Source organism: Scomber japonicus, chromosome 5 (assembly GCF_027409825.1).
Source record: "Scomber japonicus isolate fScoJap1 chromosome 5, fScoJap1.pri, whole genome shotgun sequence".
NCBI classification, from domain to species: Eukaryota; Metazoa; Chordata; class Actinopteri; order Scombriformes; family Scombridae; genus Scomber; species Scomber japonicus.
Window position 1 is genome coordinate 5,259,995 of NC_070582.1, and position 72,089 is coordinate 5,332,083.

At 40.5% G+C, this 72,089-nt stretch overlaps 1 protein-coding gene and 1 pseudogene across 1 annotated transcript; both read right to left on the reverse strand.

Moving 5' to 3' along the window:
• Nucleotides 1–7,430: 7,430 nt before the first annotated feature.
• LOC128358582 (BTB/POZ domain-containing protein kctd15-like) lies at nt 7,431–22,969 on the reverse strand (annotated as a pseudogene).
• A 10,455-nt stretch (nt 22,970–33,424) lies between these two features.
• On the reverse strand, nt 33,425–52,764 carry LOC128359043 (carbohydrate sulfotransferase 8-like). Its single transcript, XM_053319460.1, has 6 exons — nt 52,689–52,764; nt 49,308–49,371; nt 49,067–49,129; nt 48,797–48,859; nt 35,742–35,874; nt 33,425–34,492 (listed from the first exon to the last, which is right to left on the reverse strand). Exons 1-6 carry the CDS (start codon nt 52,762–52,764, stop codon nt 33,425–33,427), a joined length of 1,467 nt encoding a protein of 488 aa, XP_053175435.1.
• Between the last annotated feature and the right edge of the window lie 19,325 nt (nt 52,765–72,089).

Below are 72,089 nucleotides of genomic sequence, written 5' to 3' on the forward strand. Positions count from 1 at the left end.
GCTCTCTCCCTCTGTCTCTCTGTCTGTCTCTCTCTCTCTCTGTCTCTCTCTTCTCTCTCTCTCCCTCTCTCTCTCTCCTCTCTCTCTCCTCCCTCCCCCCCCTCTCTCCCTCTCTCTCTCTTTCCCCCTCCTCTCCTCTCTCTCTCCTCTCCTCTCTCTCTCCTCTCCTCTCTCTCTCCGCCTCTCACTCTGTCTCCCCCCCCCTCTCCCCCTCTCTGTCTCTCTCTTCTCTCTCTCTCTCTCTGTCTCTCTCTCTCTCTCTCTCTCTCTCTCTCTCTCTCTCTCTCTCTCTCCCTCTCTCTCTCTCTGTCTTTCCCCCTCCTCTCCTCTCTCTCCTCTCTCTCCCTCTCTCTCTCTGTCTCTCTCTCTCCCCCCTCTCTCTCTCTCTCTCCCTCTATCTCTCTCTCTCTCACTCTCTCACTCTCTCTCTCTCTCTCTCTCTGTCCCCCCTCCTCTCCTCTCTCTCCCCCACGAACTAAAACTAAACTGAAATTAAAAAAAAACAAACTGGAAAAACTGAAAGTAAAAAAAAAAAAAAAAAAAAAGAACATTTAAAAACTATAATAACACAGGATATAGAAGCAACACACGGCAAAAATAAAAAATACAAAGACATTAAAATATGATTTAAAAGTGTTAAATTGGAAATAAAATGAAGTTTAAGGAAGAGGAAACAGGAGAATTAAAAGATACAGGTCAGTGTGAGATATTAACCCTCAAAATTATTTAGATTTAATAAAAAGAAAAAAGTCTCCACTGGTGATTTAAAAGAAGTGAGAAAATAAATCCAGCTGCAAAAAAGCAACTAGATTTTTTCACTTTCCATCTCCAGCTGTGGTGTTGATGTGATTCATACTTTAATGTTAGGATTGCTAACCAGTGTCTCTCTCTCTCACTCTCTCTCTCTCTCTCTCCCCCCCCCCTCTCTCTCTCTCTCTCCCTCTCTCTGTCTCTAGGTGGCTTCGGGCTCGGGCGCCGGCTCCTCTCCCGCCTCTTCCTCCCGCCAGCAGCTCCGTCAGCGGATCACGAGAGTTAACCTCAGGGACTTCATCTTCTGTCTGGAGCAGGACCGCACCACAGCGCGCTCGCTAATGCTCTACAAGGCGCTACTCAAATAAAGAAATACGGTGTCCCCTCTGCCCCCCCTCCCCCTCCCACCTCCTCCTCCCACCTCCCTCCTCCCCGTCCCCTCTTCTTCTGCAGATCTTTCGAACTGGATAACACTTCACCTGCGTCCCCCCTCCTCTTCCTCTTCCTCCTCCTCTTCCTCTAAATCTAAATCCAAATCTACATCTGCATCTTCTATCGTCGTCTCGTTTTTGTTTTTTGTTTTGTTTTTTTTTAAAAGCTCGTCCTCGTGCCTCGCTTTAGACAGCACAAAGAAACACCCCCCCCCGCCCCCTGCCCCCTGCCCCCCTTCTCGACTCGGTGTGTTTCGTTAATAGCAAACAGATATTATTAAAAATGTTTAAAAGTAAACAACAAAACACGCACGAGGCACACTTTTCCCCCCCGAAAGAAGTTTTTAAAAGACTGTGTGAGATCAGCAGATGACTTCCTGTTTCGGGGGGGGGGGGGGGGGGTTTCCTTCTCGTTTCGACTCTCCAGCGCTGTACCCCTAAAGAGGTGCCTTCGAGTCTGAGCTTCTCCTCCTCTCCTGTCTCCATAGCAACGTCAATTTTTTTTTTTTTTTTTTTTAAATGTCCATCTCCTTTCTTTTTTTTTTGTTTGCGATATTCAGTAGCCCACTCAGCTACCCCACTCAGGACGCCGGGCTCGTAGCGTGGGCTGCCCCCCCCCCCCCCCTGCTCCTCCCCTCCCCCTCTTTTTTTTTTCCTTTCCTTTTTTCTGTCTTTTTGGAGTTTTTTCTAATCATGATCTGTGAGGAAAAAGTCTCGACTGCTAGAGGCTGGTACGCTCACACACACACTCAAACCTGCATCTACAGCTTACAGAGCAGAGAGGAACGAATATGGGGGGGGGGGGGGGTTTATTCAGCATCGTGTGTGTGTGTGTGCGTGTGTGCGTGTGTGTGTGTCATCATCAGAGGAGTGTGTATTGTACCGCAAGTACTGTGAAGCTTTGCTGGTCGAATGAAAGGTGACAGAAGAGCTAAGAGAGTTGGTAGATCATTTTAATGTGTGTGCGTGTGTGTGCGTGCGTGTGTGTGTGCGTGTGCGTGTGAGATAATCATGCTGAGAACGGTGACACTCGACAGACTTGAAAAGGTTAAAGGAAAAGTTTGACGTTTTGTTCTCTCGCTGGCAGAGAGTCAGATGTTGGGATTAATTCAGCCAGCAGCGCCAGCGTTAGCTTAGCTTAGCATAAACACTGGAAACGAATGGAAACTGTTAGCATGGCTCAGTCCAGAGATGACAAAATCCACCTGTCAGCTCCTTTTTTAATTCTCTCTGATGAACAAGTTATATCTTGTTTTAATCTGAAAAGAAAAACTAAAGTCAAAACTTCACCTTGTTGTTTGAGGGCAAGTTGCGTAAATGTACAACTAATTAAATAATAACATGTCAGAAAATAACTTTTAACGTCCCAGAGTCAAAGCTGATTTTCCTCAAATGTCAAAATGTCTCATTATGTTCGACCACCAATCAACACGAGTAAAATATTCAGTTTAAAATCATGTGAATCATTTTAAAAGCTTTTTTTGTTTAAAGAAAAATATTAAAATCAATATTCAATTATTAAAATTGTTGCAATTAATCTTCTGTCAATCAACTAAATCAATAATTTAACTAATCAGTGCAGCTCTAAACTTTCTACAAAGAAGCAAATCAACATAATTCAGAAAATGTCAAAGTATAACTAACATTTTTGGCATTTTTCCTTTTTTAAAATGAACCTGTAACTTATTTTCATAATCAAATAATGACTGTAATAATGAATTGATTACCTTTATGGACTCATTTATTTCATGTTTGAGGGAAAGTTACATAAATTTAGAATTAAATGAATTATAAAATGTGAAAATTCATAAAAAAAAATAAGTCAAACGCTGATTTTCCTCAAATGTCTCAGTTTAAAATCATAAACAGATTTTAGCAGCTTTTTTTTTGCTTTGAGAAAATTATTAAAATCATTATTCAATTATCAGAATAGTTTTAATTCATCTTAATCAATAATTTAATTAATCAATGCAGCTTTAAACTTTCCACAAGGAAGCAAATCAGCATAATTCAGAAAATATCAAAGTATAATAATTAAATATTAACCTTCCTGTCGTCCTCCCGGGTCAAATTGACCCTGTCTGTTTTGACTGTTCCTTCCTTCCTTCCTCCCTCTGTCCTTCTTTCCTTCCTTCCTGCCCTCCTCTTTTCCTTTCTCCCTCCCTCCCTCCTACCTTCCTTCCCTCCGCTGTCCTTCCTTCATTCATTTCCTTCCTCCCTTCCTTCTGTCCTTTCCTCCCTCCCTCCCTCCGTCCGACCTTCCTTCCCTCCACTGTCCTTCCTTCCTTCTGTCCTTTCCTTCCTTCCTCCCTCCCTCCCTCCGTCCGACCTTCCTTCCCTCCACTGTCCTTCCTTCCTTCTGTCCTTTCCTTCCTCCCTCCACTCCTCTTTTCCTTTCTCCCTCCCTCCCTCCTACCTTCCTTCCCTCTGCTGTCCTTCCATCCTTCTGTCCTTTCCTTCCTTCCTCCCTCCCTCCCTCCGTCCGACCTTCCTTCCCTCCACTGTCCTTCCTTCCTTCTGTCCTTTCCTTCCTTCCTCCCCTCCTCTTTTCCTTTCTCCCTCCCTCCCTCCCTCCTTCTTACTTTCCTCCCTCCTACCTTCCTTCCCTCCGCTGTCCTTTCCTCCCTCCTTCATTTTCTTCCTCCCTTCCTTCTGTCCTTTCCTCCCTCCCTCCTTCCTTCCTTCCTTCTTCCTCCCTTCCTTCCTTGACTCGAGGACAACAGGAGGGTTAATGGTAGTAAATGATTAACGGACAGAGAGACGCTTCAGTGTAAAACACCTCCAATCATTTTTACACTTCTGTTTTTATACAAATTAAATAAAAATTAAAAATTAAAAATAAATAAAAATAAAGTGAATAAAAGAGATTTAGAGGAGCTGAAAGACGGATTTAGTTAGTTTAGTTTTTAGTTTCTACTTGTTTCCTGTGTTTCTACTTCCTGTTGCTTCACATTAACCTTCCTGTCGTCCTCCCCGGTCAAATTGACCCCGTCTGTTTTGACTGTTCCTCCCTTCCTTCCTTCCTCCCTTCTTTTCCTTCTTCCTCCCTCCTTTCCTTCCTCCTTACTCCTTTCCTTCCTTCCTTCTTTCCTCCCTTCCTCTTTTCCTTTCTGCCTCCCTCTCCCTCTCCCTCCTACCTACCTACCTTCCTTCCTCCCTCCTTTCCTTCCTTCCTTCCTCCCTCCTTCCTCCCTCCCTCTTTTCCTCCCTTCCTTCCTCCCTTCCTTCCTCCTTCCTTTCCTTCCTCCCTCCCTCCCCCCCTTCCTTCTTCCTCCCTCCCTCCCCCCCTTCCTTCTTCCTCCCTCCCTCCCCCCCTTCCTTCTTCCTCCCTCCCTTCCTTCCTTCTTCCTCTTTTCCTCCCTCCCTTCCTTCCTCCCTTCCTCTTTTCCTTTCTGCCTCCCTCTCTCCCTCCTACCTTCCCTCCCTTCCTTCCTTCCTCCCTCCTTTCCTTTCTGCCTCCCTCCTTTCCTCCCTTCCTTCCTTCCTCCCTCCCTCCCTTCCTTCTTCCTTCTTCCTTCTTCCTCCCTTCCTTCCTTCCTTGACTCGAGGACAACAGGAGGGTTAAAACACCAGAGAGATGAATTAATCTAAACATCTGAGTCTCGACTAGAAAAAGAGAAAATAAATGTTAAAAAGTTTCCTTTTCAGCACAAATGATTCAAACTTTCATACTTTCACAGTTTTTTTTTTAAAGTTCCAGTCGTCACAGGGAGCTGGCTCTCCTTCTACAGACCGTAAAAACTCACTCAGGCTGCATTCATGAAGGCTAACAAACATTTAAAACTCTTCTTCTTCTTCTTCTTCGGATCTAACAAACATTCCTGCAGTTTCTTCCTTCTTCTTCTTCTTCTTCTTCTTCCTCCTCCATCATCATCATCCTCCTCCTCTTCCTCCTCTTCTTCATCCCGGCTGACGTGTGATTTAACTTTTTTTAGCTCAACGTGCGACTATGAAAACATTTAGAAATACTGAAAAATCACAGTCTGAAAAAAAAAATATCGACCTTGTACTGTTGAACATATTAATTTGTCCTAGTAGTTGAATATGCAGTTTTTTGCTTCACAGTTTGCTGTTGAAAGGCAGTTTTTAAAAATTTAAAAAAAAATAAGATGATTTTTTTTTCTGTTTCTTTTTTTTTTCCTTCTTTTTTTGGAAAGGGTTGCGTTGCGTGTACATTGAAGGTTTTTAACGCTTTAAATGTTTTTTTTCTCCCCCCATAACGGGCATTTGGTTTGTATAGTATATAGCTCTAACTGATAATTGAAGCTGTGGTGTATGTACTGTATTCAGTCTGTTGGGGGGGGGGGGGGAGGGGGGTCTGGGTTTAGGGGAGGGGGGGGGGGGGGGTCGGCTTCACAGCACCTAGCTAAAAGTATCATCTGTTGGAAGGACACAATTTTTGCGACTATTTATATTTCCTACATTCTGTATTCAATCCTGACGCATTTCAGGCAATGCAATTTTACAGTTGTTTGTACCTTTGCAAAAAAAATGAAATAAAGAAAATGATAAAGAAGCCGGGGGTTGTTTTTTTTTTTTTTTTTTTTGCATCTTTATATCAATACATCTGTACAAATTGAAAAGTGTCACACAAAGTTAAAGCTAACAAATACATTAAATATACATTTTTTTTCCCAAAATGACAAGTTTTTTATATATATAAAAAAAAAGGAGTTAAATTATGCATCCCGTGGCGTCCGCCCGCACACACTTATTAAAAAAATGACCTTTTTCATTCATTTGTATACACAGTAGACAATATTCACCAAGCGAGCTGTTTTTAAAAAGGACGAGTTCACAGTTGTTGTTTTTTTAAGTGTCTTAAAGCAGCAGTCAGGTTTCCTCTCTGTAATCGTTCCTCCTCTTCTTCATACTGACTATTAAAACCTTTAAATGTGTTTTCATTGTAAAGTGATGGAGGACTAAATCATTATAAAGTCTCTGATCAGCTTCTATTGAGCTTCAGCAGTGTGAGTTACTATAGTTATTATAGTTACTATGGTAACAGTGTGAGTTACTATAGTTATTATAGTTACTATGGTAACAGTGTGAGTTACTATAGTTGTTATAGTTACTATGGTAACAGTGTGAGTTACTATAGTTGTTATAGTTACTATGGTAACCGTGTGAGTTACTATAGTTATTATAGTTACTATGGTAACAGTGTGAGTTACTATAGTTGTTATAGTTACTATGGTAACAGTGTGAGTTACTATAGTTATTATAGTTACTATGGTAACAGTGTGAGTTACTATAGTTATTATAGTTACTATGGTAACAGTGTGAGTTAGTCATATCAAGTGATATCTGACACATTTACAGTCTTTAGCATCAGATTCCCTCTTAAGGCTGATTTATGCTTCTCCCTTTCGAAGTTCTGCGTCTCTCCATCGCATCGTGTTTTGTGTGTCGAGTCCCTTCCCAGGTATGACACAGATGATTTCACACTTTATTTTCTGTGTAATGGCCACTTCTTATTTTTTTTCCTATTACTATAGTATTTAAAAAACTTGCTCTACAGCAGATTGAGCTTCTTATTTCAAGTGAAAATGTGCTTGAAACAAGTCAAAGTTACTTTTTTGGTGATGAGTCTTATTTTAAGTGTAATGAGATTTATTTTGAAGATTTAGAAGATTTATTTCTGCAGTGTTTTGTTGTATAATGCCCATTGATTGTCACACAACATTGTTCTATTTATTAATTAACACTGTGGTGGAAGTATAGTAACAAAAAGACTTTGATACTAAAAACACTGTAACGCTGAAACATAGAAGATGAAGATTTGACTCATTTGGACAAAACTGAAGCTTCATATTAGCTTCAGATCAACTTTTAAATACTTTGTTTTACTCAGAAGGAGGACTGTGGGTTTAGTCCTCCCTCACTTCCATTATAAACACATTATGAAAGGATCTTCTAATGGTCAGTATGAACAGGAGGAATCATTACAGCAAGAGAAAACAGCTTTAAATGTTATTTTTAGGCTCCTGATTGTTGTTTTAAAACAGCTTTATAAAAAACTGTGAACTTGTCCTTTAAATATCAAAGAGATTCAGATTCTTATTACATAAATATCTACATGTGACAGCTGTGTTACGTACGTTTTGTCTGCAGCAGAGTCAAACGTCTCGTTAAAAGTCTCTTTTAAAAAAAAAAGTTTTCAGATCTTTTAAGTTTTTCTCCGTTCAGCAGCTGCAGGATCCAGATGTTTGATAAAGTCCTCGATGGGTTCTTGGTGAGTTCTCGCTGCTAGTCCAGAGGTTCCTGTTTGATCCGGATGGGAGTGCTGGTGATGGACTGGCTGTGTCTCAGGTCGCGACACAGAACGTACTCGCTGAACTGGGACGAGTCGACTCCGCCGCCGCAGGAAGCCTTCATGCTGAAACCTTTCTGGAACAAACGCTCGAGGACCTGCAGACACACACACACACACACACACACACAGACACAGATACACATACACATACACACACACACAGAGAGACACACACACGTTACAAAGTCTGTTAAAGATAATCTGCAGGAAAATATAGAAAAGATAAAAGCATATAAATCAACACATGAAAACATTATTTTTTTTAATTTTCATTTTCAAATTAGTTCCCTTCAACTCTGTTTTAACCCTCCTGTTGTCCTCAGGTCAAGGAAGGAAGGGAAGAAGGGATGAGGAAGGAAGGAAGGAAAGGAAGAGAGTAGGGAGGGAGGGAGGAAGGTAAGGAGGGAGGAAGGAAGGAAGGAAAGGAAGAGAGTAGGGAGGGAGGAAGGAAAGGAGGAAGGGAGGAAAGGAAGAAAGAAAGGAGTAAGGAGGGAGGGAAGGAAGGAAGGAAGGAAGGAAAGGAGTAAGGAGGGAGGAAGGAAAGGAGGAAGGGAGGAAAGGAAGAAAGAAAGGAGTAAGGAGGGAGGGAAGGAAGGAAGGTAAGGAGGGAGGGAGGAAGGAAGGAAGGAAAGGAAGAAAGAAAGGAGTAAGGAAGGAAGGAAGGAAGGAAGGAAAGAGACAAACATTTTAACACATGAAACCAAAACTATCTACATGTACTGATGCTACTGGAGTAAATCTATATGTTATATGTGTGAACTGAGCCTCTAAAAAAAAGTGCACGTGATGCTGGTAACCATGGTAACCGACCTGCACAGAGTTGAGTCTGCAGTATCCGTTGAGGGGGAAGCGGATGACGTGTGTCGGGTCCTGGTTCCAGCCGGCGTTCACAGAGTTGCACATGACGTCTCCGGTCTCGGGGAAGATCTCCTCGATGAGCACCTTCTCTCCGCTCAGCGCGATCCTCTCGCCCAGGTCGGGGGTCACGCGGACCACCAGGCACTCGCAGAGGGGCGCTCGCTGGGCCTCGCGCTCCGCCTGCCAGCGATCCAACTCCCGGACCATCGGCGTCAGCTGGTAGAAACGAGCCTCCTCGTACAGCTGAGGGAAATCCTGAGGGGGGGGAGAGGAGAGGAAAAGTTGACCCCATCTCTCTTTTGACTGTTCCTTCTTTCCTTCCTTCCTTCTTCCCTCTTTCTTTGCTCCCTCCTCCTTCCATCCTTCCTTGCGTCCTTCCTTCCCTCCCTACTACTTTCTTTCCTTCCTTCCTTCCTCTTTTCGTCCTTACTCCCTTCCTTCCTTCCTTCCTTCCCTCCCTCCTTATTCCTTTCTTTCCTTCCTTCCTTCCTCTTTTCGTCCTTACTCCCTTCCTTCCTTCCCTCCTTACTCCTTCATTTCATTCCTTCCTTCCTTCCTTCCTCTTTTCGTCCTTACTCCTTTCCTCCTTCCCTCCCTCCTTACTCCTTTCTTTCCTTCCTTCCTCTTTTCGTCCTTACTCCTTTCCTTCCTTCTTTCCTTCCTTCCTTCTTCCCTCTTTCTTTGCTCCCTCCTCCTTCCATCCTTCCTTGCGTCCTTCCTTCCCTCCCTACTACTTTCTTTCCTTCCTTCCTTCCTCTTTTCGTCCTTACTCCCTTCCTTCCTTCCTTCACTCCCTCCTTATTCCTTTCCTTCCTTCCTTCTTTCCTTCCTCCCTTCCTTCTCTCCTAAATTCCTTCCTCTTTTAGTCCTTGCTCCCTCCCTCCCTTCCTCCCTCCATACTCCTTTCTTTCCTTCCTTCCTTTCTCTTTTCTTCCTTACTCCTTTCCTTCCTTCCTCTTTTCCTTTCTCCCTCCCTCCCTTCCCTCCTTCCTTCCTCCCTTCCCCCCTTCCTTCCTCCCTTCCCCCCTTCCCTCCTTCCTTCCTTCCTTCCCTCCCACTTTCCTTCCTTCCTTCCTTCCTTCCCTCCCACTTTCCTTCCTTCCTTCCTTCCTTCCTTCCTTCTTCCCTCCCTCCCTCCTTCCCTCCTTACTTCTTTCCTTCCTTCCTTCCTTCCTCTTTTCGTCCTTACTCCTTTCCTTCCTCTTTTCCTTTTTCCCTCCGTCCTTCCTTCTTTCCTCCCTCCCTCCTTCTTTCCTCCTTCCCTCCTTTCCTCTCTTCCTTCCCTCCTTTCCTCCCTTCTTCCTTCCTTGACTTGAGGACAACAGGAGGGTTAATCTCTCTGCAGCTTTCATTACGGACCCGTCTATGTGCTGAAATGTGGAGAAAAAGCCTGAAACTTCACTACAAGTCCTGCTTCATTATAAGACAAATATCATCTTCGAGGAGCAGAAATATGCAGATTGGCTCTAAACTCTGTGGGCTGAAGCAGCGGCGGCCCTCAGGATCTACAGGGCGGACTGGAAGCTTTAACACGGAGCTCACAGCTGCTTCTCACTGCTGCTGTTGATGTGAACACAAATGAGACGCAGCAGGTTTCTGTAAAAAAACATCCTGAGTTTTTGGAGTCAGTTTAATGCTGAATATTAAGGTAATGAATCAGCTTTTGTTCAGCTTTTTGGAGGGGATGTGATGCCCCCCCCCCCCCTCGTTCCCTACAGCGTTTACACACTTGCAATACAGCATTGTGGAAATACTCCATTACAAGAATAAATAACATTTCTGAGAATCTTCTCTCTTAGTTGTTGAGATATTTCAGTCTCAACTGTTAAAGCAAGTCTAAAAGTTGAAAGTATTAAAGTACATTTATTCACTTTACTGTAGTATTTCCATGTGAAGCTACTTTCTACATCTCAGAGGGAAATATTGTACTTTCTACTTCACTACATTTATTTGTCAGCTTTAGTTACTTTTCAGATGAAGATTTGACACAATGGATAATATAACAAGCTTTTAAAATACACCACATTGTTAAAGATGAAACCAAAAAGCAGTGTGTAGTCGGCTCACATTTCAGATGTCTATGAGTTGTTAACAGCTCCACCAAATAGTGATTTTTCGCTCTAAACTTCTCACATGCTTTCATTTCAATAAATGTTCAAATGATCCAATATTTCAGCAAAAATCAAAAATTAGAGAAAAAGTCCAAAAACTGAAAACACATTTGTGTATCGGAACTTAGTTTTTTCTTCTTTCCTCTCCCATTAATCATCTCAGCAGCCCTCACATTTATCTACTGACCCTTTGGAGGGGCCCCACCCCTAGGTTGGGAACCACTGGACGAAACTAGCTAACTGTATATAAAGTAGTGTAAACTAGCTAACTGTATATAAAGTAGTGTAAACTAGCTAACTGTATATAAAGTAGTATAAACTAGCTAACTGCATATAAAGTAGTGTAAACTAGCTAACCGTATATAAAGTAGTATAAACTAGCTAACTGTATATAAAGTAGTGTAAACTAGCTAACTGTATATAAAGTAGTGTAAACTAGCTAACCGTATATAAAGTAGTGTAAACTAGCTAACTGTATATAAAGTAGTGTAAACTAGCTAACTGTATATAAAGTAGTAAACTAGCTAACTGTATATAAAGTAGTGTAAGCTAGCTCCACCTCCAGCAGCTACAACAGTAACATGCTGCTCTAACACTGATGCTTCACTATTAATAATCTAATGATGTCATATATAATAATATATCACTACTTTTACTGTAATACTGCATACTACATCACTCATAATACTGCAGTACTTTTACTGTAATACTGCATACTACATCACTCATAATACTGTAATACTTTTACTGTAATACTGCATACTACATCACTCATAATACTGTAATACTTTTACTGTAATACTGCATACTACATCACTCATAATACTGCAGTACTTTTACTGTAGTAGGATTTAGGATGCAGTACTTTAACTTGTAATGGAGTATTTTTACATAGCTGTTTTGGTATTTTTACTGCAGTAAAGGATCAGAGTATTTCTTCCTCTACTGCATAATGTACTACAGGATATAAACTCTGCTCTGAAGCATTATTTCACCATGTTGCCAACTTTTCCTGCAGTAACAGATCTGAGTGCTTCTTCCTCCGCTGGTGAAATACAGAGGAGGAGGCTTCTTGTGTTTTGTTTTTTTTTCTGGCTTTTTCCTCCATACTGTTCCTGACGAGGAGCTGCTGCTGGCCCGAGGCTTCACGCTGTATCAAAGCCTCGCCTCCTTCACTCCCTGCCCCCCTCCTCTCCTTCCCCCATCGCAGGCTGGAAGCGAGGGATAGATGTGTTTTATAAAAAGGGGTTGTGTCTGCGGGGCTTTTTAGTCATCCTGAGCACAGAATAACAGAGGCAGCGCTCGCTAACTACAGGGAGGGAGATGAGAGAGATGCAATATGCCCGCTGACTCACACACACACACACACACACACACACAAACCTCGCACATTAATTTAGTAAAACACACACTCGTCTGTGCTGTAAGCTACACTGGATGGAGCTGTGCAGCCGCGGGCGTAGCGCTGATTAAAGTTTCCTCGGCGTTAAAAGACTCGCTGCTGTTTGCTCAGACTAACCGAGATAACGATGTGCTGCCGGACAAAGACAAATAATTTCTTTCACCTCAAGGTCATGTTTTCTCCATCTTTGCATATCTGGGCTCGGATTCGCTGCGAGGCAGAGCTCATCATTACAGAAGCACAGAGTCAATACAGCAGCTGAGTTAAAACCTCGACTGTTTTCTCTTTAAAATGATGTTAAAGGATCACAGCGACCAAATCTGCTGTCAGTGGGCATTTCCTGTCGTCAGCCTCTCCGTATAAAATAGTCAGAGTACTTTAGTACTGCAGTAAGAACAGAGACAGTGAGGGAGGAAGTACTCAGATCCTTTACTGCAGTAATAGTACCAATACAGTAATGTTTAAATACTCCGTTATAAGTCCTGCATGAAGTATTATGAGTGATGAGTATGCAGTATTACAGTAAAAGTACTGCAGTACTATGAGTGATGTAGTATGCAGTATTACAGTAAAAGTACTGCAGTATTATGAGTGATGTAGTATGCAGTATTACAGTAAAAGTACTGCAGTATTATGAGTGATGAGTATGCAGTATTACAGTAAAAGTACTGCAGTACTATGAGTGATGTAGTATGCAGTATTACAGTAAAAGTACTGCAGTATTATGAGTGATGTAGTATGCAGTATTACAGTAAAAGTACTGCAGTATTATGAGTGATGTAGTATGCAGTATTACAGTAAAAGTACTGCAGTATTATGAGTGATGTAGTATGCAGTATTACAGTAAAAGTACTGCAGTATTATGAGTGATGTAGTATGCAGTATTACAGTAAAAGTACTGCAGTATTATGAGTGATGTAGTATGCAGTATTACAGTAAAAGTACTGCAGTATTATAGTGATGTAGTATGCAGTATTACAGTTAAAGTACTGCAGTATTATGAGTGATGTAGTATTACAGTATTACAGTAAAAGTACTGCAGTATTATGAGTGATGTAGTATGCAGTATTACAGTAAAAGTAGTGATATATTATTATATATGACATCATTAGATTATTAATAGTGAAGCATCAGTGTTAGAGCAGCATGTTACTGTTGTAGCTGCTGGAGGTGGAGCTAGTTTATACTACTTTATATACAGTTAGCTAGTTTATACTACTTTATATACAGTTAGCTAGTTTATACTACTTTATATACAGTTAGCTAGTTTATACTACTTTATATACAGTTAGCTAGTTTATACTACTTTATATACAGTTAGCTAGTTTACACTACTTTATATACAGTTAGCTAGTTTATACTACTTTATATACAGTTAGCTAGTTTATACTACTTTATATACAGTTAGCTAGTTTATACTACTTTATATACAGTTAGCTAGTTTAGTTCAGTGGTTCCCAACCTAGGGGTGGGGCCCCTCCAAAGGGTCAACAGATAAATGTGAGGGCTGGTGAGATGATGTGAATATTAATATCAATTTAATATCTGAATCCAGTAAAAAGTAGCTCTATTATTCTAGTTAGCTCTGCAGATTATTGGTATAGTTTCTGTTTCTAAGCGTCTACCTTGAAGTCTTCAGGCAGAAGCAGCTTGCAGGTCCGCAGGAAGCTGAGGATGTAGCGGAAGATGTCTCCGTCTCTGTCGATGAAGTAGTGCTGCTTCAAACTGTCCAACACGATGGGCTCGGTGCCGTTAAACAGCCGGCTGATCCTAAAGACACACAGAGAGAGAAACACAAGAATGAATCACAGGAAGTCGGATGAATGCAGGAACATTTATAAGAAGATAAGAAGTTCAAGCAGGAGCAGAGTTCTAGTTTTAGTTCTTGCAGTTCAACGAGGTTCCTGCTTCCTGCTTCCTGGTACTTTTCATGGATCCAGGAATGATCAAGGTGAGATCTGGAGTAAATCCGCCTCAACTAAAGCTTCATATACACATAAGCAGCAACTACTACAGACTGAGGCCGAAGGCAGTGTTGAAGTATCTTCCTCAACAGCTGCTTGATGCTCTAGCTGACTCTCTTTTATAAATCCCTTTAATAAGTGTGCTGGTGGTCATTTAGGAAATTATCGCTCCATTAATTTTTGATTTGAAGACTTGTGTTAGACTTTTATCGCAATATTTCACTAAGTTTAAGGTTACTTGACTATGACTCCCGCCCTCTGAGCAGTTCTAGAGAGAGAAAGGCAAATATTAGCATGCTTGAACTGGACCGAAAATAGTGTCCATTCAGTCCAATAAGAATTTCTCGGCTGGTGAAGATGCTAAAAATAAGTTTCTAGCTTCCAGGTTTGCTTCTGTATAATGTAACCCACTCGTAAGTTCCCTCTCGGCCCACAGACTTTACATTGTGATGACGTCACAGGTTTTAAAAATCGCTTTTCTCAGCTTTAGATTTTAATTTTACAAATATAAAACCTGCAAGAATCAAAAGTTCATAACAGAAAGAGTCATAATTGACCTCGTTTCCAGTTCAAAGTGTCCCATCAACAGTTTTACAGACGTCTATTTTTACAATGGTGGTCTATGGGGGATTTTTTAAAGCTGCAATACCGCAAATGACCACTGGGTGAAACTTTTCATAATGTATTCAGCTCTCATAACTCCTCCATGATGCTGATATTAGCATTTAGCTTAGCCTCGTATAGCTGCAGTCTGGTTAACCTCAGTGTTTTCTCAGTCAGTAACTAGAGATATCTGTAATCAATAGAACAGTAAAGATCCTTTTACACATGTTTTAAGACACATGAAAACAATCTGCTTTGAAATAATAACATCTGATAATAAAACATAATAATCTGATTTGGCTTTCACACACAAGAAAAAGCTCAATTACCAAGTCAGAAATTGTTAAAATTACAACTTCTTCTTCTCCAGAAACTCTGAATATGTAAAAAATGTTGTTGAATTTTAAAACTTTTCCATGTCTGTAAATCAATTCTCAGTGTTTGTGCGCTGGAGGCTTCAAGTTTCTACATCACACTTGGGCAAGTTGAATAACGGACCACGATAGACTCCAAACACTAGTTATGACATCACAAAATCAGGCTTATAGATCCGCCCTCTTTAACTCAGATTACAGCCGGGAAAGAAAAACGTCAGCAGATGGATGTGAGACAAACTCTGCACATGCATCATCCTGCACAGTGACACTCAAACATCTTAATGAAAGAAGAAGAAGAAGAAGAAGAAGAAGAAGAAGAAGAAGAAGAAGAAGAAGAAACACATATATTTGAGTGGAGCTTTAAAGACTTTTAGAGCAGCAGTCGGAGAGTCTCGCTGCATATTAACGCTGCAGGATGAACCTCAGGAACACATTATGTGAATTTCAACAAAGTCCTTCATACTGTTTGAAGTATGTGTCAAGGTTCATTTCCACTCTGGGGCAAAATAACTCCTCTCTCTTCTTCCTTTCTGTCTTTCTTCCTTTCTGTCTTTCTTTGTAATCAATGCCTGGTCCTTTACGGCCGTCGCTGCTGCAGGAGCGTCACCTCCTCGCTGCAGCTCCTCTCTCTCTCTCTCTCTCCTCTCTGTCCTCTAAAGCCCAATTAAACTTTTTCTTCTCCTCCCCCTTTCCTCTCTCTCTCTCTCTCTCTCTCTCTCTCTCTCTCTCTTCTCTCTCTCTCTCTCTCTCTCTCTCTCCTCTCTCTCTCTCTCTCTCTCCTCTCTCTCTCTCTCTCTCTCTCTCTCTCTCTCTCTCTCTCTCTCTCTCTCTCTCTCTCTCTCTCTCTCTCTCTCTCTGTCCTCTAAAGCCCAATTAAACTTTTTTTTTCTCCTCCCCCTTTCCTCTCTCTCTCTCTCTCTCTCTCTCTCTCTCTCTCTCTTCTCTCTCTCTCTCTCCTCTCTGTCCTCTAAAGCCCATTAAACTTTTTTTTCTCCTCCCCTTTCATCCTCTCTCTCTCTTCTCTCTCTCTCTCTCTCTTCTCTCTCACTCTCTTTCCTCTCACATACTGCAAAGAGAAAGGTCAGCTGAGACTGTCGACACAATGACTCAATTAGTTATTATTATATTATTATAACTTTTATTATTATTATTATTATTATTATTATTATTATATTATTATTTATATTTGTATTATTTATTTGCTTTTGGGTTTTCAGGATTTTTTAAAATAATATTATATTATTTATTAATTTTATTCTAAACTTTTTCATTTTATAACACCTCAATCCTCATAATTTATTTCTTTTTGTAAATTGATTGTAATTCTCAGCTCTGTAAAAATAAACTGACTTGACAGGAAATTACTACCAACTATATTGATGATTGATTAATTGTTCAAGTCATTTTTTTAAGTTAAGATGCCCACCAAAAAAAATCATCTTCAGTGTGAACATGTGCTGCTTTTCTTTGTCCTACATTGAGTTAAAATTAGTATTTTTGTGCTTTTTAATACAGATCTGAATCAGGTCTGAAAATAATAAGTATTTTCTCAATCGATTGATCATTAATTATTTGTTCTATAAAATGTCTAATGTTTAAAAATCATTATCATTCATTAGGAGTTGTGTTCTGTCCACCTGCCTGAATGTAAAGTCCAATATTCACTCTCTTTTAGCTATTTTTATACTCTAACCTTTTCTTTTTAGTCCCCCCCCCCTTCTTACCTGGACTCTGGGAATTTGGTGAGCGTCGCCAGCTGCTGGTGTACATGTGTCCTCCTACGTCGATGTGGACCGGAGCGTTGGCCTTGGTGAGCTGAGCGGGCGACGGGATTCCCTGCGCCGTCATGGGCGACACCGGCGAGCGGCTCAGAGACATCCTGGACATGCTCCGCCCCTCCTGTCACAGGTAAGAACACGTCAGAACACGTATTTAAAAGTTGATATGAAGCTTCAGTTTTGTCCAAATGAGTCTTCATCTTCATCTTCTATGTTTCAGCGTTACAGTGTTTTTAGTATCAAAGTCTTTTTGTTCCTATACTTCCACCACAGAGAAACAGGAAACACTAAGAGGGAATCTGATGCTAAAAAGACTGTAAATGTGTCAGATATCACTTGATATGACTAACTCACACTGTTACCATAGTAACTATAATAACTATAGTAACTCACACTGTTACCATAGTAACTATAATAACTATAGTAACTCACACTGCTGAAGCTCAATAGAAGCTGATCAGAGACTTTTAACCCTCCTGTTGTCCTCGAGTCAAGGAAGGAAGGAAGGAAGGAAGAGAGGGAGGAAGGAAAGGAGGGAGGAAGGAAGGAAGGGAGTAAAGGAAAGATGGAAGAAGGAAGAAAAGGAGGGAGGAAGGAAGACGGAAGGAAGGAAAGGAGGGGGGAGGAAGGAAAGGAGGGAGGAAGGAAGGGAGGAAGGAAGGAAGGAAGGAAGGAAGGAAGGAAGGAAGGAAGCACTAAGAGGGACTCTGATGCTAAAAAGACTGTAAATGTGTCAGATATCACTTGATATGACTAACTCACACTGTTACCATAGTAACTATAATAACTATAGTAACTCACACTGTTACCATAGTAACTATAATAACTATAGTAACTCACACTGCTGAAGCGCAATAGAAGCTGATCAGAGACTTTTAACCCTCCTGTTGTCCTCGAGTCAAGGAAGGAAGGAAGGAAGGAAGAGAGGGAGGAAGGAAAGGAGGGAGGAAGGAAGGAAGGAAGGAAGGAAGGAAACACTAAGAGGGACTCTGATGCTAAAAAGACTGTAAATGTGTCAGATATCACTTGATATGACTAACTCACACTGTTACCATAGTAACTATAATAACTATAGTAACTCACACTGCTGAAGCTCAATAGAAGCTGATCAGAGACTTTATAATACACTAAATGATTGAAAGCACATTTGAAGGAGATCTTTTAATAGTCAGTATGAACAGGAGGAATGATTACAGAGAGGAAAACATCTTTAACTCTTCATATGGACGCCCGACTGCTGCTTTAAGACACGCATGAAGAACTGTGAACGTGTCCTTTAATCTCAATTTCTGTTGCAGATTGAACCTGATCCCTCTAAAGTCTGGACCTGCAGCTCCTGAACTCATTAAAGTGAAGTCTGTCGCAGCAGCAGCAGCAGCAGCAGCTTCTGGCTCTGAGCTTCTTCTGTAACTCTGACCGTCTGAAGTCTGCAGGCTTCACTCTGCTGCCGGCTTCATTTAACAGACGCTGCAAAGTTTCATCCAATCAGATCGAGATAAAGACGATCCATCGGCTGAGTGATGAGGAGCGAGGATGAAAAGGAACGCTCTCTGTAGTAAAACGTACTTTTAAATACATGACGCTGATAATTTGTGTACTTTTACTACATTAAGGTAACAATACTTATCTACTTTTACTATAACTACACAAAACGTATAATACCTGTAATACTTTAACTACATGAAGCTGATCATTTGTGTACTTTTACTTTTACTGTGATACCTAGAATTACACGAAGTTTAAAATCTGAATACTTTACTACATTATGGTAACAATACTCATGTACTTTTACTGTCATACTGTAACTATACAAAACTGATAATACCTGTAATACTTCAAACTACATGAAGCTGATAACACATGTGTACTTTTACTGTTATACTTTAACTACACAAAGCTGATACCTGTGATACCTGTGAACTACATTAAGTTGATAACGCATGTGTACTTTAACTCAATGAAGTAGATTATTTGTGTACTTTTACTACATTAAGGGAACAATACTTGTGTACTTGTACTGCAATACTTTAACTACACAAAGCTGATAATACTTGTGGTACTTGAACTAAATTAAACTAACAATACTAACAATACTTGTACTTTTACTGCAATACTATAACTACACACAGCTGATAATACCTGCAATACTTTGACTACATAAAACTGATTGTTTGTGTACTTTTACTACATTGAGTTGATATTTCTTGTGTACTTTTACTACAGTACTATAACTTCATAAAGCTGATTATTTGTGTACTTTTACTGTAATTAACTACACAAAACTACCTATGATACTTTAATTACATGAAGCATATTATTTGTGTACTTTTACTGCAATACTTTGACTACATGAAGCTGATCGTTTGTGTACTTTTACTAAAGTCTAAATCTGAATACTTTACTACATTAAGGAAATACTTGTGTACTTTTACCGTAACTATACAAAAGTGATAATACTTGTAATACTTAAACCACATTAAGCTGATAATACTTGTGGTACTTGAACTATTAAACTAACAATACTCATGTACTTTTACTGCAATACTATAACTATACAAAACTACCTATGATACTTTAATTACATGAAGCGTATTATTTGTGTACTTTTACTGTGATACTTGGAATTACACGAAGCTTAAAATCTGAATACTTTACTACATTAAGGTAACAATACTCATGTACTTTTACTGCAATACTTTAATTACATGAAGCTGATTGTTTGTGTACTTTTACTACATTAAGTTGATATTTCTTGTGTACTTTTACTACAATACTTTAACTACACAAAACTACCTATGATACTTTAATTACATGAAGCTTAAAATCTGAATACTTTACTACATTAAGGAAATACTTGTGTACTTTTACCGTAACTATACAAAACTTATAATACCTGTAATACTTTAACTACAAGAAGCTGATAATTTGTGTACTTTTACTGCAATACTTTAACTACACAAAACTACATATGATACTTTAATTACATGAAGCGTATCATTTGTGTACTTTTACTTTTACTGTGATACCTGGAATGACACAAAGCTTAAAATCTGAATACTTTACTACATTAAGATAACAATACTCATGTACTTTTACTGCAATACTTTGACTACATAAAACTGATCGTTTGTGTACTTTTACTACATTAAGTTGATATTTCTTGTGTACTTTTACTGCAATACTTTAACTACATAAAACTACCTATGATACTTTAATTACATAAAGCTTAAAATCTGAATACTTTACTACATTAAGGTAACAATACTTGTGTACCTTTACCGTAACTATACAAAAGTGATAATACTTGTAATACTTAAACCACATTAAGCTGATAATACTTGTGGTACTTGAACTAAATTAAACTAACAATACTCATGTACTTTTACTGCAATACTGATGATGTGTGTATTTTTACTGTCATACTTTTACTGTAATACTTTAGCTACATAAAACTACCTATGATACTTTAATTACATGAAGCGTATTATTTGTGTACTTTTATTACATTAAACTAACAATACTCGTGTACTTTTACTGTAATACTTTAACTATACAAAACTGATAATACCTGTAATACTTCAAACTACATTAAGCTGATAATGTGTGTACTTTAACTACACAAAGCTGATAATACTTGTGGTACTTGAACTAAATTAAACTAACAATACTAACAATACTTGTACTTTTACTGTGAACACTTAAACCACATTAATCTGGTAATACTTGTGTAGGCGTTTGAACTTTCTACACCGTGGTATTAGTACTCTGAGTCTGAGTACTTCTCACTATACTACAGTTGTTGTGGATCTGTCAGATCAATTGGACGAAGCTCATCCTCGGGGGTTGGGTTCAGTGAAATGACCCCTCCCCTCTCCCATTAGATTAAAAACAAGCTAGTCTCCAGATTTCCATGAATGCAATATTCATGGAGCTGCGGTGTTTGCGGAGGGCAACCTCGCTGATGAAACAGAGGATGGTGACGACCTGAGGGGCTGCAGGGCCAGGCACACTCTGGATTAATTGACCCCCCCCCCCCCCCCCCCCTCCCTCTCTCATCCTCCCTCCCCCCTCAACTCACAGAAAGTCTCTCAATTGTAAAGAAGAGCTTTGAAGCATGAAAGGTGAACAGGAGGCGGGCTGCAGCTTTCAGAGTCTCTGCCCCGCGGCCCGCATGACGCCCGCGGGCCAAACTGACAAACACTGCTCTCCCTCTCTCTCTCTCTGTCTCTCTCTCTCTCTCTCTCTCGCTCTCTCTCTGTGTCTGACTGCTGCTGCTGCTGCTGAGCTCAAACTAAAGTACTCCTGGAAACTGGAGCACCAGGAATCACAGGAAATAACCGACTGTCTGCAGCTCTCTGATGATTACAGGGCTCCAGTTTTGTACAGTCACAGGTAATAATCACACGTAATGTTAGAGCTGTAATATTAGAGACATCAGATGTAAACATTTAATCAGCTACACCAGTGGTGGAAAGTCACTAAGTACATTTACTCTGAGGTACTTTACTATAGTATTTCCATTTAATGCTACCTTATACTTCCACTCCACTACATTTAATATAACAAGCTTTTAAAATACAACACATTTTTAGAGATTAAAGGTGAAGTGTGTAAGATTTAGTGGCATCTAGTGGTGAAGCTGCAGATTGCAACCAAATGAATATCCCTCACCCTCTCCGTAGACACATCTACAATACTCATAAAACCCACAAAACTTAGTGTTTTCTTCTTTCCTCTCCCATTAATCATCTCACCAGCCCTCACATTTATCTGCTGACCCTTTGGAGGGGCCCCACCCCTAGGTTGGGAACCACTGGACGAAACTAGCCAACTGTATATAAAGTAGTATAAACTAGCTAACTGTATATAAAGTAGTATAAACTAGCTAACTGTATATAAAGTAGTATAAACTAGCTAACTGTATATAAAGTAGTATAAACTAGCTAACTGTATATAAAGTAGTGTAAACTAGCTAACTGTATATATAGTAGTGTAAACTAGCTAACTGTATATAAAGTAGTATAAACTAGCTAACTGTATATAAAGTAGTATAAACTAGCTAACTGTATATATAGTAGTGTAAACTAGCTAACTGTATATAAAGTAGTGTAAACTAGCTAACTGTATATAAAGTAGTATAAACTAGCTAACTGTATATAAAGTAGTATAAACTAGCTAACTGTGTATAAAGTAGTATAAACTAGCTAACTGTATATAAAGTAGTATAAACTAGCTAACTGTATATAAAGTAGTATAAACTAGCTCCACCTCCAGCAGCTACAACAGTAACATGCTGCTCTAACACTGATGCTTCACTATTAATAATCTAATGATGTTATATATAATAATATATCACTACTTTTACTGTAATACTGCATACTACATCACTCATAATACTGCAGTACTTTTACTGTAATACTGCATACTACATCACTCATAATACTGCAGTACTTTTACTGTAATACTGCATACTACATCAAGCTTTCTCTCCATTAGACTGACAGATCTTTAAATATTCACACTGACACTAAACAAGAGCTGCATCTGTCAAAGTTCATGTGCATCATTAAAAAAAAATAGAAAAATCACACGACCTGTCAAACTCTGACCTTTAAATCAAGTGAACACGTGTGAGCACATTTAACATGAAGGCCTATAGCTATGTGCTCAAAAATGGGTTTGGGGTTTTTAAATTGGAGTAAATTTTGTATGTTAACTTTAATACTTATAAACTGAAGCATTGCTGAAATTGAAGAGGTAACCTGTTCATAGGGTCATTGCTGCTCTTGCTTGAGTCAGTGAACGTCTCACACCAAACTCCATTAAAAAATCTCAACATTTAAGGTTTACTTGTTGATCGGCAGATGCCCCCTATGGATATCTGTAATTTAAAAGGTTTTATCTCTAGTGTATATTCTTATGACAAATTCGGGATACAGCTAAACCACATAGTACAGCTCAATTTCGATAGTCTTTACTTTTATAGGAGAGTCACATAACTCGCTTCGCCATATTCAACGCTTTTAAAAAAGGAGAAACCAACAGGCAAGCGGACTGTAAAAGTTCACGTTTTGCTTTAATTCATCCAGCTTTTGGTGTATTTAATGTATGCCGAATTTAAGAGGGTATAATAGCAATACAGAAAATATAAAATATATGTGTATCTGTTGTATATACATGTTCCAATATCGACGGACACTTTAAATGAGTATATTTTCAATGGAGTTTGGCGAGATGGTAAAAAAAAAAAAGTGCATTTGGACTTAATGTTTCCGAAATAAAGAGGTTTAAAATCATAAACTTGGACACTTTAAGTCTGAATTTAACGTAGAGTCGTGCAGGTTCTTCTTACCTGAGAGGACACCGACACAGAAGACATGGAGACCGGCGTCTGTGTGTAAAATCAGCGGATACCGGCTGCTCTTCTTCACTCCACGTCCTCGTCAAGTCGTCAGCCTCTCTGTCCTCCGGTGTGTGAAAGAGAAGCACACACACACAAAAACAACCCCAAAAAAACACAAAACACTAAAGAACAAGCGAGTCCGCGTCTCCTCCGCAAAAAAATAAAGAGGAGGGCTGAAAGAGAAGTCTCGCCCGGGGCCCTTCAGACCCCCAGGGGCCAGGATTAGGTTACAATAACGCAGGCGGTTTGTTCTGTTCTCTCGGCCAAACTCGTTTCTGTCAAGTGAAACAAAAAACAAAAAAACAAAAAAAAGCCCGATCCTCTGACTGTTTAGAAATATCTGGGATGATATATCAGAGGGATTTCTTTCCATCAAACATCTGAGCCTCAAATCAAAATCTTGGTGTTGAGCAAATAAAACAATCTATAGTCTTCTTCTTACTCCTTCTGTGTGTTTCCAATATGGAGCTGGCCTGCACACATCCTCCCTGTCTGCCCTGCACATCCACGTCTTTCTCTCCGATAACTCATATATTTTAGCAACACCAAACATCCCTCTGGCTCCGGAGCCAAATGACGTCTATCGTCATGCATTATGCCCCTCCAGCAGCCTGCGGCCAAATGCGCCATTTCAATTATTGCGCACTGGTAGATGGAGATGTGCGCCGGGAGGGTGCGCACACAGATCCGTTTTATTCTCCTCCTCATCTCACGGCTGAATCCAAGAAATGACTTCGCGCTGCTGCTGAGTTTGTCTGAGATCAGGAAAAAGGATCAGATTCAGTCAGAGTTTTTTTTTTTTTTTTTTTTTGGGGGGGGGGGTCCCTCTCCATTTTGTGTTCCAGTACGCACGGTTTTTACGCAGAGACCTCAGCCGGGGCTGTGATGTGGCTCCCGGCTGTCACATTCAACCCACCGACTCCCACTCAGTCACTCATCACTTCTGCTGCAGTTTACTGAAGCATCCAGTAGCTCAGCTGTCTTTTTTTTTTTTTTTTTTTTTTTTCTACCTCCACAACTGAAAAGACAGAGATCAGCACATCTGCTCTGGATCTGCTGCCCTCAGAGCACATTTCAACCAAAGTTAATGATGCAACACCCAGAATGAGGTCAGAAGGTCACACAGAGATTTTTACAATTTCTAGATAAAAAAAGACACCTGTCTGCCTTCATCTGTTTCACTAAACTACGCTTTGTCACATTGATTTAAAAAAAGGGCTCCAAAAAGAAAAAATCAATGTCACATTTAGTAATTTGGAAAATGTCCATGTGTGTGTCTGTCTGTCTGCAGCAGAGGAACCGTCAGTAATTATATATTTGTGATGAATGCCCTATCTTGTCTTTCTTTGTGTGTGTGTGTGTGTGTGTGTGTGTGTGTGTGTGTGTGTGTGTGTGTGTGTGTGTGTGTGTGTAGCGGAGCCTCCAGGGGGTGAAACATCAGGACAGAGACAACAGCAGGATGTCATGTTGTTGTTCCATCATCGTGGAGGAGACGCTGAGATCTAGTTAAACGTCCTGCATGTTGTCGCCCTCTGCAGAGCACAGAGGTGAGTGGAGGAGTCAAAGGGAATAATTATGAGTTATGGTAATAGATGAGGAGCGTTTGTTTCGGTCATCCTTTGGGGAACTTGGAAAATAGACACACTGTGAATCATGGTGGCGGTGCACTGTTAAAATGTATGATGAGGTGATTCAGCTTAGAGTTTAGTAAGAAGGTGCACACATTTAAAAAAAAAAAGAATATATTTTAATTGAACATTTAATTGGCAAACATCTGGCTTTATAATATTTTAACATTAGATTAATAGTAAAAATACTAAATCAGTACTGGAAAGTCACTCAGTATATTTACTCAAGTAGAATTTTGAGGTATTTCCATTTAATGCTATATTGAATATTGTACTTTCTACTCTACTGCATTTAATATAACAAGCTTTTAAAATACAAACACATTGTTAAAGATTAAAAGGTGCAGTGTGTAAGATTTAGTGGCAGCGCACAAATTTTGAAACCAACTTTTAAAAAGAATATATTTTAATTGAACATTTTTCCATTGGCAAACATCTGGCTTTATAAGATCTTAACATTAGATTCATAGGAGAGAGAGAGAGAGAGAGAGAAAGCAGAAGTAAAAAGGGCTTTTTGGGTAAATAATATCCTTCTATTATTACTAAAAAGTTTCATAGCATTTTTTATTTTCCTTGACTTTAATGAATGACTCTGAGTGAAACAGTATAAACAGGTGAGATGTAACGTTGACGTGACGTAATACAGCAAAAGTTGAAGATTGATTGATGGGAGAATATCCTGATATTAGTTGAAATCAGTTGGTTAAAGCCTCCGTAGGCACACGTCATATTTTGTATTAAAGAAAGAAAACATGATTCGAAATTGAAAAATATATAATACGAAGAAATTGATGGAGGTTTTAATCATAGACTGTATAAAAGAAATGGACGTAACATCCGTGACGTCACCCATTGGTTTGTGGACTGCTGCTCGGAAGCCAATAGTTTCGAATCTAGGCAGCGCCATCTTGAAAATTTCAGGTGCATGCTGGGAAAAATAAAAACACAGATCCTACTTATATGGGCATGAGGCGGAGCCATAGGCGGAGCGAGGAAGTTGCTATGGTTGCGAGGGCTGGATCTCGAGGACATTGGTGACATCAACCTGTCAATCAGGACGTAGCCACGCCCTAATGCATACCCTGCTTTATCGTCACATATAAAATCAGGGAGGCCAAAATGTCCCAAATGAACATCATACTGCATTGAAGAAGGCTTTAAACTAGCGATTGAGACCATAAACACATTTTGAAAACGTTTACTGAGGATAGAAATCAAGTGAGAAGTTGGTGAATTCTCCATTGACTTGTATAGAGACGGTTGCCCCCTGGTGGCCTTTTGATAGAATGCAGCTCTAAGTTACTTCCGCGTTGGCCTCATTTCAGAGGACCAGAACTCCCCGCCTGGTTTTATTGTATATTTTGGCATAAATAGGTGCACATAATGACCGGGGATGTGATCTAAAAGAGTTTAAAAAGCATTTTTCATTTAGCCTAACCTCCACTTTAAGCTTCCCCTCATGCAAAACAAACCCCCCCCACCTCCCCCTATACTATTTCGCAAGGGCACCGTCGCTGCACCCTGGGCACCTCAGCACCTCCCCAAGAGGATTGTGATTGGTTTTAAAGAAATACAAACAAGCCGGAGTGTGTTTTTCTTCTCCTCCTCATTTATATCAGAACGATAACGGATGCAGTCTGACTTTTTCCTTCAGTGCTAAAAAGAAGTGAAGTGATACTGTGAGTCTGACTCTAGTGACACAGAGACACACTGAACTAGTTACATGTCTTAATTTATCTAAAGGGACTCACACTGACACACACACACACACACACACACACACACACACTTCTTCCATGTGTTTTATGTGTTTTGGCTCGGGGGGCTGAGCTTGTCTCTCTTTACTGTGCAAACCAGCAGCAGAAGCCCTCGATTCTCTCCGTCTGCTTTTTTCCCTCCTAATTAAAGAAACCCTGCAGTTACTTCAATTAGATGAAGTGCGGAGGAGCCGTGTTACCAATTTAAAGATTTCAATATCTCCTAAACCTGCCAGAGGCGCTGCCTGCTCCGTTTGTAATCTCTGACTTCTCTCTTTATGCATGCAGGGAGGAGGAGGAGGAGGAGGAGGAGGAGGATGAAGATGAGGAGGGGAGGAAGGGCCTTGACGTTTTGAGGCCGATGGGATGAAGATGATGATGATGGGGGTGATGAAGATATTGACAAGCACAGTGTTGATGAAGATGGGTTTTATGTTTTATATTACAATTACAATACTATATCTGTATTTAAAGTATTAGGTTTTATATTAAAGTTACAATACTATAAAAAAATACAGCATTTAAATTTACTACAGTTTATATTACAATTAAAATATTACTGTACCTGCAAATACTCTATTTATAATATATGAGTTTTATTTCATAATTACCATAATATTACAGTAATTAATAATTAACTATGTTTTAAACTGTTGGTGTTTTATATTGTACAGTCACTACCTACTAGCAATACTATTGTAATTATAAATACGGTCAAATTATAATATTTTAAAATTTAAATGATGAATGTAATTTAGGTTTTAATTACATGAGGTTACTTGTCAGTCAGTCGCTGCCAGTTAATTACAGTAATATCACGGCGATTAATTAAGGCGATGCTGAATCTTCACGTCACATTTCATTTTCATGCAGGATTTATGACGCCGCCTTTATTTAAATCCAACTGAATTATAAAAGTATTTGTCCAATTGTGATCAAAATAATTAGTTTATCTTTTTGTTTTTTTTATTGATACATATACACATCATCATTTGTGAGAGCATGTGAAAGAAAAATGCCTAAACCCCTTCAAAGTTACGTTCTCCAGGCAGCATATTATAGGGAATAATTACAGTTTGAATGCATCAATAACTTTGTAAAACATCCCATAATCACCCATCTTTCACACACCTATAATTAATCATTCATAGTCATAAGACACATGTGCACACAGGTACAACATCAATACTCATTTATAATACATGCAACTATGCACAAACACTATCATTAATAAACTAAGAGTAGGTTCATGATATGGCTTAGAGCGGGGGTGTCTCATTTTCATTCAAGGGCCACATACTGCCCAATTTGATCTCATGTGGGCCGGATCGTTAAAAAGATGGAAGGAAGGAAGGACGGAAGGAAGGAAGGAAGGAAGGAAAAGGAGACAGGAAAGAAAGATGGAAGGAAGGAGGGAGGGAGGCAGGGAAGAAAGATATGATAGAAGGGAGGAAGGACAGAAGAAAGGAAAGGAAGTAAGGAAAGATGGAAGGAAGGATAAAAGGAACGAAAAGAAGACAGGAAGGAAAGAAAGGGAGGGAGGAAGGAAGGAAGGAAGGAAGGAAGGAAAAGGAGACAGGAAAGAAAGATGAAAGGAAGGAGGGAGGGAGAGAAGAAAGATATGATGGAAGAACAGAATGAAGGAAGGGAGGAAGGAAGGAAGGAAGGAAGGAAAGTGGGCCGGAGTGGACCCCTCAGCGGGCCGGTTCTGGCCCACGGGCCGCATGTTTGACACCCCTGGCTTAGAGTTTTAACAATACTATTATTATCCTCCAAATGACTTTTATTCTGAAATTTGACGACTTTTCCTAAAGTGGCCCAAAATGCACAAAAATACAAATATTTTAAAATGTTATACTCTTGCAAAGGTGCTACAAGTTTGACCCGTATCCTGACATGTGTTGTAGTTAAATGAATAGTTAATAGTTTTAATAAGATAGTAGTTATGAGGATTTATTTTTATGATGTAGCAGTGAAGACTGATGGCTCTAATGGTTATACAATAAACCTCACAGCTCCATAAAGTTCTTGTTAGTTTCATTTTCAATAAAATAACATTTAAATCATTATTGCTATGTTATATTTTCATGTCTTAGGTAAATTAGGACATGATATTGTGTGATAGTAGCTGTTTTTTCTCCATAAATAAGTGTAAAACCTAACAAATACACTCTCTGAGTTGCTCTCTGAAACATGAATCAAGGTTTAATCACATTTATTGGTCAGTCAGATCGACTATTGGTGCTTTCTAAATAGATCTGTGCTTCAAAATCTGGTTTAGACACTTTTTATGAGGGGATTCTTCGACCAGGTCAAAAATGACCCAGAATATGCGATGGTGAAGAATATGAACAGTATGTAAAGGGTTATTTAATTATCAAAATCAATTAATCATTGCAGGTCTGTTAGCAATCAGCTAGACCATGCAGTCCTTACTTTTTAAATACTTATTATGCAGAATAGCCCCCATGTAATTATATAGAATAATACTGTACTACTATTATATGCATTAATGTTTAAACAGCAATTTAATGCTGTAGCTGGTTAATATGAAGATGTATCATTAACTAGGCTAAGATTATACATTCATGATATGGCTTTAATGGAGTTTTAATAAGACACAAAAAAGATAAAGAAGAATATAAACTACAAATAATGACAAAGAAAGAAACCATGTAATATTAATAACAGGCCTTTTGGATCCAGCTCACTTACAGCAGAGCATTATATTACAGCTCTGAACACATTATCAGGTGTTGATGTCGGAGTTACAGCAGCATATTAAGAGGAGCTGAATGCTTCCCTGTCAGTGGGGATTAACTCTGAGTGGCTGGAGCAGCTTTCAGGGGTCATTTAAAATATTCTGCTCTGTACAGATAAATAATTGCAACCGGATTTAAATAAAGCTTATATTCATGTATGTATCTATATATGATGTGTTGATGAAGAGATGGAGGAGGTGAGGGAGAGGAGGAGGGGGGGATGAAGGTTTCTCTAGCTGACAGTGACCCTAAGGGCGTCTAAGACCTCATAAGACAAAGAGATGTTGAGAGTAGCGGGAGGGGGGAAGGGTACTAGACTGCCCCCCCTGAAGGCACGATAGAGTGAGACACCCTGAGAGTCCATGAAAAGGTGACAGACGCCACACTGCGAGACATCGAGCTATCGAGCTGATGCTGCAGGACACAAACATCTCTTTGTTCTTCATCACGAAGAGAAGAAGAAGAACATCATCCAGAGTCTGTGTGCTGATGCAAGATCTGCTCTGTTACCTTAGAAAGATCCTAAAATATGAAATCAGTGGTTTACTACATTTATTTTACAATTATATTACTGTTGGTATCCTTGAAAATACAGTATTAAAAAGTTATTATGTTTTATATTACAGTTTCAATATGACTGCACCTGGAATTACAGCATTGGAAGTTTTATTTTAGCATTAAAATACTACAATTGTAACTAAAAATGTAGTATTTTATACAAAAATAGGTTATTTTTTAAACCAGGAACACAGAATATAAAATCAGTGTTTTATTACAGTGTTTATTTTACAATTACAGTGCTATTAGTATCCTTAAAAATACAGTATTAATATGTTGTTTTATTTTACAGTTTCAATATGTATGCACCTGAAATTACAGTATTTAAAGTTTTATTTCAGTATTAATATACTACGACTGTTACTAAAAATACAGTATTTAATATAAGTATAAATGTTTTTTTATAACCAAGAACAAATGGTGTTTTGGTGATATTTTACAATTACTTTACTATTAATATCCTTGAAAATACAGTATTAAGAAGTTATGATGTTTTATTTTACAGTTACAATATAAATGTACCTGAAATTACAGCATTTAAAGTTTTATTTTAGTATCACTATAGCCTACTACTACTTTGACTAAAACTACAGTATTTCATATTTTAAAAATCTTTTTAAACCAAGAAGAATGTAAATTATGAAATCAGTGTTTTACTGGCTTATTTTTAATAAGATTTCCATTATATTTACAGTACTTACAGTTACTCATTTCGGGTCTGTAAACAAGCAGTCGGAGCGAGAAACGTCTGGTATAAACATAGTGGAGACGGAGTGGTGAAAGGAGAAGACAAAGTTAGAGGAACATTTAATATAAAAGAAGGACTTTGACCAGACAAGGACTCGCGGACACATCGGTGTGGTTTTATAACGGCGGAGGGACTGACGGAGACCGAGTGGAGGACCGGAGAGTGAAGGCGGATGCTGATCTGTCGGACAGGTGAGTAACATTAGCTCAGCGCTGCTTCACATACACTGTAACGTTACCTGCTGACATTCAGCTCACTGTCTAGTTAGTCAGGATATGTTGTTGTTGTTGTTGTTGTTGTTGTTGTGATGTTAGCTGTAAAGTAGCAGAGTTGTTACTACAGCTGTTTGTCGTTCTGCACGTTAGCTTCGCAGCTAACGTTAGCAGCGTGCTAACGTAGCATACAACGTAGCTGCTGTGTATCTGGTGTTTGTTCACTGCTTTCAAAGTGTTTACAGTCATGAAGACATATAAACACAGGTTTGCTATCACAATAATCTCACATGATGCTGCTATCAAACTGAAGCTAACTTACCGTCCCGCAGCAGACGCTTCAGACTCAGCCATGTTGGTCAGTTTGCGCATTGGTTACGTCCGTTACCATGACAATGCGCGTCCATGAACTTCGGGGGTGGAGCCCCAGAAGGAGCACGAAGGGGGGGGGGGGGGGTGGTTTGGTTTTCACATAAATATCAACAACTTTTCTCCTCGTTTTCCCCCACATCGCTTACTAGGCTATACCTTTAACGAGCTTCAGCTGTTGTAAAAAAAAAAAAAAAACAACAACAACAGACGATTTAATTATTAACAAGACTCTCACACATTTATTTGTAGTCACAGCAACATTTTTAAACAACTTAATGCATTGGGTGAAATGGCAGTGTTAAGGCTTAGAGGTCATACAGAGACTCCAAAAAGGCAGAAAGTTTGATTCATGAATGAAACTCAACGTTATACCATCATATCTTCCTGTCATCAACATCAATTATACAACAGTTTAGATTTACACTCGTCTCTGCTCTTAATTCCTCTCATCGACTTTAAGGTGATAATGTTTTTTTTTTATGATTGACGTGATTTAAATAAACTTCACAGAAGTCATTTATACATTTGCATGTTGTTCATCTCTCTGCTGTTTGATGGAGTTTGAATCGAGTTGACTGAAGGCAAAAAGAAAAGGCAGAGTGAAGGTTTTTTAATCTTCACATATGTTCAAACTCATCACAAATCATTCATAACTTTGCACTTTTTCGGCTCTTCTAATCGGATGTTTCACTGGTTAAAGAATCATCATCATCATTACTGGTCTTCAGGTGACTGAGAGACGCAGAAACCAATTTTTATAAGCTTCGGATCAAAAAAAACCTGCATTAAGTGATTTTTTTTAGGCCACATGGGGGCAGCAAAAAACAATATATGAACTCCACACTGGCATAATTATCACATTTCCACATCCAGCAGTTAGAGAGCAACATTATCATTCATTTGGAGTCGTGTTTCTGTCCAGCTGCTGAATGTAAATCCAATATTCTCTCTCTTTTAGCTCTGCTTTTACTCTCTACCAACTCTTGAGGGGAATATCTGGAGCTCTTTAGCTGCTAAATGCTCCACTATGTTCACCAGCTAGTCTACAGCTAACTGTGTCTATTTGAGCAGGTAGTGTACAGTAGCTTCTTCATATCACTGGAAACTTTGAAACTATAGTATGAGCTGAAACTTTCAGTAAAGCCGAGGGGAGTTGCAGAGTCGTTGCACAGTGCATGTGACATTACACATCGTCATTTTGATTATAACCTCTTTAAAGATGCAGCTGCAATCAAAAGGTTTTAAAACTTTTATTTGTATATTTTAAGAGAGGATGAATCCTGCAGAGAGTTGTGTCATGTAGGGGAATTTTAGTTTAAGAGCAACAACCTAAATCTAAATATAACGAGTGGGTACGATTAAACCCTTTTTTACCATTTTATTTCTCATAATTTGCACCAGATTGCACCTCGTCTCTGTAAAATATCAGAAATTAATTATTAAATTTCCAGGAACTGGTTATATAATTAAATTACCAATTTTTTGTGTGAATTGTCTGATTAATCAGCTGATTTTGTCCCTCAATTAAATAATTTTTATAGAAGTTATTTCTCCAATCACACCAAGAGTTCTGTATCCATTTGGTCCCAAACGCAGCTGCCTCACAAGAGTCCTCACAAAATCTAACATGTTTGATTATATGATAACTAAACGGCAAAAAGAAATATATTATCACTACACAGCAGCGTTAGGAGGAAGAAGTTTAAATGAATTAGATAGATTTCAGTGTTTTATATATTTTGTACTCAGTGTGACAGATTTCATACATGAAACAACAAAGTATTGCAGTAGTGTGCAGTAGATGGTGTCTGAGATCAAACTCTATCTGCCGATCGAGAAGAAATCCTCTGTAAAGCACCGGTTTCATCATGACATCAACCTCCTTTATTGTGAAATTTTTGTTTAAGTCTAGTTTGATGTGACGCAGCGATGTCAGGTGGACATTCAAACTTTGAAGAGAGGAGCTGTGATTGGCTCCAAGACGCGAACGGAAGCTGTGGATCAGTGTTGGTGTTCAGATTCAGATCACACAGAAAAAATTAACAACCCTCCTTTTAAAAATGATTTTTCTTTTGTTTTTTTACAAACAAAATCATTAAAACACACATCTAAACGTGACTAGTGCATATTTAAAGCCCACAGGAACACGACTTCTCAACGTTCGTCCTGAAAAAACGTCTCAACGGCAGCATAGAAAACTTCATTACAGAGTTCATGTGTCAAAACGAGTTCTGTTTGTTGGATGCGGCCGTGCTGCAGTGCATTATGGGCTACAGCCATAGTCGGAGCACCTCCATAAAAACAAGAAGGCCAACTGTAAAAAGAATAACTGAGGTGATGAAGTTCTTCACTGCAAAGAAACTTGGCTTTAGATCCCTCCCCCTCCTGCACAGCTCAGTGCAGGTCTTTGAAGGGTTTGGGGTAGTTAAACATCAGATAATCCATGTAGTAGAAGTCGTAGGCCTTCTGCCTTTCTGTGGAGTTCAGTTGTGAAAAGTATTTTTGGGTGATGGTGGAGGAAGTCCTCTCTGCGAGGGGGTTTCTATCTTTGAAGTCGGGGAAGGTAAGGTTCCTCGGTGCTCCGATGCTCTGCAGCAGGAAGTTTGCCTCTTCTTCCAGCCTCTCGAACTTTCCGATGAAGTTGTATCGGAGCAGACAGGGGTTACACAGCTGGCTGACCGGCTCCCAGTGGATGTCCATCCCCACCGGCCGACGCACGTCCAGCAGGTACTGCACGAACTCCCTGAAGGTGACGCCAGCGCCGGTACGCAGGGCGGTGCTTGTGGCGTTGACACGGTATCTGGAGATGATGGGGCGTCCAAACACTGGGTGGTAGTACGAGTTCGGACTCTCAAACTTGTCCCGAAAGGCCGACACCAGTCGCTCGAATGGCTCACGCACAAAAAGCACCTTGTTGTAAGAGCGCAATCTCTCAGCGATGCCGGCGTGGTCGTAGCTCTCAAGTCGTCGCAGGTGGTTGGCGTAATGCGCTACGTCGTGGGGAATGTCACGAGTGGAGGTGGCACTACCACCCAACACCATCATCACCCGTTTCCAGTTAGAGCAGCCGGCTTTGGGCACCTCACAGTACAACAGCCTGGACCGGTCCTCCACGTAAACCCGTGACACCTGCCGCTGTGAGACCAGCTGCTCGGTGACGCTCGGCCGATATTTGGCACAAACGTCGCTCAGCAGGCTGCGGCGGGACTCCTGCGTCCTCGCCAGCTTCTGTTTCTGCTCCAGCAGCTGTTGTTCTTCCTCGCCAGCAGGAGCGGTGGACGACACAAAGCTGCTCTTCAGAAGCAGCTTCCTGTGGCGTTTGGTGACCGGCTGTTTGGAGCCGACTGTTGCGTCTTCAAGAGGATCAGATAACCGATCAGAGAAAGACGGCCGAGAGTCTCCAAACTTCACTGCGGCGACGTCACTCTGCTCTGCATCAGCTGTGCTGCCCGTCACCAAATCCTGAAACACAGAGAGACATGAACATGGAGAGCTTTAAAGGGTCATTCATTAAAAAAATATCACCTGCTTTTTAGTATTTAACACCTTCAATATACAGGAGATGTTTATAATATGTTGATTTCTCTAGTCTCAGTGAGTGAGGTGATAATGTTTAGTTATTTTATCCATTAATAATTTCTGAATTGGTTTACATTGTGATATAACATTTAGGGCTGAAAAAGTGAATTGATTAAATATTTAGTCAACCAACAGAAAAACAATACACAATATAGCAATTATGTTTATAATCTAATTATTCTCTGCTTTATCCTCTCAGATGTGAGAATCAGCTGCTTCTAACATCATGCTATTATTATCATTATTATTTTTATTATTATTATTATATTACATTTAGATTTTATACTGTTGGTTTAAGACATCACTTTGGGCTCTGCACAATTATACTTTATTTCAATTTTCTGACATTTTACAAGATAAACTATTTTTTCAATAAATTGAGAAAATAATTAACAGATGACATATACTGTGATGAAAGTAGTTTTAGTTTGTGTTTGTATATTTTTAACTTTAAATTAATGTTTGTCTTTGACTGTTTTATAGGATCCATCTCAGATCTTTACAGGACAGTCAGGAGAACACATTTTAAACCTGTTTTTCTTACTGTAATGATTCCTCCTGTTCATACTGACCATTAGAAGATCCATTCATAATGTTTACAATGTAAGTGATGAAGGACAAAATCCACAATCCTCCTTCTGTGTAACAATAAGGATTTAAAAGTTGATCTGAAGCTAATATGAAGCTTCAGCCATCCAAATGAGTCAAATCAAGTCTTCTATGTTTTAATGTTACTCTTTTTGTTACAATACTCCCACCACAGCTCAACAGGAAACACTAAGAGGGAATTTGATGCTAAAAAGACTGTAAATGTGTCAGATATCACTTGATATGACTAACTCACACTGTTACTATAGTAACTATAATAACTATAGTAACTCACTGATGATCTACTTTTGAATAGCTGTGTGGACTCACTGTGGATTTAGTCCTCAATCATTTTACATTTAAAGCACATTTAAAGGTTTTAATAGTCAGTATGAACAGGAGAAATGATTACAGAGAGGAAAACCTCTTTCACTGTTCATATGGACACCTGACTGCTAATTGTGAACCTGTACTTTAAGTTTTAAATAAGAAAAACTTCACAGTACTAAGACATGCAGGTGTTGTGATGCTCAGACTGTCCAGCAGGTGGCAGCGTCTCCCTGTCCTGCAGCAGGGAAGACGGCCCTCGTGTTGGAGCAGTTTCATGAGATCTGGCAGAGCTGCTGTTTGGCTCACCTTCTCTATCGGCCACCTGGGAGCCACGACGACATTCACGCCTGCAGAGAACACAAAGACGAGGCAAAAAACACATGAGACATTTGATGACAGCTGATAATACCAGACAACAAATGTTCTGGAGTCAGTGTGTCCTTCAGCCTCACGTTTAACTTCCTGTAACTTCTGCAACAACAGACACACATATTTTCTAAAACGTCCCCCAGTGAATCAACCATAGAAAACACCAGACTACTAGAACAAAAAGTAAAAAAAAAAAAACTTTGTCATTGAAAAGTTGCTGGTTTGAAACATTTGCTGGTATTTTTGGGACATAAAACACAGAACACTGACTTATACCTGTGAGAAAAGTCTGCTATAATAAACATTATCTCTATCAGTAACACATTTTTGATAGATAGATAGATAGATAGATAGATATATAGATAGATATATAGATAGATTTAACATTTTTAGAAGATTTAATTAGGTGTATGAGCGGTTGCACAACTATTTCATACAGTAAATTATATGTTCATTAGCAGGACATTGACATATTATTAATAACAACCAAGCAGCTGTTGATTTCTTGCTTTCAAAACTCTACATACACTGTATATATTCAGTTAAGGTTAAAGAATAAAGTTGGTGATTTTCTATGTTTTTCTTATTGTCAGCAAATCTCATGTGGAGAACCACACTAACAATGAATTGATCGATGTAGAAGTACTGTTTGTGTATCTAAAGCGTGATTTATGTGACATTGATTTAATTTAATTTGACAGATGCTTTCAACCGAAGCGACATACACATGAGAGTTATTATGTAACATGAGCCAGGATCTACTCAGAAAGAGAGAGAGGGAACATCACGAGTAAGTGCCATGAAGCTAAGTTCAGATCTGATAGGACGTAGGTGTCAACCGGCAGCACATAGAGGCGATGGAGTGCAGTTAATAGGTCCAACTGGTGCAGAGGTGTTCATTAAAGAGCTGGGTCTTTAGTTTTTTTCTTAAAGATGGGGAGAGGGACTCTGCAGATCGGAGAGAGTTCGGTAACTCTTTCCACTACTGAGGAACTACTGAAGAGAAGAGTCTTGGTAGCGATTTATGGCCCTGTTGTAATGTTGGTACAAGGCTCCTGTCAATGGCAGAGCGTAGTGGGCAGGAGGGGGGCGTAAACCTGAATGAGGGAGTTCAGGTAGGCGGGAGCTGTTTTGGTTACTGTTATATAAGTGAGTGTCAGGATTTTGAGTTTGATGTGGGCAACAGCGAGCCAGTTGAGGGGTATGAACAGTGGAGTGACGTGCTGTTTTTGGGCCAGTTGAAGACCAGTCATGCTGATCATCTGCAAAGGTTTCATGCAGATGTTCATGCAGGTTGTGGTGGTAGAGTGGGGGGGGGCTACCAGTAAAAAGTTGCTGCATCAATGCATGATGTTAGGAGAGCCTGTGCCAGGAGTTGTGTTGCATTCTCAGACAGGTAAAGTCTGATCTTCCTGATGTTGCACAAGGCAAATCAAAACGACGCAATCAAGGCCACATGAAACCTTAAAGGTTAGCTGGTCAACGCCCAATTATTTTCGGGCAGAATTTGTTGGCATGAGTTTGGCTGATTCAAGCTTGATGTTGACCTGTTGTATAGAAGGACATACTGGGACGACAAGCAGCTCAGTCTTAGAGAGATTAAGCTGTAGGTGGTATTCATTCGACCGTGCCAAGATATCGGCAAGGCTTGACGAGTTCCGTGCCGAGACTATGAAATCTTCCGGTGGGAATGATAAGATGAGTTGGGTCCCCTCAGCATAGCAGTGGTATGAGAAACAATGGGAGCAGATGATTGCACCAAGTGAGGTGGTATACATTGATATAGAAAAGGGGGCAGAGCACTGACCCTTGAGGAATCGTTGTGGGTAAGCCATGTGGTTTAGATGCCCCCCCCCCTCCAAGATACTGTGAAAGATCTCTCTGAGAGGTAGGAGGAAAGATCCTGAGATGCCAAACTCAGTGAGTGTGGAGCATGCAGTCTCGGTAGAGTGACCCTGCATAAAGCCAGACTGATTCAGATTGCACAGATTGTTCTTTGAAAGGAATTCAGACACTTGGTTAAAGGCTGCGTTCAAGTATTTTTAATAGGAAGGGTTGGGATTGAGATAGGCTGGGCTGAGTTGAGTGTAGGTTCTTTGAGCAGCGGATTGACCCAAGCAGCGGGGAACACAACCATTGTAAGTGAGGAATTGATGATGTGTGTGACTGCAGGGTTAAATGAAGGGGTTGTTGTAAAGACATGCACAGCTGGAATAAAAAAACAGATGCTGGACCAAATTACTAAATCTGTAAAGGCAGAAAAAAGTCAGCACATTGTAGCTCCTAATGCAGCTATAGTTTAATGAGATGTCAAGAGTGACTTTTTAAGCCTCTGATTCTGAAGAAGTTGGACTCAATTTTATCAGATCGAATAGTTGTAGTGGACTTTCTTCTGCCTTTACAGCAGGAATGTCCAAACTATCCTAAAAGAGCCCTAATGTGGCTCCAACTAAACATGAGAACACCAGGCTCGACTCATTTAATCAGCTCATCTCAGTCTTCAGACGGTTGATGGGTCGAATCGTGTGTGCTCTTGATCGGTTGGAACAAAAACCTGCAGACACACAGCCCTTTATGTAATAGTTCGGACATGCCTGCTTCACAGGGTTATTCTGTTCCCGTCAGTCATTAATAAATATTTGATTGAAAAAGACATTCACAATCACTTTTTTTTATGTTCCAGGAGAACATTTTATAGAATATGTTTGTTAGGTGCTGTAGTGGGTTTGGTGCTGTGTTTTCTTCACCACAGCCGTTCCCCATTGCAATCAGCTCCAGTATAAAGACTCCAGCTTCTCCTTTCTCTGTGCCAGTGGGCCATCCAGCAGTGCAGTTGTTATTGCCTTGCGTGTGACTTTGTGATAGTGCTTAGTGATTATCAGTTAAACTAAGGAAGCTGATAAAGTTAAGTAAAGTCTGTCCTTAGTTGTTTATTGAGCCTGAGTTTATGGTTTATTGTTGTTCTGATTTGTTAAGTAAAACCTTAGTTTTGTGTTCATATTTTTATTAGGAGGTAAGGCACAATAGTACAGGAACCAATGTTATAATTACATTGAGTATCACATCACATCAGCATCACAATTGAAAATATAAACATATGGATACAATGGAAATACTGTGCATCATGATGAATAAAGAGCAAGACATACAGTCTGCCTCCTAGGATGTTTTGTTATTTTAAATTTAAATTTGTGGCCCAGTAGGAACATGATCGAGCGACAAACAAACAAATAAATCCTTAGTTTTGCCTCCGTACTTCAGTTGTCCTCTTGTTTGTGTTATTGGTAATACCAATTGTTACTTTCCTCTCTCCCCAAGACATTTTTGGTGAGAAAAAGGTCAAACTTGTACATTTGCATACATAAAAATGTGTATCAAATGTGCACAAAAATAAAGAAATATATGCATTTTATTTCCATTTTTGTATACTGTTGGTCACATTAGGAAAAGTCCAGCTAAAGGAAATGTGTATATGGTGTTTTTACAGCTGTGAAATGTAAAAAATGGGTAAAATTGAACTCTGAATAGTATGTAAGGATTAAGTAAAGAGGAAATGCCCCCCCCCCACCCCCACACACACTCTACCACCACAACCTGCATGATCTGTAGGGGGTTGGATGGTATCGGTAACTGGTTACTAATGGCAGAAACCTTATCAGTAAAGAACAAGGTGAGGTTAAAATTAGTTACAACTTATTCCTCTCTGTGTTGTAGACTTCCTCGGATGCTCAAAAACTATTCAAAACACATCAGTGAGTCACTCCGCTGCACTGGGTGAAATGTTCCTTCATTATGAGGAGTTTGCTTAGGTCGTTTTTTTAAGAAAAGTCTCCAAAGACGAATAACAGCAATCGTGTTTTCAGTCTCCAGATAGTAGTTCTGTGTAAGGCGGACACCACTGAGCACGTGCAGCAACATAGCTCATATTATAAGCGGTTATTTAGATATTTTTCATGACAGGCCGACGGATTCTGCATGTAAATGAGGAGTGGGGCTGCAAAGAGTCGCATATACTGTATACACAAAAATGAAAAAAAAAACAAACTCAAAACTATCTGGTAACTAATCTGGATCCTGAATGCGGCGGCGCTGCTACAGTTAAACCTCGTATCAACACTGGCAAACCTGTTTGTGCAGCCGAGCTGAAATATTCTGGAGAGGCAGCGAACAGGCCTGCAGGAGAGACGGCGGTGTGCATTACAGATGCTGCTGCAGACACAAGAGCTGAGATTAGGTTTTGATAGAGAGGCCTAGTGTGTAGGTAGGTGTGTGTGTAAGTGTGTAGGTGTGTGTGTGTGTGTGTTTGTGACTGATGGTGGAAGGGGAAGAGTGTAATAAATGTTATATCCAGTTCAAGGTGTGTTTCCCCACAAGACTCAAAAACTAATCTTTTATCATCCTCTCGCTCACCTTCACCTGAATATTCATGAGACAAGCTGCAATATTTATGTTATACTCACTGCTGTGTACTTCAGGGCTGCAAATAATGATTATATTCATCATCAATTAATCTATGGATTATTTATTTGATTAATCATTAATAAGGTCACAACAATTAGTTGATAAAGACAAGACATACACTCACTGGTTACTTTATTATAGGAACACCTGTGCAATTTAACCCAATCCAATACAACAGCTGCTCTAAATTCTACTTTAATGAAACTTGTATATTTTCAGTATTTGCTGACATTGTTAGAAATTACAACTATTATTGTTTTTTGTACTTATTTATTGTTATTTATTCTTTCTTATTGATGCTCTTCTTTTTTTTACTGTCCACTTGCTGCTGTAATACTGCAAATATCCCCCATTGTGGGACTAATAAAGAAATATCTTAGAAAGGTGATAATTCTACTTTATGTTGTGTTATTGAGGTTGTAGTGGCTGCTGCTGGTGGTGGTATTGGTGGAGTACTGGAGCGTATTATATTAAAATGCATAACACCAAAAATTCGAAACCCAAAGATAATCAGTTTTAAAGCGATATATGACAAAGAAAAGAGCGACTACAACCAAAAAAATGTTTGTCGGTAGTCTTAATCTCCAGCAACGCATATGAGCTGTGTCCCAATTCAGGGGATGCATCCTTCGAAGGACTTCTGAGGAACCTCCGAAGGATGCATCAACCGTTGTTAAATGGGACGGTCTAGCATTTGGAGGATTTCCTGGTTGCGTCACCAGATGTTCCCGCCCTTACCGTTACGTCACGTTAGTAAGAGAGGAAGAACAAAAGGCAGTGAAAGAGTAGAAAGAAAGTTTAAAAAATGATCTTCCTTGTTCTGGAGGAAGAGGAGAAGCGGCTCCATCGGCACCGATTTTCTTTTTTAGGACTGAGCAGTGGCGTGCAAAGGATCTTGGGATATGGGAGGAGGCGAAGGATAGTAGTGGTGCGTCCTCCAAAAAGAGGGAAAAGAAGGCCGCCTTTGAATTGGGACAGCCTTCGCACAGCGCTGTGACGTAATCGGCCCTCAAATGCGTCCTTTGAAGGATGCAGCCCCTGAATTGGGACACAGCTAGGGTGTCACCCTTGTCTCTTATTGGATACTCTCTCCTTTGCCTCCCTGCCTGTGTAGGATAACGATAATGGCCTGAAGTCACATGACCATTCACCCAACTCATCCTGGTAGATTAACCATTGGCTGAAACATATCTTGATGCAGATAATTGGTTATTTTGGTAGATTTTTTTTTAAATTGTTTGTCCTGCTTTTTTACCTTTTTCAAAAGGCTGTGTGTGTTTTATGATGACCATGATGAAGGTTGAAAGCCGAAACACGTTGGTCTATTAATAAAGTTATTTTATTCTACAAATGTTGCTGGAGCTTTGACTTTATTTGGACTTTTTTGGACTTTTTTCCTCTTCTTCATGCACCTTGTGAAGAAGGTGAAGTTGTAGCAGAAACCCTCCACTCTGTTTCTACACTATCTTTGCTTTAAAAACGATTGAAATAGTTAATTATTAAAACACTCAGATCAACTCAATACAGCAAGATCTTAAAAAAATATGAAGAAGAGAAGATCTTAATAAACTGCTGCTGGATCATGACATTTATTTAGTTTGTCACAGAACAAAATTCATCATCTTACGTCTTTATAAACCTCGTCTTTATAAATCTCTAAAACAGACCTCTGAGCTCCACAGAGAGAGAGAGAGAGAGAGAGAGAGAGAGAGAGAGAGAGAGAGAGAGAGAGAGAGAGAGAACAAACATCAGTTCAGTCACACAGGTGGAATAAATGAAAAGAAGATCTGCAGTGAGCTTTGACTCTGAACGCCTCTGCTGCCTTCTAATATTTCTCACTCTTACTTTGTTTTTCTGTCTTTATTCTGTTTCATATCAGCGTTTCCTCCACACTTTATTTTATTCAGTCTAGAGCTGCAGTGAATAGCTGAATGAATCCATTAGCTGTCTATTACATTAATCAACAACTATTTGGATAATGATTTATCATTTTGACTCATTTTTTAACCCTCCTGTTGTCCTCGAGTCAAGGAAGGAAAGGAGGGAGGGAGGGAGGGAGGGAGGGAGGAAGGAAGAAGAGGGAAGGAAAGGAGGGAGGGAGGAAGGGAAGGAGAAAGGAAAGGAGGGAGGAAAGAAGGAAGGAGGGAGGAAAGAAAGAAAGAGAGAAGGAGGGAAGGAACAAGGAAGGAGGAAGGAAAGAAAGAGAGAAGGAGGCAAGGAAGGAAAGGAGGGAGGAAGGAAAGGAGGAAGGAAGAAGGAAGAAGGGAGGGAAGAAAGAAGGAAGAAGGAAGGAAGGAGGGAGGAAAGAAGGAAGGAAAGGAGGAAGGAAAGGAGGGAGGAAATAAGGAAGGAGGGAGGAAAGAAAGAGCGAAGGAGGTAAGGAAGGAAAGGAGGGAGGAAGGAAAGGAGGAAGGAAGAAGGAAGAAGGGAGGGAAGAAAGAAGGAAGAAGGAAGGAAGGAGGGAGGAAAGAAGGAAGGAAAGGAGGAAGGAAAGGAGGGAGGAAATAAGGAAGGAGGGAGGAAAGAAAGAGCGAAGGAGGTAAGGAAGGAGAGGAGGGAGGGAGGAAGGAAAGAAGGAAGGGAGGAAGGGAGGAAAGAAGGAGCAAGTCAAAACAGACGGGGTCAATTTGACCCGGGAGGACGACCGGAGGGTTAAAGAATAAAGGTCTAAATTCTCTGATTCAAGCTTCTCAAATGTTTAATATGTTCTGGTTTATTTATTCCTCTATGACAGTAAAACTGAATGTCTTTGAGTTGTGGAGGAAACGAGACATTTGAGGACATTTTTCACCATTTTCTGACATTTTATAGACCAAATAACTAATCGACTAATGGAGAGTTTTGGCCACAGTGATGATCGGAGTCTTTTAATATAGTTTATATGCTGATACTGCAGGGGTGTCAAACATGAGGCCCGCGGGCCAGAACCGGCTCGCTGAGGGAAGCAATATGGCCCACTATCCTTCCTGTGTTCTTTTCCTTCCTTACATCTGTCCTTCCTTCCTCCCTTCCTTCCTTTTGTCCTTCTTTCTTTCCTTCCTTCTGTCCTTCCTTCCTCCCTTCCTTCCTTTTGTCCTTCTTTCTTTCCTTCTTTCTGTCCTTCCTTCCTTCCTTCCATCTGTACTCCCTTCCTTCCTTCCTTCCATCCTTCCTTCCGTCTGTCCTTCCTTCATTTCTTCCTTCCTTCCTTCCTTCCTTCCTTCTTTCCATTTGTCCTTCCTTCCTTCCTTCCTTCCATCCATTTGTCTTTCCTACCTTTCTTCCCTCCTTCCTTTTGTCTGTTTGTCTTTCCTTCCTTCCCTTCTTATTTCCTTCTTTTTTTTCCTTCCTTCCTTCCATCTTTTTAAGTGATACTGAGTCCAATCTGATCATTAATCAACATCAGATACATTAAAATAACAATAAAATAATAATAATGTTGTGCCACTTGATCCAAATCCTAATTAACTAATTGAGAAAATAATCAACAGATGAACCGATAATGAAAATTTTAAAGTTTAAAGTTTCTTTCTTGACTGTAAAGCTTTCTCCTGTATCAGTAATGCACATCAGTAACAACTCTGTCTTGCCTGTATGTATTTATCATCTATTTGCTGCAGCTTTAACTCGGTTTAAAGACTTTAAATCAGAGTATTAATGATTCAGAAAGATAACCTTGTTCTTGTTATGAATGGCTTGGAGTGTGATGATATCTAATAGCTTTAATTGCATTGCTTTGCTTATAATTCTTCTTTTGTGCTCATGCTGAAAATGAAACGTTTCTTTTTTCTGACAGACAATCAATGCTGAAATTAATCTGCAAAATAAATACTTTTTTTTTTTTTACCCTTCTGTCGTGCTCCCGGGTCAAATTGAACCTATCTCTTTTGACTGTTCCTTCCTTCCTTCCTTCCTTCCTTCCTTCTTTCCGCCTTTCCTCCCTTCCTTCGTTACTTCCTTCCTTCCTTCCTCATATCCTTTTTTCTCACTTCATTCCTCTTTCCTCCCTTCCTTCCTTCCTGCCTTCCTTCCTCCTTTCCTCCCTTCCTTCCCTTCCTTCCTCATTCCGTCATTCCTCTCCTTACTTCCTTCCTCTTTCCTCCCTTCCTGCCTTCCTCATTTCCTTCCTTCCTTCCGTCCTCTTTTCCTTCCTTCCTTCCTTCCTTCCTTCTTTCCTCCTTTCCTCCCTTCCTTCGTTCCTTCCTCATTTCCTTCTTTCCCCACTTCCTTCCTTCCTTCCTTCCTTCCTTCCTTGAACTGAGCACAACAGGAGGGTTAAAAAAACATCATATTAAACCACGAAGGAGACAGTAGAGCTCAAAGAATATCTATTAACAGATTTTGAGCTGAATCTGCACTCGCTGCTCATTTGGGTTAAATTACATCAACTGTCAAACACACAAAGTGATTTATTACAGAAGTGAAACATGATTCGTCTTTGTTGAACTTTTTGATCCTTTTAGTTTGAAAAAAAAAAAACATCAAAGAAAGTAAGAGAGAGCCTAAAGTTAGACTCTGAGTTAAATAAATATTTGGTGTATTTGTCGATATTTAAAAAGGCGTCTGCAGCATCCAACAGCAGCTCAGGTGTAAAAGTTTAAAAGGTCAAGTTTTAAAAGGTACAACATGCAGCGTTTTAGATCAATACATCACTGTCAGCTCACCTGACCTTTATTCTAACCTTCTGCTTCTGCCTCATACTAAACTTATTATTAATAAAGTGAAGACCACGTTTCCTTCTAAACTTCTCTGCTTCCAGCTATTTCAAAGCATTTCCATCGGCTTTGTTCACTATCAGATACATACAGCGGCACCTGCTTCCTGCCTTTGTGATATGAATCATTTTTCTTTTGTGCTAAGAGAACAAAATGAACACAACACAGATCATTATAAACTTGCTTTTGAACACAAACAGCTGACTGTGATGTTAACAACCAATCAGAAGAGATGCTGAAGATTTAATAACTGAGCTAACACTATGATGCTCTCTTTTTAACTTTTCTTGGTCTGATTTATTAAAGCGTGTGTAGAACATTTGTGCAAACTTGGCAATAAAATGTGCAAGATCTACTAAAGGCTGATTTATGTTTCTGCGTCGGACCGACATCGTAGCTACGTGTAGCCCTGTGCGTCGACGCGGACCCCTACGCCATAGCCTCCAAAAAATCCTAACTACGCGTCACGGCAACGCGGACCACAAGGGCTATGATTGGTCCGGTCAAAGCGTCAGTGCCTCCAGCAGTTGCTTTATTTTAATAATGAACAAAAGGTATGTGTTTTCTGTTATTAGCTCACATAGCGCAATGCTACATGCCACTGTGACAGTCATTAATTAATGTTTCATTAAACCCTAATGAAGCTGTCAGAGAGCAGACGGACTGTTTTATTTATTTGTTTATGGGGGAAAAAAGACACAATCACTATTTTATGATCCAGGAGGAGCTAGACGAAATGTGTATATGGTGTTTTTACAGCTCTCAAATGGGTCAAATGTGACCCTGAACAGCATGTAAGGGTTAATTAATTATTAAATTCCTGGATCAATTTTGGATGCAGCCATGGCAACGTGTTTTGTTCTCGACGGCAACCAGAAAGTGTTTTGAATTCACTCCGCGTCGACTATGACTGGCTTCATCTCTGCATCAACTCCCGCTGAGGCTCATGGGTAATGTAGTATTCAGAGCCTTCCCACCCAACTGACAGAAAAAAATAAACATGTTTATTTATTAATTAAAAGTGTAAATAATTAAAACTGGCATCAGAACGTGAACATGTATGATGGTTATATGATCCACGAGAGACCTGAGTTTATATGTTCAGTCACGTTTTAGAAATGTGAATAAAAAGGATGAGGAAAAGTTTCCATTGTGGCCCAACTGGGTGAGTTACACATGTGGGGCCCATGTGTTTGAAACAATATGGGGCCCGTACAATTTACCCTATTTACACTCATTCCTGCTTACATCCCTTATGGGGCCCAGTACAATTTACCCTGTTTACACCCATTCCTGCTTTCATCCCTTATGGGGCCCATACAATTTACCCTGTTTACACCCATTCCTGCTTATATCCCTTATGGGGCCCGTACAATTTACCCTGTTTACACAAATTCCTGCTTATATCCCTTATGGGGTCTGTACAATTTACCCTGTTTACACGTATTCCTGCTTTCATCCCTTATGGGGCCCGTTCAATTTACCCTGTTTACACTCATTCCTGCTTATATCCCTTATGGGGTCCATACAATTTACCCTGTTTACACCCATTCCTGCTTATATCCCTTATGGGGTCCATACAATTTACCCTGTTTACACACATTCCTGCTTACATCCCTTATGGGGCCCGTACAATTTACCCTGTTTACACCCATTCCTGCTTATATCCCTTATGGGGTCCGTACAATTTACCCTGTTTACACCCATTCCTACTTACATCCCTTATGGGGCCCGTACAATTTACCCTGTTTACACCCATTCCTGCTTACATCCCTTATGGGGCCCATACAATTTACCCTCTTTACACCCATTCCTGCTTACATCCCTTATAGGGCCCGTACAATTTACCCTGTTTACACCCATTCCTGTTTACATCCCTTATGGGGTCCATACAATTCACCCTGTTTACACTCATTCCTGCTTACATCCCTTATGGGGCCCATAAATTTTACCCTGTTTACACCCATTCCTGCTTATATCCCTTATGGGGCCCGTACAATTTACCCTGTTTACACCCATTCCCGCTTACATCCCTTATGGGGCCCGTACAATTTACCCTGTTTACACTCATTCCTGCTTTCATCCCTTATGGGGCCCATACAATTCACCCTGTTTACACACATTCCTGCTTACATCCCTTATGGGGCCCGTACAATTTACCCTGTTTACACTCATTCCTGCTTATATCCCATGGGGCCCATACAATTTACCCTGTTTACACCCATTCCTGTTTACATCCCTTATGGGGTCCATACAATTTACCCTGTTTACACCCATTCCTGTTTACATCCCTTATGGGGCCCGTACAATTTACCCTGTTTACACCCATTCCTGCTTACATCCCTTATGGGGCCCATACAGTTGGCCCACATGTGGGACTCATGTTACTGAAACCATGTAGGACCCGCAAAATCTGCCTAGTTCAAGCCAGGGTGATTATAGTTGTTACATTTGAATTAGTTTTTAATTTTTATTTAGTTTAGTTATTGCAATTAAGTAGTTTTAGTTTAGCTTTTATTTAGTTTTAGTTTATTAGAGGTATTAGAAGAAGTCAAACTCAAAGACATTAAAAAAGGGGGAAATGAAATAACAACAAAAACAAAGCTGATTTTTATCTGCAATTCAGTTTAGTTTTACTAAATTATGCATTGTTCACTGTTCACTACTAGTTTTAGTTTGCTATGATAACCCTGGTTCAAGCCCACATTTGACCCATGTGTGGCTGTTTCCCCACCACTTCTACTACATATGAACAGATTCACTGGGGTTTTATTTGTTAAAGTAAGCTAACTTAATTCAAACATTATCTTAATATAAGGATGCTTGAAATTGAGCAAATGGTGTTTTACTGAAGTATGTTTTTGAGCTACAATCCTCCTCCTCCTCCTCCTCTCTCTAGACATCCGCCATGATCTCATACTGGCCGCTGCTGTTTCAACATTGGCTAAAGAGAAATATCTACATCATTATATTATAAAACTTGGTGATTTGACAAGGTCGGTCTTTTGGGACCCGAGGCTATGGCTTCAATTTCTCTCAATTTTCTCTGCAACATTATAAAACCATTTCGTCATGTTGCGAATAATTGATGTGAACCGATCTTTAAAAGTAGCACCGACACGGACACCAGCTGCTCCAGATGACTGTTATTCAACTTCTCTCCTGAAATACTAGCGCAGTCATTGCTTTCAACAAGTCATTATGTCTCAATCTTTAAATTCAGACCCTCTAATAAATGGAAATGATTGCTCCATTAATAAAAAATTGAAGACTTATAGCAGCTTATACCTGCTGTGTGTGTGTTGATTGACAGCTGTAATTGACAGTTGGCTCACCTGCTGCTCTCTTCATCTCCAGGCCTGGCACTGAGTCGGACTATTGTAACTATATTTCCCAGACGAAAGGGAAAAAACCCTCATTTTTAGATATTTTTGGATGTTGACCTCCAAAAAAAACGACAGCTGTGATTGACAGTTGGCTCATTTGATGCTCTGCCCGACTCCAGGACTCACATTGAGACTACTGTTTCAATATTTCCCAGACTATAGGGGGAAAAAATAGATTTTTTGGATATTGAATCCTCCATTTCCAAAAAATTGAGTATTACTAACACATCCCTCAATAATCCTGTCTATGATTTTTCTTGTTTTGAATGCAGTTTCTCCTTCATAAAACCTTCATTTTAGAGATTTTTGGATCTTAACCTCCATTGTTGATTGACAGCTGTAATTGACAGTTGGCTCACCTGCTGCTCTTCTCATCTCCAGGCCTGGCACTGAGTTGGACTATTGTCACTATATTTCCCAGACTAGAAAAAAACACATCCATTTTTTGTGATTTTTTGGATATTGAATCCTCCATCTCCAAAAACCAACCATCCCTCCATAATACTGTCGATGATTTTTCTTGTTTTGAATGAAACTTCCTTCCTGCGGTTTCTCTAAAACCTTAATTTTAGAGATTTTTGGATCTTAACCTCCAAAAAAATGACAGCCATGATTGACAACTGGCTCACCTGCTGCTCTTCTCATCTTCAGGCCTGGCACTGAGTCGGACTATTGTCACTTTATTCCCCAGACTGGTAAAGAAACCCTCAATTTTTTAGTGATTTTTTGGATATTGAATCCTCCATCTCCAAAAACCAACACATGACTCCATAAGACTGTATGATTTTTCTTGTTTTGAATTCATCTTCCTTCCTGCGGTTTCTCTAAAACCTCCAAAAAAAAGACAGCTATGATTGACAACTGGCTCACCTGCTGCTCTCTTCATCTCCAGGCCTGGCACTGAGCCGGACTATTGTCACTATATTTCCCCAGACTAAAGGGAAAAAACCCTCAATTTTAAGGTTTTTCGCATCTTAACCTTAAAAAAATATACATAATTTTTCTTGTTTTGAATGAAACTTCCTTCCTGCGGTTTCTCTAAAACATTAATTTTAGAGATTTTTGGATCTTAACCTCCATTGTTCATTGACAGCTGTAATTGACAGTTGGCTCACCTGCTGCTCTTCTCATCTCCAGGCTTGGCTGAGTCAGACTATTGTCACTATATTTCAGAGACAGATAGATAGGAGGAAAAAACGTCAATTTTAGAGATTTTTTGGATATTGAATCCTCCATCTCCAAAAACCAACACATGCCTCAATAATACTGTCTACCTTAACCTCCAAATAAAGACAGCTATAATTGACAACTGGCTCACCTGCTGCTCTCTTCATCTCCAGGCCTGGCTGAGTCAGACTATTGTCACAATATTTCAGAGACAATAGGGGGAAAAAACATGAATTTTAGAGATTTTTGCATGTTCACACTAAGTCGGACTATTGTCACTATATTTCCAAGAGTAGTAAAAAAAACCTTGAGTTTTAAAGATTTTTTAGATACTGAATTCTCCATCTCCAAAAACCAACACAGGCCTCCATAATACTGTCTATGATTTTTCTTGTTTTAAATTGAACTTCCTTCCTGCGGTTTCTCTAAAACCTTAATTTTAGAGATTTTTGGATCTTAACCTCTAAAAAAAAGACAGCTATGATTGACAACTGGCTCACCTGCTGCTCTCTTCGTCTCCAGCCCTGGCTGAGACTATTGTCCCAATATTTCAGAGACAATAGGGGGGAAAAAAACATCTGCCCTAACCCTAACCCTAACCCTCATCATCAATTTTAGAGATTTTTGCATGTTCACCTCCAAACAAATGACAGCTGTGACTCATCTGCTGCTCTCCCTGACTCCAGGACTCACACTAAGTCAGACTATTCTCACTATATTTCCAAGAGTGGTAAAAAAAAAACTTGAATTTTAGAGATTTTTTGGATCTTAACCTCCAAAAAAACCCAACAGCTGTGATCGACAGTTGCCTCCAGGCCTGGCAGACTGTTGTCCCAATATTTCAGAGACTATGGGGGAGAAAAACGTCAATTTTAGAAATTCTTTTGGATATTGAATCCTCCAACTACAAAAAAACCACAGCATAACTAACACATGCCACCGTGAGACTGTTTGAGGTTTTTTTTTTCTTATTTTGAATGAAACTTCCTTCCTGCGGTGCGTGTTTGGGTTTCTGCTCTCCGAACCGACTCAACGATGCAAACAGCGCACTGTTGACAGAACTCAACAGGAGGCAAACGATGCTCTAAATAACTCTGGCAGCATCACTGAATCTTAAATAGGAAACACAAACACGCACATAAACAAAGAGAGATGACTCTGACACGCACACATATTTTCGCACTGTCACACACACACACACACACACACACACACACACACACACACACACACACAGAGAAGTACTCAGGCAAAAGTCGTGATCGCACACACACAGAGTCACACACACACACACACACACACACACTCCAGATGGCCTCTCAGCAGTCCTGACACTGAAGGTTAGCAGCACCCTGCTCCGGACTGTCAACCGCCACCTTCTTCTTCTGCTGTTATTTATTACCCAGCCTGCACCTCACCGCCAGCCGCACACCACACAAAGCAAAACTAGAGCTGCAACCAATGATTATTTGTCTTGTTTTGTCTAAACAATGTGACAAAAAGCGTCCTTATAGCTCAGGGTTTCACCTTCAAATGTAAAAAATCTAAATATTAGTCAGTATGTTCAGTTTATTGTCACGTACGACACAGAAAAGCTTCGTTTTGTCACATTGGAGGAGCTGCAAACTTGAAATTTCTGTTTTAAATTTGACTAAAATTTGCTTTTTTCAAATAATTGCACAACTGCTGCAATTATTTGGCAAGTCTTTCAAATAATTGCAGCTTCTCAAATGTGAGATCTGGTTTCTTTGATCTTTTATGACAGTAAATTAAATATTTATCTTGGTTGTGGACAAAATAAGACATTTAAAGACATTTGCCTTGAGCTCTGGGAAACAGCTGATTTATATTTTTCACCATTTTCTGACAATAATTGAAATTAAAATATTTGTTAGTTGCAGCTTTGTATCATCACATTAAGAAGATTTGTAATTTGTGCTTTGACTAAAATGATTATTTGCTTTTCCAAATAGCTGCTGATTGATTTCTTGTCCATTGATTAATCGTTGCAGCGCTAGTAAAGCCTATTCTCATTATGGATTAATATGTCAACTATCTTCTTGATTAACTGGCTAGTTGTTTAGTCCATTAAAATGTCAGAAAAATGGTCAAAAATGTTGATTAATGTTTCCCAAAGGACACAATTACGTCCTCAAGTGTCTCATTTTGTCCACAACTCAAAGATAATCAGTTTACAATCAAAGAGAAATAAAGAAACCAGAAAATATTCACAATTAAGGAGCAGAGAGTTTGAGCATTTTTCTAAAAGTGATTAATCAAATATAAAAATGGTTGGCGATTAACGTTCTGTTGATAAACATTAAATAGGTCAAAAATGTATTTCTGAAAAAGGTGTAAAACGCATTTCAACCATTTAGATTTGAATTGTGGAGCTAGGCTTCACAAACTGTGTTTCAAGATTTCTGTGTTCAGGATTTAGTGGGCGGGTCTGATTAGCATAAACCCGCCCCTGCTGCTGTAGAGGTATAAATACAGTACATTCAGCACACACTACTACTACTACAGTCTACAGTTAGCCAGTTAGCTGAGTTAGCCGCCGAGCTAGCAGACGAGCTAACAGCTGAGTTAGCAGCCGAGCTAGCAGCTGAGTAAGCCACCGAGCTAGCCGCCAAGTTAGCAGCAGAAAGCTCTCAGGTGATTGACAGGTGACACTTGGTAGGGGGCGGGGTTTCATCGAACTTGGTTGAACTTTGGTAGCAGAGAAAGAGGCTGATTTTTACACAACTTTGAAGCCTAATTTCATATATTTGGCGATTTTCTTTAATCGTTCAAATTTGGCAGGGTGGTTAACAACACACTTTTCTGTGGTATGTCAAACTCAGAACACATATTTATTCTTACTTTACACAGACTTTAAGATAATTAACACTAATCCAGTATCAGACCTGTGAATCATTAAATATAGCATGTACAGTACTGTGCAAACGTTTTGGGCTCTAAAAGTAAAGAGAGGATGCTTTAAAAAAAGAATAAAATGAATAGTTTTTATTTATCTATTAAGTAAATCAGTATTATCAGTGAGCTTCTTCTTCTTCTGTCACTTCATGTTAATCCCAGACTGACTCCATGATGTTGGCTCTGTGGGGGCCCAAACCATCTGCTGCAGGACTTTCTCGTTCTTCTTGTTGATGAAGATCATTTTTATGACTCTGGCTGCACATTTGGGCTCGTTGACAAGCTGCAGATTAAATTTTGCACCAATCAAACGCCTCCCTGATTGTATTACACACCGTGGATAAAAAGCTGAGCATATGTAGTGCCTGAAATGTTTGCACAGCACTGTTATATTAGCCAATAAACCGGGATTCAGTATTTATGATGAAGCAGAATTAAATAATTATGATGTTCATTGTCGAGCGGCTCGTTTCTGCCTCTACACCTGACTGATTTTCACTCTGTAATAAAACCTGTAAACATCAGCTTCACTTCACCTTCCTCAGAGGAAGATGATTCACCGTCGATTCAAATACAGAGGAAATTCTTCAGCAGCAGTCCGAGCACAGACTGTAGGAATGACCATGATGTATCACCAAATGCTCCTCCTGCAGCCCCCCTTTATACACACACACACACACACACACACACACACACACACACACACACACACACACACACACACACACACACACACACACACACACACACACACACACACACACACACACACCCTCTGTCAGCTTGACTTGGCTGCTCTCTGAGTTCAGTCCGTCAGCAGCAGCAGGATCTGGCATCTAATCGATTGTGGGCGACCTCCGTGTAGGTCAGCATTTGACACACACACATGCACACACACCATTTATTTAGGTTACTTTTGGGGACATAACACAGACTTACATTCATTTCCTGGACACTCACCCTAACAGTTACCATAGCCACTGACCAAAAATTCGATTTTTCCCTAATTGGGGACACTGTGTGTGCCCCCAATTAAATAGTCTGTAGTCTGAAATGTGTCCCTGAAAGTAGGATAAGTCAGACACACACACACACACACACACACACACACACACACACACACACACACACACACACACACACACACACACACACACACACACACACACACACACACACACACACACACACACACACACACACACACACAGTCTCCAGTACGGCCTTTTAGTTCCTTTAAACAAAAGTTCCACATTTACTTCATTACAAGTCCTGCGTGAAAAATCCTATTACAGTAAAAAGTGTGTAGTGAGTGATGTAGTATGCAGTATTACAGTAAAAGTACTGCAGTATTATGAGTGATGTAGTATGCAGTATTACAGTAAAAGTACTGCAGTATTATGAGTGATGTAGTATGCAGTATTACAGTAAAAGTAGTGATATATTATTATATATGACATCATTAGATTATTAATAGTGAAGCATCAGTGTTAGAGCAGCATGTTACTGTTGTAGCTGCTGGAGGTGGAGCTAGTTTATACTACTTTATATACAGTTAGCTAGTTTACACTACTTTATATACAGTTAGCTAGTTTATACTACTTTATATACAGTTAGCTAGTTTACACTACTTTATATACAGTTAGCTAGTTTATACTACTTTATATACAGTTAGCTAGTTTATACTACTTTATATACAGTTAGCTAGTTTACACTACTTTATATACAGTTAGCTAGTTTACACTACTTTATATACAGTTAGCTAGTTTATACTACTTTATATACAGTTAGCTAGTTTACACTACTTTATATACAGTTAGCTAGTTTATACTACTTTATATACAGTTAGCTAGTTTACACTACTTTATATACAGTTAGCTAGTTTATACTACTTTATACAGTTAGCTAGTTTACACTACTTTATATACAGTTAGCTAGTTTATACTACTTTATATACAGTTAGCTAGTTTATACTACTTTATATACGGTTAGCTAGTATAGTCCAGTGGTTCCCAACCTAGGGGTGGGGGGCCCCCCAAAGGGTCAGCAGATAAATGTGAGGGCTGGTGAGATGATTAACGGGAGAGGAAAGAGGAAAGAAGAAAAATCAAAGTTCTGATACACAAATGTGTTTTCAGTTTTTGGACTTTTCCTCTAATCTTTGATCTTTGCTGAAATATATATTATACATTATGTCAATTCTTCATCTGAAAAGTCAAAAACATGTAGGCCTAGTGGAGGATAAAGTATTGTTAAATAGAAAAACTCAAGTCAAGTACAAATACCTCAAAGCTCACTGATTAACATGTTTTATCTCATTAAGTTAATTCTGTACTTTGCGGATGATGAATTAATTTTGTTTACAGACTGTTCGAGCAGAAAACTGCTGCTGTGGCAACATTTCTGATAAAGAGGAAGCTTGTAGTAAAAAGGATTTGACATTTGTGTGTGTGTGTGTGCGTGCGTGCGTGTGTGTGTGTGTGCGTTCGTGCGCGTGCGTGCGTGCACACGTTTAAAAGCAGCTGCAGATTTTTTGAAGCTCCTGGCTCAGTGCAGGCTTTGAAGAAGGGTGTGTTTGGTTTTAGTGTGTGTGTGTGCAGGAGGAAGAGGAGGAGGAGGAGGAGGAGGAGGAGGAGGGTGTGGTGTGTCGGCAGGTGCATCCTAAACAGAGAGGTAAAGGTTTCATCTTTTTCGACAGTGGGGCGACAGCTGCTTCAGTGGGAGCACGGCATCAGATGATTGTGAGGAGGAAAGATTTAAACCTGCAGCTGCTGCAGTCAGGTGGTGAATTTAAAGAAGGGAGCGCTTCATAATAACACGTTTCACACACACACACACAACTATTTTATAACTGTTAATAAACTCTTTCAGGATAACAAATGTACTAAAAACCCTTTAATGTCTTTATTCTCTTCTTTCTTCAGGTTTTCCCTCAAAGTTCAATAAAACAAACAAATGACTGATAGTTGATGCTTTATGCTTCTTCACACAAAGAATAATTCAGATCAGCTGTTTATAGATTTTAAGAGGAAAACTAAATGCAGAGCTCTGATATCAGATCAGTTCAGGTACAAGAGTCTGAGATCGTTTATTCAAATAAAAGCCCAAGATAAATGTGTTTTCAGTTTTTGGACTTTTTCTCTAATCTTTGATTTTAGCTGAAATATTGGATCAGAGAGAAGTTTAGAGGGAAAAATCACTATTTGGTGGAGCTGTTAACAACTCAGACATCTGAAATGTGAGCCGACTACACACTTCTTTTTGGTTCATATATATATATAGCGTGTTATATTATCCATTGTGTCAAATCTTCATCTGAACGTTAACTGTCAAATAAATGTAGTGGAGTAGAAAGAACAATATTTCCCTCTGTGATGTAGTGAAGTGGAAGTATAAAGTAGCATCACATGGAAATACAACACTACCTCATAATTGTATTCAGATGTCAGTTCATTATCGGTTCATGAACAATAAGAACAATATAGAAAATCAGCAGCCTTTTCCTTTACAGCTAAACAAAAGAGGAAACTGAATGTGAACTGAATTGTTTCTAATATTTCCACAGTGAGAAACATAACACAAGTTTTAACACAGGGATGAATAAATATGTTTGCATGTGTGTGTGTGTGTGTGTGTGTGTGTGTGTGTGTGTGTGTGCGTGTGTGCGTGTGTGTGTGTGTGTGTGTGAAAGGCGTGGTCAGCAGGTAAATGCACATTGTCTCAAATCTTCATCTGAAAGTACAATATTTCCTTCTGAGATGTAGAAAGTAGCATCACATGGAAATACTACATTTACTACTTTAATTGAGGTCTGTGTTCTGCTGTTTCTGACGTGGTTTACAGGTTTTAAAAGGAAAAATATCAAATCAGTTCAGGTACAAGACTCAGAAGTCTGCATCCAAGATTTTAAACCCATATCTACTCATATTTTCTCTCAGATCATTTAGTTAAATAAAAGCCAAAGACAAATCTGTTGTAGCTGCTGGAGGTGGAGCTAGTTTATACTATACAGTTAGCTAGTTTACACTACATTATATACAGTTAGCTAGTTTATACTATACAGTTAGCTAGTTTATACTATTTTATATACAGTTAGCTAGTTTATACTACTTTATATACAGTTAGCTAGTTTACATTACTTTATAAGTTAGCTAGTTTATACTACTTTATATACAGTTAGCTAGTTTATACTACTTTATATACAGTTAGCTAGTTTACGCTACTTTATATACAGTTAGCTAGTTTATACTATACAGTTAGCTAGTTTATACTATTTTATATACAGTTAGCTAGTTTATACTACTTTATATACAGTTAGCTAGTTTACATTACTTTATAAGTTAGCTAGTTTATACTACTTTATATACAGTTAGCTAGTTTATACTACTTTATATACAGTTAGCTAGTTTACGCTACTTTATATACAGTTAGCTAGTTTATACTACTTTATATACAGTTAGCTAGTTTACATTACTTTATATGCAGTTAGCTAGTTTATACTACTTTATATACAGTTAGCTAGTTTATACTACTTTACATACAGTTAGCTAGTTTACATTACTTTATATACAGTTAGCTAGTTTATACTACTTTATATACAGTTAGCTAGTTTATACTACTTTATATACAGTTAGCTAGTTTATACTACTTTATATACAGTTAGCTATTTTACATTACTTTATATGCAGTTAGCTAGTTTATACTACTTTATATACGGTTAGCTAGTTTATACTACTTTATATACAGTTAGCTAGTTTATACTACTTTACATAAAGTTAGCTAGTTTACACTACTTTACATACAGTTAGCTAGTTTACATTACTTTACATACAGTTAGCTAGTTTACACTACTTTACATACAGTTAGCTAGTTTACACTACTTTATATACGGTTAGCTAGTTTATACTACTTTATATGCAGTTAGCTAGTTTATACTACGTTATATACAATTAGCTAGTTTACACTACTTTATATACAGTTAGCTAGTTTACACTACTTTATATACGGTTAGCTATTTTACATTACTTTATATGCAGTTAGCTAGTTTATACTACTTTATATACGGTTAGCTAGTTTATACTACTTTATATACAGTTAGCTAGTTTATACTACTTTACATAAAGTTAGCTAGTTTACACTACTTTACATACAGTTAGCTAGTTTACATTACTTTACATACAGTTAGCTAGTTTACACTACTTTACATACAGTTAGCTAGTTTACACTACTTTATATGCAGTTAGCTAGTTTATACTACGTTATATACAATTAGCTAGTTTACACTACTTTATATACAGTTAGCTAGTTTATACTACTTTATATGCAGTTAGCTAGTTTATACTACTTTATATACAGTTAGCTAGTTTATACTACTCATATAAACTATACTATACAACTCATAGACATCTGAAATGTGAGCCTGACTACACACTGCTTTTTGGTTTCATCTTTAACAATGCGTTGTATTATATATTATTATCCATTGTGTCAAATCTGCATCTGAAAAGTAACTAAAGCTGTCAAATAAATGTAGTGGAGTAGAAAGTACAATATTTCCCTCTGAGATGTAGAAAGAAGCTTCACATGGAAATACTACCTTAAAACTGTAGTTAATTAGTTCTTTTCCTCCGTGAGTTAATGAGTGTACGAGCAGCAGATTGATGTCAGGTCTGCAGCACAGATCCACAGACTCTGTTCAGACTCTGTTTCATTGAGTTATTGTGTTTGTGAAGTCTGACCTCACACTTCCTCTCGTCTCATTGTGCTCCTGATTTACTCTCCTGCCTCAGCGAGTCCACAAAGTGCTTCTGACAACAACTTTTTCCCCTGCTAACTTTAGCTGAACAGCAGCTGAGTGAGGACTAAGCAGAACGGCGGCTCTCGGGTCGTACAGGTGTGTTTACTGACTCCTGACCCGAGCCCGCCGGTGGTTCTTCATCCCACAGGAGTCCAATTAATTACCCAGCCTGCTGAGCTCAACACCTGCTGCAACCAATCCCAGGCAGCCGTGGTGCGGCACAGCTGAGGCCGGGGTGACCTGGGAATGTAGAGCGCTAATGATAGCATGAGGAGGAGAGCTGCTCCCTGCACGCTCGCTCTACAATGAGAATACTGAGCTCAGGTTTCAGTATTTCATAGAGTCATAACTCAAAGAGATACAGCAGGTAAACCTTCCACTATTCTTATTGAGCCTTTATTTAACCAGGTGTAGAGTTACAGAAGTAATGGGAATAAACTGGGAATGTACTAAATTGGATGTTAGCCTATAACTGGGAACTTAAATGTACATCTTGTAGCGTAATCTTGGTTAAAACAACAAGTACATTACTCACTGCAGGGCAACACATACTACATGCACTGTGCATTCCTTCTCCTCCTCCTCCTCTCCTCTTTCCTTTTTTCCTACCTACCTCCCTCCTAACTCTTTTCCTTCCTTCCTTCCTTCCTTCCTTCCTTCCTTCCTCCTTACTCATTTCCTTCCTTTCCTTCCTTCCTCTTTTCCTCCTTACTCATTTCCTCCCTCCCTCCCTACTTCTTTTTCCTTCCTTCCTTCCTCTTTTCCTCCTCACTCATTTCCTTCCTTCCTTCCTACCTACCTTCCTCCCTCCCTCCCTCCCTCCCTCCCTCCCTCTCCTTACTTCCTTCCTCTTTACCTCCCTCCCTCCTTACTCCTTTCCTTCCTTCCTTCATTCTCTCCTTCCTTCCTTCCTTCCTCCCTTCCTCCCTCCCTCCTTCCTTACTCCTTTCCTTCCTTCCTTCTCTCCTTCCTTCCTTCCTCCTTACTCCTTACTCATTTCTTCCCTCCCTCCCTCCTTACTCCTTCCTTCCTTCCTTCCTCCTTTCCTCCCTCCCTCCCTCCTTACTCTTTTCCTTCCTTCCTTCCTCTTTTCCTCCTTACTCATTTCTTCTCTCCCTCCCTCCTTACTCCTTTCCTTCCTTCCTTCCTCATTTCCTCCCCCCTCCTTCCTTCCTCCCTTCCTTCCTTCCTTCCTACCTCCCTCCTTACTCCATTCCTTCCTTCCTTTTTTCCTTTCTCCCTCCTTACTCCTTTCCTTCCTTCTTTTCTATTTTGCATTTCTAAGTGTTGCGGCCCTCAGAAACTCACAGACCCATTGTGTATAGCCAATCTGCTCACGTGACGTTAATCAGCCAATCAAATCTGTGCATTCAGACAGGTGGAGAGACTAAACTGTCAGTGAGATACACACATGGGGGTATTTATAAATATTTACTGGTTGCAGCTTCTTAAATGTTTTAAGGGTTTTTCGACCGTTGATACCCGAGGCAGACATCGCCTTGGGTATCAGGAAAGGACAGTAAGTATAATTGACATTTTTCATTATTTATAGACTTAAAACTTGAAACTTGTGCTTATTTATTTATGATGTAACATAACATCACCTGCAGGACTTCTGCTCACTTCACATGTTTAATAACAGCAACAAATTTTATCTCTTTTAATTTCACTTTACTTTTGTCTTTTTAATCTATTTTATCCCTCCTACCTTCCTTCCTCCCTTCTGTCCTCTGTCCTTCCTTCCTTTCCTTCCTCTCTTCCTTTTTTCCTTTCCTCCTTTCCTCCCTTCCTTCCTTCCTTCCTTCTTTCCTGTCCTTCTTTCCTCCCTTCCTTCCTTCCCTTCCTCCCTTCCTTCTTTCCTCTGTCCTTCTTTCCTTCCTTCCTCTTTTCCTTTCTCTCTCCCTCCTCCCTTCTTTCCTCCGTTCTTCCTCCCTTTCCTTCCTATCCTCCCTCACTCCCTCCTACCTTCCTTCCTTCCTCCCTTCTTTGATCTGTCCTTCCTTCCTTTCCTTCCTATCTTCCTTTTTTCCTTTCCTCCCTCCCTTCCTTCCTTCTTTCCTGTCCCTTTTTCCTCCCTTCCTCTTTTCCTTTCTCCCTTTCTCCCTCCCTCCCTCCCTCCCTCCTACTTTCCTTCCTCCCTTCTTTCCTCCATCCTTCCTTCCTCCCTTTCAACATTACAGGAATTTGGTCGACTTAAAAGCACAAACCTTTATACGGTCACATTAAGTTGTCATCTCACACACACACACACACACACACACAGTTACAATAAGACGATACAAACATACATACAGTAAACATTATATTTCTCTCTCTCAGACTCACAGCAGCCTTTACAATCAAACACAAACTCATCCTGCGTGGACGTAAAGCCGAGACTCCCTCTGGGATCAACATCAGCTCCTGTTTGGACACATCCAAACTAAATTATTGATTTCGTGTTCCTTCTCATGGTCCATTTCAGACACCAGAAACATCTAAAATCTCTCCCCGAGCATGAAATTATGAAACATTTATTTGTTTTGTTAAATCAACAAAGAGCCAGAAGCTGCTGTTTTCACCTTGAATCACACATAATCTGCACATTTCCAGCTCTATATTTATATTCTGGGGCTTTACTGGAATGTCTTTGCATGATTTCCAGTTAAAAGAAAAGCTGGTTTTTCGGAGCAGACAGGAAGTCAGATACAGAATCGGCATAATAAAGCTTCTGTCTTTCAAAATAAAACAACCCTAACCCATGACATTAAGCACGAAAATCAAAGAAAATTACCAAATCAACTAAATTTGAGCAAGTTAACTAAATCGGGCTGTTTAGTTGTGCTGCTACTACAGTAATTACGGTAGAGTAAAGCCACTCATTCGGGTTTAATTGGGCTGCCGTAATTACTGTATTAGCAGTGCAACTTCATTTTAAAAGGCAGCTTTCTCTCCCAGAGCTCCGCTGCTGTAACGCTCCCAGTGTGAGTTGACACCGAGCAGAGGACGGAGCTAAACCGCTGACGGACCCGGTGGAATCCCCAGTAAGGACAACAACCTGGTCCTCAACACCACCAAGACCACGGAGCTGATCATCGACTACAGGAGGAAGAAAAACTGACATTCAGCCCCTTACACATCAGCTGTGACTGAAAGGTTCATACTTCTGCTTTTCGTGCATTAAGATAGAAGAGGACTTGACCTGCAGCGCTAACACCACTTCCTGTCGTCCTCTCGGGTCAAATTGACCCTGTCTGTTTTGATTGTTCCTTCTTTCCTTCCTTCCTTCCATCTTCCTGTCCTTCCTCCCTCCCTCCTTCTTTCCTTCTCTCCTTCCTTCCTTCCTTCCTTCCTTCCTTCCTTCCTTCCTCCCTCCCTCCTTATTTCCTTCCCTCCTTCCTTTCCTTCCTTCCTTCCTTCTTTCCTTCCTCCCTCCCTCCTTCTCTCCTTCCTTCCTTCCTTCCTCCCTCCCTCCTTATTTCCTTCCCTCCTTCCTTTCCTTCCTTCCTTCCTTCTTTCCTTCCTCCCTCCCTCCTTCTTTTCTTCCCTCCCTCCTTCTTTCCTCCTTTCCTTCCTTACTTCTGTCCTCCCTCCTTCTTTCCTTCCCTCCTTCCTACCTCCCTCCTTCTCCCTTTCTTTCCTCCTTCCTTTCTTTCCTTCCTCCCTCCCTTCTTCTTTCCTTCCCTCCTTCCTTTTATCCTCTCTCCCTTCCTCCTTCTCTCTTTCTTTCCTCCCCCCTACCTCCCTCCCTTCCTTCTTTCCTCTGTCCTTCTTTCTTTCCTTCCCCCTACCTTCTCTTCCTTTCCTTCCCCCTATCTTCCTCCCTTCCTTCCTTTCCTTCCTTCCTTCCTTCTTTCCTTTCCTATATCACTTTTGATATATCAGGAAGCTATGTCAGAGCTGATTTCTGGCTGCTGAAAAACAAACTATAGTAGCACAATTTCACCACTTTGTTCTTGTTCTTCACTCAAAATGTCAACTTCTTAAAAGATATGTGTACAAGTCTGATCCGAAATATGCTTGTGGACGACGTGAACAACACATGGAAACACCTTAGCAACAACCTTAGCAACAAAGGCCATTTATGGGCATGTACCATAATCTGACGTTAGCTTGGCCCGGTCATTTAGACGAGGCTGCAGTCCTGACTTTTAAACTTTATTTCAAGTTTTGGAACAGAATATAAAAGACAAGAGAGAAGAGAAATCACAAAAAGCATCATCTGACCTCTTTTCAACCTTTCCTCGACACACAGCTCTCTAACAATGAACTCTCTTTCCTCCCTTCCTTCCTTCCTTCCTTCCTTTCCTTTCCTTCCTTCTTTTTTCCCTTCCTTCTTCCTCCCTTCCATCCTTCCTTCTTTCCTTCCTTGACTCGAGGACAACAGGAGGGTTAAGACCTCAATCAGAAACGGCTTGTGTCCTTCTAGCGCTGCTCCACACAGTAGCAGAGAGGAGAAGTCTCCGAAGGGTCGTTGCCATCACCTTAGAAGATCATCGGCTTCCTCCCTTCCTCTCTTCCTTTCTCCCTCCCTCTCTCCTACCTTCCTTCCTTCCTTCTCTCCTCCGTCCTTCTTTCCTTTCCTATATCACTTTTGATATATCAGGAAGCTATGTCAGAGCTAACTTCTGGCTTGGCACGGTCATTTAGACGAGGCTGCAGTCCTGACTTTCTTACTTTATTTCAAGTTTTGGAACAGAATATAAAAGACGAGAGAGAAGAGAAATCACAAAAAGCATCTTCTGACCTCTTTTCAACCTTTCCTCGACACACAGCTCTCTAACAATGAGGGAGGAAAACTCAGAGCTTTTAAATCCAATCAAACACAATCACACAGTAATCACCGAGCAGCGCAGCTTCATACAGATTAGCAGCAGCTGTCGGTCTGAACTCAGCGCTGCTCCACAGTCAGACACACCTGAAACATGTCCACCCTTTAAACCCTTTGAACCCAAAGATCAGGGATTAGGTTCAACTCTGGACGACGTTTGATGAGCTTAGAGAAACTACAGACCTGAAGAATAAAACTGGTTTATAACTGAAGATTAATCCGCATCTCTGTTGACGATGAAAGTCATTTTTAACCTCTGTGTCGTCCTCCCGGGTCAAACTGGCCCTGTCTGTTCCTTCTTTCTTTCTTTCCTTCCTTCCTTCCTTCCTTCCTTCCTTCCTTCCGTCTGTCCTTCCTTCCTTTCTTTCCTATGTCCTTCTTCCCTCTCTTGTTCCTTCCATCTGTCCTTCCTCATTCTCTCTTTCTTTCCTTCCTCCCTCTTTACTCCCTCCATCCCCCTTTCTTCCTTCCTTCTATCCTCCCTTCCGCCTGTCCTTCCTTCCTTCCTTCCTTTCCTATGTCCTTCTTTTCCTCCTTTCTTCTGTCCTTCCCCCTCCCTCCTTCTCTCTTTCTTTGCTTCCTCTCTCTTTCCTCCCTTCCTTCCTTCCCTTCCTCCCTTCCTTCTTTCCTCTGTCCTTCTTTCCTTCCTTCCTCCCTCCTACCTTCCTTCCTCCCTTCTTTCCTCCGTTCGTCCTCCCTTTCCTTCCTCTCCTCCCTCACTCCCTCCTACTTTCCTTCCTTCCTTCCTCCCTTCTTTGATCTGTCCTTCCTCCCTTTCCTTACTTTCTCCCTTCTTTGATCTGTCCTTCCTCCCTTTCCTTGCTTTCTCCCTTCCTTTTTTCCTTTCCTCCCCTCCTTCCTCTCTCCTTCCTTCCCTCCGTTCCTTCCTCCCTTCCTTCCTTCCTCCCTTCCTCCTTTGTTGGTTTTCGTTGTGCACATGAGAGGAACATAGATACAGAAACTGAACCACAAACATCCCGAACTTCACCTGAACCACAAACATCCCGAACTTCACCTCTTCAGTCACGACTCGACACTTTCATGAACCAAAAACTTCGGATTCGAAGCTCTTTGAAGCAGCTTCGTGTCAGGTTCATTCTGAAGATCTGAGGCCATCAGAGTCACCGGAAAACAACTTCAACTCTCTCTCCAACATCTGAAAGCTGAGCTGAGGTGTCAAAAAAAAAAAAAAAAAAAAAAAACGGCAAGAAAATCCTCTCGAGCTGCTTACAGTGGATTAATATACCTGCGTGGTTAAAGGCCGCGGATCTGTTTAAAAACTGTCTTAATCCTCCTGTTGTCCTCGAGTCAAGGAAGGAAGGGAGGAAGAAGAAAGGAAATGAGGGAGGGAGGAAGGAAGGGAAGGAAGGGAGGAAGGGAGGGGAGAAAGGGAGGGAAGGAAGGAAAGGAGGGAGGAAGGAAGGAAAGGAGGAAGGAAGGAAGGGAGGAAGAAGGACAGAGGAAAGAAAGGAGGGAGGAAGGAAGGGAGGAAGAAGGAAGGAAAGGGAGGAAGGAAGGGAGGAAGGAAGGAAAGAAGGACAGAGGAAAGAAAGGAGGGAGGAAGGAAGGAAGGAAGGGATGAGGGAAGGAAGGAAGGAAGAAAGGAAGGAAGGGATGAAGGAAAGGAAGGAAGGAAGGACAGAGGGAAGGAAAGGAGGGAAGGAAGGAAATAAAGAAAGAAAGAAGGAAGGGAGGAAGGAAGGAGGGAGGGAGGAAGGAAGGGAGGAGGGAGGAAATGAGGGAAGGAAGGAGGGAGGGAGGAGGGAAGGACACAGGAAAGATGTAAAGATGGAAGGAAGGAAAGAGAGAGGAAGGTAAGAAAGAGAGAAGGAGGGAGTGAGGAAGGAAGGAAAGAAGGACAGAGGAAAGAAGGAAGGAAGGAAGGTAAGGGGGAGGAAAGAAAGAGAGATGGAGGAAAGAAGGAACAGTCAAAATAGATGGAGCAAATTTGACCCGGGAGGACGACAGGAAGGTTAATATACCTGCGTGGTTAAAGGCCGCAGTCTTAATCCCCCTCCTCCCAAAAAACCCCTGAATCTTACAGAACACTCTCCAGATCTTGTGAAGATAAGATAAGAGTCCTTCTGCTGCTCCAAACATCTCCAGCTGTGGTCCAGTGGTTCCATATTTGCTGATGTCGGCCTGCAGAGAGATGAATCCTCCGCCTCTATAATCACAGTCAGGATTCAAACCTTCTGGGATTTCTTTTGTTTCCTCCCTCTGAGCCGAGCTTCCCAAAGTCAGATTACAGTACGACGAAAAACTGTCACACACATGTTCAGAAATGTTCAGTGTTGTTTTATGTTGGTGCGTTTTACTCTGACTGTGCAGGAGATTACAGCCGCACTAAAAATGTGACTCAATCTCTGTTTGTGTTACTTTATTGTTTTTATTTATTTTTGAATCCTCCTGTTGTCTTCGAGTCAAGGAAGGAGGGAAGGAAGGGAGGAAAGAGAGAGGAAGGAAAGAAAGAGAGAATGAGGAAGGAAGGAAGGAAAGGAGGGAGGAAGTGAGAAAGGGAGAAGGGAGGGAGGAAGGAAGGAAGGAAGGAAGGAAAGAAAGGAGGAAGGAAGGAAGGAAGCAAGGAAGGAAAGAAGGAATGAAGGAAGGAAGGAAGGCAGGCATGCAGGCAGGAAGGAAAGGAAAGGAGGGAGGAAGGGAGGAGGGAAGGAAGAAAGGAAGGAAATGAGGGAAGAAGAAAAGGAGGGAGGAAGGAAGGAGGCAAAGAAGAAAGGGAGGAAAGGAGGGAGGGAGGAAGGAAGGAAGGAAGGAAGGAAGGAAAAGTGGGAGGAAAGGGAAGAAGGAAGGGAGGAAGGAAGGAGGGAGGGAGAGAGAAAGGAGAAGAGGAAGGGAGGAAAGAAGGAAGGAAGGTAGGAAGGAAAGAAGGACAGAAGGAAAGAAGGACAGAAGGAAAGAAGGAAGGAAGGAAGGAAGGAAGAGTCAAAACAGACCTCCCAATCCACTAAAATGTGACTGAATCTCTGTTTCTGGAGGCTTAAAGAGGCCGACACACAAATCTCTAAATAACCACATGACGATGGCCTCTCTTCATCTCTTCAGGATGAAACCACATGTTCTTTACTTTCAAACTGATTATTTTTAATAAATATATATATTTTATTTTTTATTTTAGTCCTTTATTGGATAACAGCGGCTTACTGAAGATATGACAGGAAACGAGAGGACAGAGACATGCAAGTAAAGGTCAGCCGCAGGATTTTAACTGCTGGTGTTACATTTATGTGACATCTGTCTTTAACCCTTTATAGGACATTCATTGAAAGGAAGGAAGGAAAGAAGGAGGGAGGAAGGAAAGGAATGAAGGACGGAGGAAATAAGGAAGGAAGGAAGGTAGGGGGGAGGAAAGAAAGAGAGAAGGAGGGAGGGAGGAAGGGAAGAAAGAAGGAAGGACGAAAGAAGAAAGGGGGATGGAGGAAGGAAAGAAGGAAGGGAAGAGAGAAGGAGGGAGGGAGGAAGAACAGATGGAAGGAAGGAAAGGAAGGAAGAAAGGACGGAGGAAGGAAAAGAGGAAGGGAAGAAAGAAGGCAGGGAGGAAGGAAAGGAAGAAAGGAAGGATGGAAGGAAGGAAGGAAGGATATTTTGGGATATTTACAGAAGTTACCAAATATAATTATTTGCCCAACCTGCAGGCCAAACTAGAAATGTGGATTTATAAACCGTCAATGATGTTGTCTTTGGGTGTGACTACGAGGTTTAGTTAAATTTAAAAGAGGTTAAAAACTTTCCTTCCTCCCTCCTTTCATTCCTTCTTCCTCCCTTCCTTCCTTCTTTCTCCCTTCCTCCCTCCTTTCCTTGCATCTTCCTTCCTTTCTCCCTTCCTCCCTCCCTCCTTCATCCCTTCCTTCCTTCCTTCCTTCCTTCCTCCCTCCTCCCTTCCTTCTTTCTTTTCCTCCCACCTTTCCTTCCTTCTTCCTTCCTTATTCCTTCCTCCCTCCCTTCCTTCCTTCTTCCTTTCTTCCTTCGTTCCTTTTTTCCTCCCTTCCTTCTTTCCTCCCTCCCTCCTCTCTTTCTTTCCTTCCTTCCTCCCTCCTCCTTCCCTCCCTCCTACCTTCCTTCCTTCCTCCTTTCCCTTCCTTCTTTCTCCCTTCCTCCCTCCTTTCCTTCAATCTTCCTTCTTCCTCCCTTCCTTCCTTCTTTCTCCCTTCCTCCCTCCTTTCCTTGCATCTTCCTTCCTTTCTCCCTTCCTCCCTCCCTCCTTCATCCCTTCCTTACTTCCTTTTATCCGTCCTCCCTCCCTCCTACCTTCCTTCTTTCCTTTCCTCCCTCCTACCTTCCTTCTTCCTCCCTCCCTCCCTCCTTTCCTTCCTTCTTCCTTCCTTATTCCTTCCTCCCTCCCTCCTTTCCTTCTTCCTTTGTTGCTTTTTTCCTCCCTCCCTCCTCTCTTTCTTTCCTTCCTTCCTCCCTCCTCCTTCCCTCCCTCCTACCTTCCTTCCTTCCTCCTTTTCCTTCCTTCTTTCTCCCTTCCTCCCTCCTTTCCTTCAATCTTCCTTCCCTCCTCCCTCCTTTCCTTCCTTCTTCCTCCCTTCCTTCCTTCTTTCTCCCTTCCTCCCTCCTTTCCTTGCATCTTCCTTCCTTTCTCCCTCCCTCCCTCCCTCCTTTATCCCTTCCTTCCTCCCTTCCTTCTTTCTTTTCCTCCCTCCTACCTTCCTTCTTCCTCCCTCCCTCCTTTCCTTCCTTCTTCCTTCCTGCCTTCCTTCCTTATTCCTTCCTCCCTCCCTCCTCCCTTCCTTCTTTCTTTTCCTCCCTCCTACCTTCTTTCTTCCTCCCTCCCTCCTTTCCTTCCTTCTTCCTTCCTGCCTTCCTTCCTTATTCCTTCCTCCCTCCCTCCTTTCCTTCCTTCTTCCTCCCTCCCTCCCTTCCTTCCTTGACTAGAGGGCAACAGGAGGGTTAATCTGGTGAATCATGTCAATCAGGAAACATTTACATATATTTAATGAAGTAATTATTAGTATAAATACACTTAAATACACTGGTGGATAAAATATTTAATATTTATCATTCTTTTGTGGTTACACCATTTGACATTTTCAGGAGCATTCAGTCTTACTTTTGGTTAAAAAATGGTGCAAATGTCATTTCAAATTATATAAAATGTACATTTTAACAAATCTGATGCTGCTTTTAACCCTCCTGTCCTCAAGTCAAGGAAGGAAGTTAGGAAGTGAGGAAGAAGGAAGGAAAGGATGAAGGAAGGGAGAAAGAAGGGAGAAAGGAGGGAAAGAAAAGATGAAGGAAGGGAGAAAGAAGGGAGGAAGGAAAGGAGGAAGGAAGGAAAAGAGGAAGGAAGGGAGAAAGAAGGGAGGAAGGAGGGAAAGAAGGGAGGAAGGAAGGAGGGAAAGAAGGGAGGAAGGAAGGTAGGAAGGAGGGAGGGAGGGAGGAAGGTAGGAGGGAGGAAGGAAAGGAAGGAAGGAGGGAAGGAAAGAAGGACAGAAGGAAAGAAGGAAGGAAGGAGGGAAGGAAGGTAGGAGGGAGGGAGGAAGAAGGAGGAAAGAAAGGAAGGAAGGAAGGAAGGAAGGACGGAACATTTCAATGATATAAAACCAACAAAAATACTAAATGTACATTTAAACAAACCTGATGCTGCTTTTAAAACTAGTTTTTTAAGATATGTTTGATTTGTCTCTGACCCACATACATAGTTTTATTTCTAGTATAAAACTCTTAACCTTTCCTTTCCTTTCCTTTCCTCCCTTCTTTCCTCCCTCCCTCCTTCCTTCCTTCCTTCCTCCCCTCCTTTCCTTCCTTCTTCCTCCTTTCCTTCCTTTCCTTCCTTCTTCCTTCCTCCCCTCCTTTCCTTCCTTCTTCCTCCTTTCCTTCCTTTCCTTCCTTCTTCCTTCCTTCCTTCCTTGACTCGAGGACAACAGGAGGGTTAATCTGGGGAATCATGTAAATCCGAAAACATTTAAATTGTTTTTAAATGAAGTAATTATTAATATAAGTCCACTTAAATACACTGTAGGTGGATAAAATATTTAATAATTATCATTATTGTGTGGTTACACCATTTGACATTTTCAGGAGCATTCAGTCTTACTTTTGGTTAAAAAATGGTGCAAATGTCATTTCAAATGATATAAAACCAACAAAAATACTAAATGTACATTTAAACAAACCTGATGCTGCTTTTAAAACTAGTTTTTAAGATATGTTTGATCTGTCTCTGACCCACATACATAGTTTTATTTCTAGTATAAAACTCTTAACAAGACAATACTGTTCCACTTCAGGCTTCATCTGTCTGTTCAAGTGACGCTTTGTGTTCATTCAGACAGAAAGAGACTTTTACTGTATTTGTTCTTCACAGCTTCATTCAGACAATAGAAGGATGTTTACAGACAGAGACGCTAATGCTTGCTGATATTTGGCAGACGGAGAGGAGAACAGTTCAAAAGTTTACAGATATAAAAAGAAGCAGGAGGTTTCTTTGTTCTCCGTCAGGCTGCATCACTGATTGATTTCGCTCCGTGGCGCTCGCACCTCAGAGTGAATCCCCTTCTCCCCCTCCCCCCACCCTGTAATGTTGTTAAGAGTTTTATAAAAGTCCCACATGTACAGGACAGGATGTTAGAAAGGAAGGAAAGGAGGGAGGAAGGAAGGGAGGAAGGAAGAAAGGAAGGGATGAAGGGGGAAGGAAGAAGGAAACAAGGAGGGAGGGAGGGAGGGAGGGAGAAAGGAGAAGAGGAATGGAGGAAAGAAGGACAGAGGAAAGAAGGAAGGAAGGAAGGTAAGAAAGAAAGAAAGAAAGGAAGGAGGGAAGGAAGGAAGGAAAGAAGGACAGAAGGAAGGAGGAAAGGGGGACGGAGGAAGGAAAGAAGGAAGGGAGGAAAGAGAGAGGAAGGAAAGAAAGACAGAATGAGGAAGGAAGGAAAGGAGGAAGGAAGGAAGGAAGGAAGGAGAAGAGAAAGGGAGAAAGGAAGGAAGGAAGGTAGGAAAGAAAGAAAGAAAGGAAGGAAGGAGGGAAGGAAGGGAGGAAGGAAGGAAAAGAAGGGAGGAAGGGGTAAGGAGGAAGGAAAGAAGGAAGGGAGGAAAGAGAGAGGAAGGAAAGAAAGACAGAATGAGGAAGGAAGGAAAGGAGGAAGGAAGGAGGGAAGGAAGGAAGGGAGGAAGGGGTAAGGAAGAAGGAAAGAAGGAGGGAGGGAGAAAGGAGAAGAAGGACGGAGGAAAAGAAGGACAGAGGAAAGAAGGAAGGAAGGAAGGTAAGAAAGAAAGAAAGAAAGGAAGGAGGGAAGGAAGGAAAGAAAGGAAGGAAGGAGGGAAGGAAGGGAGGAAGGAAGGAAGGAAAGGAGGGCGGGAGGGAGGAAGGAAGGAATGTTCCCTGTAATGTTTTTTAAGAGTTTTATAAAAGTCCCACATGTACAGGACAGGACGTTAGAAAGGAAGGAAAGGAGGGAGGAAGGAAGGGAGGAAGGAAGAAAGGAAGGGATGAAGGGGGAAGGAAGAAGGAAACAAGGAGGGAGGGAGGGAGGGAGGGAGGGAGGGAGAAAGGAGAAGAGGAATGGAGGAAAGAAGGAAGGGAGGAAAGAGAGAGGAAGGAAAGAAAGAGAGAATGAGGAAGGAAGGAAAGGAGGAAGGAAGGAAGGAAGGAAGGGAGAAAGGAAGGAAGGAAGGAAGGTAGGAAAGAAAGAAAGGAAGGAGGGAAGGAAGGGAGGAAGGAAGAAAGGAAGGGATGAAGGGGGAAGGAAGAAGGAAACAAGGAGGGAGGGAGGGAGAGAGGGAGAAAGCAGAGGAGAGGAATGGAGGAAAGAAGGACAGAGGAAAGAAGGAAGGAAGGAAGGTAAGAAAGAAAGAAAGAAAGAAAGGAAGGAGGGAAGGAAGGAAAGAAGGACAGAAGGAAGGAGGAAAGGGGGACGGAAGAAGGAAAGAAGGAAGGGAGGAAAGAGAGAGGAAGGAAAGAAAGAGAGAATGAGGAAGGAAGGAAAGGAGGAAGGAAGGAAGGAAGGAAGGGAGAAGGAAGGAAGGAAGGAAGGTAGGAAAGAAAGAAAGGAAGGAGGGAAGGAAGGGAGGAAGGAAGAAAGGAAGGGATGAAGGGGGAAGGAAGAAGGAAACAAGGAGGGAGGGAGGGAGAGAGGGAGAAAGCAGAGGAGAGGAATGGAGGAAAGAAGGACAGAGGAAAGAAGGAAGGAAGGAAGGTAAGAAAGAAAGAAAGAAAGAAAGAAAGAAAGGAGGGAAGGAAGGAAAGAAGGACAGAAGGAAGGAGGAAAGGGGGACGGAGGAAGGAAAGAAGGAAGGGAGGAAAGAGAGAGGAAGGAAAGAAAGACAGAATGAGGAAGGAAGGAAAGGAGGAAGGAAGGAAGGAAGGAAGGAAGGAAGGAAGGAGAATAGGAAGGGAGAAAGGAAGGAAGGAAGGTAGGAAAGAAAGAAAGAAAGAAAGGAAGGAGGAAAGGAAGGGAGGAAGGAAGGACAGGAAGGGAGGAAGGGGTAAGGAAGAAGGAAGAAGGAGGGAGGGAGAAAGGAGAAGAGGAATGGAGGAAAGAAGGATAGAGGAAAGAAGGTAGGAAGGTAAGAAAGAAAGAAAGAAAGGAAGGAGGGAAGGAAGGGAAGGAAGGGAAGGAAGGAAAGAAAGGAAGGAAGGAGGGAAGGAAGGGAGGAAGGAAGCAAAAGGAGGGCGGGAGGGAGGAAGGAAGGAATGTTCCCTGTAATGTTTTTTAAGAGTTTTATAAAAGTCCCACATGTACAGGACAGGACGTTAGAAAGGAAGGAAAGGAGGGAGGAAGGAAGGGAGGAAGGAAGAAAGGAAGGGATGAAGGGGGAAGGAAGAAGGAAACAAGGAGGGAGGGAGGGAGGGAGGGAGAAAGGAGAAGAGGAATGGAGGAAAGAAGGACAGAGGAAAGAAGAAAGGAAGGAAGGTAAGAAAGAAAGAAAGAAAGACAGGAAGGAGGGAAGGAAGGAAAGAAGGACAGAAGGAAGGAGGAAAGGGGGACGGAGGAAGGAAAGAAGGAAG

Excerpts from the sequence above, each read along its gene's own strand:
- LOC128359043 (XM_053319460.1), bottom strand. The coding sequence starts at position 52,764 with ATGATCTTCATCAACAAGAAGAACGAGAAAGTCCTGCAGCAGATGGTT. Across the intron at positions 49,372-52,688 it reads CACAGAGCCAACATCATGGA|TCTGGGGAAATATAGTGACA; the intron begins GTCAGTCTGGGA and ends TTTTCCCTTTAG. Across the intron at positions 35,875-48,796 it reads GGAGATGAGAAGAGCAGCAG|GCGTGAATGTCGTCGTGGCT; the intron begins GTGAGCCAACTG and ends TGTTCTCTGCAG.